The sequence below is a fragment of the Rhipicephalus microplus genome, unplaced genomic scaffold, assembly GCF_043290135.1.
Source record: "Rhipicephalus microplus isolate Deutch F79 unplaced genomic scaffold, USDA_Rmic scaffold_376, whole genome shotgun sequence".
NCBI lineage: Eukaryota > Metazoa > Arthropoda > Arachnida > Ixodida > Ixodidae > Rhipicephalus > Rhipicephalus microplus.
In genome coordinates, this window is record NW_027464940.1 from 13,321 (window position 1) to 85,409 (window position 72,089).

Below are 72,089 nucleotides of genomic sequence, written 5' to 3' on the forward strand. Positions count from 1 at the left end.
AAATTGGCCTATAGTTTTCGTACTTGCGGGCTGTTAAGGGTTAAAGAAAGATGATGATGGCATCCCACCGCTGCCACCAGTTGTAAAGGGCTCTAGGTCGATAGCAGGTACGGCGGGTTTTCTTTAGGGTAGCTGGCTGGCTTCTCGCCGTTGTCCGCAGAGCCGATCTTCGCCAGTGAGGCGACGCTTTAAAAGAGACTGAACGAAAGGTTTATTTACATTATACATGAAAGATAGGAACTGTACAGGGATCCAGAAGATCCCGCATTATGTACAACAGAGATTCAGTTCATGATGCAGCTCATGATTCGGCTCACTATTTACAATCATGCTTCGGCTTTTATAGCCCACCGTCACCACCGTCCAAACCACTCTTGCCACAAAGCAGGGGACGAAGTCTTTGTGGTCCACCCACCAGAAAGGGTGCAGAGATTGCACCACTCGGCTGTGCGAAACGGTCCAATGGTAACAGGAACGCACCTCACAAAGACGCATCCGGCCCACGCCTTGAAGGCACCGCAGATGAGGTAGAGTCCGGAGAGGGAAATTCGGGCTCCTCGAGTCCTCCGGGGAAGATGGCTGCTAACGCGAACGTCAGCAGCGGTCCCTGCTGCTTTCAGCTTCAGGCAGTCCAAACGCTCGATCCCGGTGAACGGCTTCTTCGACGCGTTCCCACGCTTCCGGGCTGTCGGTGCGTTGAAGATGGCCTCGCGTAGATGACAAAAGCCGAGTCAAGAGGTCGACTTAACGAGACCCGCCACTCTGGCGCCGTTCCCCCCGCTGTTCGAGCCCGTTCAACAAAAGGCTTGACTCGCGAAGCTTTCGTTGAGACCCGACTGCTACCTGGAACATCTACAGGTCAGCGTCTTGCAGAGGGCACTGATGGGGTTGAAAGCCTCCCTAGCAGACCGGCTTACGCACTATGGCGCCGCCTGCCCAGACGAATTGCCGGGCCAAACGTAACAGGGCTTCGAACGCGCTGGTGTTCTTCGTTTATTGATGTGTTCTGCTTTTGTTTCAAATAGAGAGCGGACCGTTGGAAACTTCGTGACTCGATTCGAATTGGCGAGCCTGAAAAGGTTAAGGTGGTGAAGTGAAACGGCTGAACATTTGCTGAACATTTACGGCTCCAACCACGCCAAGCCAAACGAAGTTGAAGGAATGAAGATGAGACGAGTTTGTTTTGCGCCCGTCATTCCCACCATGGTCGCTGAGCGCCGTGCATAGCAGTTTTCGTAGACACTCGGTTTGGTTTGGTTTGCTTTATTCAAGACAAAATTGAACAAGATTGCCTTGGGGGACACGACTAAAGGCTAAGTAAATGCCTGACTTGGTCGTGCCACCCTGGTAGCAAAGCAGTAACATACCACAAGCACAGTACGCAGAAAATTACAACATCACGTGTTATCTTACACGGGTACCATAGTCGAACAGGAACTGCTAGAAGTGTGAATAAAAGAATAAAAATATAAACAGTCCTTATTCGAGTGGTGGCAAATACAAACAAATGCATGTTTTCTATCAAATAAATTGTCGGAGTTCCCTCTCGTGTATTCATGGGAAATGCTGTGGCGAATCTTCTTTCATATCGAAGCTCTGGGTGGCTCTGGGTGATGGTGTCCAAGAACGGAACACGCGTATAACAATAACTTTCGGTGGACGTAAATCGCTCGACTGAAGTAGCTTTGTTGCGTCGAGAAAATGGATGTGGCGTAGCGTCGAACTAGTGTGTACGACATCGCCCGCACGGAAAAAGAATGACGTGTACGATTTTGCCTCACGAGACAAGACGACTTGCGCAAGGAATGAGTGTCGCGCAAATTTTGTATCTCATACAGCTGTCACGCGACACTTTCGATGGATACGTGGGCCGATCCTGATTTGGCTCTGTACGGATCAGGTGTTGCTACGCGGTCACATTTAATCGTTATCAGGCTCGATCGGAATCGAGACGATCGCCATTTGCTCCGTAGTTGCGATCTGACTGACGTCCGTGACAAACTTGGTGTAATAGCGTCCTACTTGGTGTGGCGGTCGGAATCGACCTTGATCGCCACCAGAAGTATCCGTGTAACACCGGTATCAGAAACAACGGGGTTTCGTTGGTGCAGGATTTCAATTTGAGACCGTGGGCCATGGGATAATGTGAGTCATTCGTCATATAATCACCGGGAGACTTTTGAGTGTATGTCACTTTAATAGGCCAGATAGTCAATGATGACCATATATATAAATTCCCCGTAGCTTCACCACACCGGGGCCCACCGTATCAGCTTCTGTGGTTCTCATCTTCACAGTATATAACGGAAGTACTTATCTTATTTTTCTTGTTATTCGTCCGTTCGTGAGTAATCTTTACCGTTAGCTATCCTGCATCAAGAGCGCTAGGAATTCACTCATCATCATCATTATTATTATTATTATTATTATTATTATTATTATTATTATTATTATTATTATATGAAAATAACGTCTTCATTGACCACCGTTTGATGCTCCATTGTGTAACAGCCGGGGCACAATAAATATGTACGACTGAATTCAACTTTTCAAAATGGTTGATTGGACCAGTTGGTCATTAAATGATTATTAGACCATCGTTGAATTCAACTGGCATGTTTTCTCGCGTAGCACATCACTGTTTAGCATGTTGGCTAAACGATAGCTAATGCTTATTATGTTTGCAAACGTAGGCCAGTGTCGATACAGCTAATATAGTGTTTATGTTGATAATTGTAATTGCAACATCATCATCATTTCATATCAGTCCGATGATTGAGATGCGTTGTCAATGAAATGTTTTGTGAATACTCGCCCACACTGGTTGATTTTTGCTGTTCGCGTGTGCAGTGTCAGAGTAGGTAGAAATTCGAACACCTAGTCAACGTGGGCACGTCCTTGTGAATCCACCTTTGTCTTTCTCTCTCGTGCTTTGATTCCGTTGGTCCTCGAGGTGTTTTTCCGCGTTGATGGAAGCCACTTGCACTTATGAGAGCTCTGAATTCGCTAGGCTTTTTTTTTTTCATAAGCGCTTTTTATGCTTGTCATGTACGTCAGGCGTTATATAAGGTTGATTGTAATTTTCGCTTGCTTCTTTAGGAATTTTTGTATGTACGGGCCCATAAATGTATGTAACATCGCGGAAGGGTTCGTCCTTGATCAGAAGTGTGGATCGGGCTGGCAAGTGCGGTAGTGTCATTTTAGTGCCAATTCTCGCTCTGTGTCTCGTGGCAGGAAGAGAGAGGGGAGAGGCGGCCTCTGTGTGGGAGTGCGCTTTTGTTTTGTTTTATGTTTTCCCCTTCCTTACCTTGCGATAGATAAACTAGACAGCAGTGCCAACAAGCCAATCAACAATGCCTCCGTCATCGATCTACAATCCCCTTTGACAACTGGCACAGCAGTTGCAGAGCTGCCTCCGAGCACAGCGCTACTGGAGTGTACTGAAACTAGCGCTACAACGCGTATCGAGCTTTGGGCTGGGCGGAGCGAGACGAGTCGTCATGTACGTATCAGTATCAGTAAATGGCGCGTGGTGATTGGAAACGGCCTTTCACGTCACTGGAAGAGTGAAATGCGAAAGGAAACGTTTCTTCTCGTGGTCTGCTGGCGTCTTGAAGTTTGAAGGCCGATAACTTCCCTAACCGTGTACCCATTTCGATAACTCTTTTCGCTTTCATCTCCGTATGCGGCACTACACGAACCCCAGTGCTGCAGAAGGCAAACGAGAAAAAAAAAAAAACGTCGCAGGGGACCTTTAAGGCTTTACGATAGCGGGTTAATTTCACCCGTAGCATATGTGATACATCAGGTGTTACTTGAACGCGCACTCCGAGCCAATGAGGCATCGTGTGTTCATCGCTGCGCTGTCAAAGTGCCTGATGCTGTATGGAAAGAAAACCGTCGCACACGGTTTCTCACAAACACCAGCACTTAGGCCTGCGGGCTGTTTCTCCACGCCCGGTCGATGGGAGGTTGTACGCCGCAAGGACGTGTATATATGCGCAGCTCGTCTTCGAATCACGCGAATCGTTGTTCCACCTGCATTTATTCGTCCGCACCGTTGTTTTCCGCAGCAACAAGGCGTCTGTCTTTTTTTCTTCTTTTTCGTATTCTATACGGGTGGTGATTCGCGGGCGTTCGCGTATCTTGACGCTTGTAGTAGTAGCAGGATGCACATGTAGCAAACAACGAGCTGCATGTTGTTGCTGCTGCTGCTGCTGCAACGTGGCGACCACTCGTGGGGGGTAACTAGAAAGGAGGTGTTTGCGTAAGCGGCGTTGTTTGTTCGGCCGGCATCATGTGGGGGCGGACCTCTTCCTCCTTTTTTGTGCGCGCGCGCACTCGTACAATCGACCGGACGCTCTATCGCCGCCGCCCGGAGTCGTCGTTCTTTGGGCAAACAAGTCGCCGACCCTGATGAGCCACCAAGGGACGCGTGGCAACCCTCTGATGTCGTGTTATAAACGTTAGTGTAGCGTATATATATATATATATATATATATATATATATATATATATATATATATATATATATATATATATATATATATATATATATATATATATATATATATATATATATATATATATATATATATATAGTTATAAACTTCGAGAATAGTGCAGTATAGGAAACAAAACAATAAAATATTTATTTATTCCTAACAGTTTCGGCTGGTGGACCAGCCTTCTTCGGAGGATGTAAGTGAAATGATACAAGTTCCCGTAGCAGAGGGTCACCCTCACAGTTTAAAGACCCTCCAACAAAAAAAAAAAAAGAGACAAGCGGGCGAACGAGGTAGCAACAGACAACAAGAAGCAGAAGAAGGAGAGGAACTAGAAAGGAGCGACGGAGAGCCGCCGGAAACGAGCGGGTAATTCTGGCATTGTTACTGGGTATAGGTAAGACGCGCCGCCAGCGGAGGCGACCAAGAAAAACGGAAAAATGTGGAACATGTTTTGCTTACTCGCATCCCACACATGGATCGAGTTTAAGTTCACGTGGTTCGGCGGCTGGCCCGCGGCATCGGGCCACACACACACACACACACACACACACACACACACACACACACACACACACACACACACACGCACACACACACACACACACACACACACACACACACACACACACACACACACACACACACAAGAAGCATACGACCCGCTCCAGCTTTCGGAAAATCATGGCCACGTTGGAAAGCTAATGTGCCCTCTCCCCCTCCCTCCACTTGCCCTCTCTTGCAGAAAAATGTACAACCAGTCATACTGAAAATAAATGAATGGGTATTCTTGTAAAGGATGAACAAACAAAAACGTAAATGAAAAATATATAAAAACAAATAATACTAAAAAAAGTACTCAGAAATGAAAATAAAGTCTAATAGTACTAACACACGCCGCTTGGTTCACGTAGCATCGATTTCGTTTAGTTTCTCTATATTGACCAACTTGCGTGTGCGACTTCACGTATGTATAAATAAATTAATTGAGTAATTCAATTTCTGTGTTTCACGAAACGTCGCGGAGACACGTCAGTCGCCCAGTGCTCTCGTTGATTCCGTGGGTATACGTGATCTGAATTTCTTTATAAAGTATGACTCCCGCTGTTCGCGCTCCCGTGTGTTCTGGAAGCCGGATTGTAGGAGTATGACACTTACGCGTTCGAAAGAGTGACAGGAAGATTGATATGTTTGGAGAACGGCAAATTGGGGAGGCCCTTTACGTGTGCCCTGTGGTTGTTAAAACGCAAACGGAACGCGGTTTCCGTGTGTCCAATATATTCCTGTTTGCACACCTCACAGCGAATTTTGCCCACGGAATCAACGAGAGCCCTGGGCGACTGACGTGTCTCCGCGACGTTTCGTGAAACACAGAAATCGAATTACTCAATTAATTTATTTATACATACGTGAAGTCGCACACGCAAGTTGGTCAATATAGAGAAACTAAACGAATTCGATGCTACGTGAACCAAACGGCGTGTGTTAGTACTATTAGACTTTATTTTCATTTCTGAGTACTTTTCTTAGTATTATTTGTTTTTATATATTTTTCATTTACGTTTTTGTTTGTTCATCCTTTACAAGAATACCCATTCATTTATTTTCAGTATGACTGGTTGTACATTTTTCTGCAAGAGAGGGCAGGTGGAGGGAGGGGGAAAGGGCACATTAGCTTTCCAACGTGGCCATGATTTTCCGAAAGCTGGAGCGGGTCGTATGCTTCTTGTGTGTGTGTGTGTGTGTGTGTGTGTGTGTGGCCCGATGCCGCGGGCCAGCCGCCGAACCACGTGAACTTAAACTCGATCCATGTGTGGGATGCGAGTAAGCGGCAACATGTTTCACATTTTTCCGTTTTTCTTGGTCGCCTCCGCTGGCGGCGCGTCTTACCTATACCCAGTAACAATGCCAGAATTACCCGCTCGTTTCCGGCGGCTCTCCGTCGCTCCTTTCTAGTTCCTCTCCTTCTTCTGCTTCTTGTTGTCTGTTGCTACCTCGTTCGCCCGCTTGTCTCTTTTTTTTTTTGTTGGAGGGTCTTTAAACTGTGAGGGTGACCTTCTGCTACGGGAACTTGTATCATTTCACTTACATCCTCCGAAGAAGGCTGGTCCACCAGCCGAAACTGTTAGGAATAAATAAATATTTTATTGTTTTGTTTCCTATACTGCACTATTCTCGAAGTGTATAACTTTTATTACGGTAGCCGGAAGAAACTCTGATCATCTATTTAATCTATATATATATATATATATATATATATACATTTGCCGACTCGTAATAAGTTCAGGTCCTACGTGACGCCACACGGGCTCATAAAGAGTGTGCCACACTCCCACGTTTGAATTCGCATGTATACCCAATTAAGTGGCTGTGAGGATAGCCGCCGTGGTAGCTCAGTGGTAGATCGTCGAACGTGTTATTCGAAGGTCGCAGGTTTGGTTCCTGCCCACGGCAAGTTATCTTTTCACCTACTTTCCTTTCTTCACGATTACATTACAATACGGTCTAATAACATCTCCTATACTTTCTTTCCCTTATTTCATTGAACGAGGGTCTCGTACTGGCAGACTTGGTGTCATTAGGTACTATTAATCAGCTGCCCGCTCGTAATAAGTTCACGTGCTACGTGACGCCAAACATGCGCATAAAAGAGTGTTTTCACACTCGTCGCTTGGCTTATAGATGGCGCTGGCTGACACTCCTACTTCTAAATTCACAGATAAACCCAAAAAAGTGGATGGAGGGAAGGCCGCTGTGGTAGCTCAGTGGTTAGAGCATCGAACGCGTTATTCGAAGGTCGTAGGTTCGATTGCTGCTCACGGCTGGTTGTTTTTTCATCCACTTTCCTTTCTTCTTATTTACATTCCATTGGTTCTAATAACTTCCCCTGTACATTCCTTGGCATTACTGTCTGTTAGATCTTATTGTGTCAAAACACGGGAAAACGAGCCCTTAGGTATACACTTCTTTCCCTTATATATATATATATATATATATATATATATATATATATATATATATATATATATATAGAGAGAGAGAGAGAGAGAGAGAGAGAGAGAGAGAGTGATACGATCCCTTTCGATGCCCTTGCAATTACGATCACGTACCCAGCACCTCCACCAATTTGTTAGGGCGTTTATTAGCTGGCACACAGCGAGCATACACAATGGTGACAGTAACGGCCAAGCTCGGACTCTCCGCCCTAGCGGCGTCCTTTTTTTTGGGTAGACTCACTAGAGAGCACTTGAGAGTTCGACCCATTTCAGTGTTCGCTTATCGCGTTCGTCAGGGGATAACTCACCGAAACTGTTGAAAAAAATAAATATATTTATCCATGTTGACAACGTTCCCGTTGTTCCATATATATATATATATATATATATAGTGCACTTATCCCGGGCACCTTTCTAGAGAGACGCTTACGTGAACTGCTGAATTAGTCATCACAGGTGGAAGAGGCATTGTCAAAAACTTTCGTGCGTTTCTTCTGAAGAAGTGCATTGTTCACGCAGTAATTAACACGCCCTTCATGAATTTCCTAACAATAGCCGCCGTGACGTGACAAAGCGCAGCGATAATTTCGCAGTTCTCGTTCTGCTTATTTATTATTTATGGTGTATTTACTTGTCTTGTTTTCTCGTAAGGAAAATGAAATTTAGTCCCATGGTTTATTAAACATGAGGTAAATTATGGGGTATCACGTACAAGAAAGAAAAAAAAAACTTGAACTGTACGTATCAAGTTCTGCCCCTTGGGTATGTTTAATGTGTACCCAGTACCCGCCTTGGTGGAGTAGTGGTTAAGGTGCCCGGCTGCTGACGAATAGCATACTGGGCCCGTGCCCCCCCCTCCCTTACACACACACACACACACACACACACACACACACACACACACACACACACACACACACACACACACACACACACACACACACACACACACACACACACACACACCAAGTGATTTTCTTTTTATCATGGCATACCGAGCATCAAAACGACATCCGACCACATCTACCTTACCGGGTCCCCGCTTCGAAAATAAGAAGGTGCACCCCGTGAAAAAAATTTGTACGTGCGCCCCTTTTGTGGACTCGAAGGTCGTGTGTTCGACCCACGACCTGCGATGTTTGCCGTGGTGGTCACACTTCGTTAAAGGCGAAATGCGAGAGGCCCGTGTACGGTGCGATGCTCAGTGCACATTAAAGTACCCCCGGTGCTCGAAACCTCCAGAGTCTTCCACTAGGGCGCCTCCCGTAAGGACATCGTGGTCTTGGGACGTAATATGTCACCTAATGTGTAAGTACATACGTGCGTTTCTTGCATATCACCCCCCCCCCCCCCCCCGTCTAAGTGCGGTAACTGTGTCCCGGAATAGAACGCGCTCCGTCGATGTTTCATAACAGCGCGGCAGCTTGATTACTACGGCGGGTAATGGTTTACTTGGGAACGACGTGTGGACTACGCGAACAATCTTTATAGCCACGAAACGTAGCTGGAAGTATAAGCGGCAAATGAAATATCTGACGCGATTTTCCCGCGCTCAGATGAGACCTTCGACAGTCTGATAACGCTCGCCAGTGTCACTCGGCCACACACTGGCTAAGCAGGGAGAACGCTTTCGCACTGCGCACTATAATAGAGAGATTTAGTACTGCGGAATGGTGCTACGTACGCATCACGCAAGCGCCTTGCGTTACGTGGTGTCGTTTGCCACTAATCGACTTTTAGTACGCCGTAGTACCCGCGTACGTAACGACCGTGAAGCGTGTTGCGTCATCTGGTAGATCAAAATAGGAGTACGTGTTGTTGACAGCCAATGTGAGCCAATCCAAAATGTTATAGCCAGATTATGGCCATATTTTAAGCCACAGAGCCGGTCGGTGCTTGCCTTCGATGCCGCCATTTTGCAAAAACGAAGTCTCGCGCTGTCGCGAACTTGTTCGAGAGCGGCGCGATCACCTCATACGTACGCACGCACGCATCTCATGCGTGCGTACGTAGTGGCTGCGTACGTAACGCGACACGTGCGCGTTGCGGTCTGCGCATGCGCACTAGGCAGTACGTGGCGTCCTTACGTACGCAACGCCGCCACGTACGCAGCGTACGCAGTACTAAAACTCTCTAATAATCCGCTGACCTATATTCGATACGTTCGCTTCCACGAACCTCTAGCGACCGAGACGCTCGACATCAGTCCGTGTCTGCAAGTCGCGCGCGTCTTGTCGGAATTTCCCCGCGAGACGGGCGCCCGAACGGCGGCGCACTTGTGTTCCCTCGTGACGCCGCCCCGGTGTCCCGAAACGCGAGCGATCTGTCAACGCGAGTCTGAGCCGGCGAGCAGCGGTGCAAACGGTGGTGACCGACGAGGAGAAACACAAAAGGAGGCCACGCCGCGCAAGCGAAGACGCTGCGCACTAACTGACGCCTCCTCCTCCTGTCTGGCGCTGTGTGTGCGTCACGAGTGCGTTAGTCGGTGCGCACGCCCCATTACACGCGTGACTCGTCCGTGCTGCGGTCAGCGGCAGCTGTGCAGGGCGACGAGAAGAAGTAAAAGAGGAATGTCGAGTGTTCGACAAGCGTGGCTGCGTGACGCTGTTTATTTCTGCGCGAGTGTGGCTTCAGAACCGCGAACCCGCGAGTGCTGCCGTCAAACAAACGCGCTCAATCCTCGTTCGCTCGGGCTTTTTTTTCCTTTTTTTTTTGCTAACGCGACAGTGTGTTTATGTCGCGGTCCACAACGACTCTACTGACGTATTTCAGTCACGGATATGACGTTGTAAAATATATACTAACAGATTGCAAAGAGGGAAAACAAAAAGAGAGAGAGAGCGAGATCTTGCCGCGCGACGCCGAACCAGTGACCTCTCGATTCGCAGCGCGCGGCGCTAAACACTACGCCATGGAGCGCACGTTGTTTAGGGTAACGGTAATCTATTTATGCGCACCAGGCACCGCTTGGCGGTCCTGAGAGCTCCGAAAGTTCAGCGCGTTTTTGTTATCAGTAGTGAGGTGGCGTGACAGGTTCGCGTTTCGCGTGCTTTAAAGGTTATCACCTCCAGGGAGCGCCGCCTCCATCACGCAGCGTGGTGCCTCCGGCGCGCGCGCTTATCAGACTCGTAATTAGGGAGAGGGCAAAGGTCTCCTCGCTCGCTGCCGCGGCCGCTTATACGAAAGGAGCGGGCTGCTGACACACGACGAAGTAGGAATAGTAACAGCTGTTCGCGTTTGTCCGGTGTTTACTTGTGCGTTCGTTTTTTGTTTGTTTTTTCTGCGAGAGGTGTGCGCTGCAGGTTTTCGAGCTGCTTGCCATTCTTCGCGCTCACATTGCAATTTATTGCTGTAGCATTCATTCCGTCGTCGTTCTTCAACTTTGCAATTTATTGCTGTTGCCATAAACAATGCAGAGTAAATGCTCACTACCTCTGTAAAGACAGGTTTCACTCTCGTGTTATACTGCTTCCTAAATAGCTGGGTCAGCCACGTGTTTTTTGTGTGTGTGTTTATGTATGTGTCTGTGTGTGTTGGGAAATCCTCCACTTTTTTACCGGAACCTGGGAAAATGATCACTGTTCATATATCTATGCCATATCCTTTGAAACGGGCTGCCACCCGCACCCCGCCTGTTTCTTATTACCAGGTGTGACTTCATTCGTTCCAGTCAAGCATCCTGCCGGTTCCCTCTCTGATTTAACTTTTTTTTTCATACATGTCTCAATTGCTATTGTGTATACATTACACAGCTAGCGGCTCGCTTCAATACCCCCGCAGTTCCGTTTCTCTGACTAACTTTTCTGCTGTTTCTCCACCATTCTGTTTCCTGCTTGCATCAAACGCTGAAAATGTAATTAGTTCCATTCGTCTCGAGTCTCAGAGAGGTGGACGCCTCCGGTGGGTGATTGTTCTGAAGTTTCAACACATTGCGTCACGTAGTGGACGCCGCCCCCCTCTCCTTCCCTGTAGTATATCGATGTACCAATGTGGACCAAATTAAAGCTTCATTGTAGGGTCTCCTAGTAAAACATATATATACCCTTTTCTGTTGTTTTTTCACCACCTAATATTATATATGTTGCAAAAAAAATCCTTATTGTTTCCGCAAGCCTAATTGCAATGGGTTTAATAATATTAGTGCTTGGCCTCACGTCCTCACATCCAAGGCATTGAAGTGGGCGGAGTGATGTTCCATTAGTAGACTTGAAACGAGAACTTACCCAGCTTTTACTTTTTCGAAACCGTACCACTTTTCGATTTGGCGTGCTTGAACTTTACTCGTAATGCGTTTTTTGTTTTCATTTTCCGTCTTCTCTATTCTGGTTTGCTTTCACCATAAGGCTGCAGTCTTTCATTGCCCGCACGTGGCGCAGCATTCGCTACCAAATCCCCACATCTTGCTCGCCCTTCCACTTCGCGGCTCCTTTCGTGACGTATATATATATATATATATATATATATATATATATATATATATATATATATATATATATATATATATATATATATATATATATATATATATATATATATATTGCCGACTTCTGCCTCAACTCTGCGAGGAAGTGCAGTTTTCTGAGCGTCGTTTATGGGGCGCCCGCTTTTACGAGCGCAGCGACTGTCGTAGGAGAAGAGGGCGAAGGGGATGTGGGGAGGGAAGTTGGAGCCGGGGTGGTAACCATGGTTTATGGACAGAGGTGTGAACGCAGCAACCGGCGTCTAGCTCCCGCGGTTCGGTTCGTTGCTTTTGCGCCAGCCTGGCAACTTCACCGTCATCTTTGCCCCTGTCCTCCTGTCGAAGACATTTCGTAAACGGCCCAGGCGTTCCCAAATATGTAGCGTGGGAATCTTCTCCTTCGAGGATAGCGGGCGTCCCGCCGCGTGATGGAGGGGAGAGCCCGCAAACAGCGGGGATTTATGGTAATGTCCCCGCTTGAGACATCTGGACACAGCCAGTTTGCGGCGCCATTATGTGCGCAGTGCTCTGGTAACAGTGCGCGTGTCTGTTTAGGGCTAAACGATGCCCATGCTTCCTTTTCCACCGTCTGCAGTTCGCGCGTTTAAATCGACCACTTTTTGTACCCGTGCACATCGCATCACTTTTAGTGTGGCCAGATTTTCAGTGAAAACTGACCAATGCTTTGCAAACATGGGGTGTTCAATTACCCCGTGCGTGTGTGTGTGATGTACTGTATGTGCAATAGTTTTTTTTTTGTTCGTCCAATATAACTCCCTTTTGTTTTCCTCACTGTCTTCATCTTCCTCGCGTCACACGCCTTGCGACGTGACGAACCTAACACACGACAGTGTGATTGTGGAGCAACAGTCGCTCGGACTCTTCCACCGAGTGTCGGGAAAGGTTAAAGAACTCTAGCACTGTCAATCGCTTGTTCGCACGCACACGCAGGCATTCAAGTGAAAAGTTCCGCGATCTTTTTTTTCAGCCCAAGCTGTCAGGTTGAAAAAAAGAAAAAATATTGCAAGCAGTTGATGAAAAGAAAGAGAAAGGTGACTTCATGCGATCATTCAATTCTCACCCCTTCCCTTATGGCATCAATAACAGTTGCGCGAGTGCAGTCTGAGCCGCCGCCGACTCAGCTTATCGAGGCGGCGTTGGGCGACTACCCCGTCCGTGTAGTGCAACGGCTTGCACACAAAAGAGAAGGCTTGCAGTGAGAGGGGGAACCTTCGTTCTCAAGAGTTTGATGTGTGTGCACTCTTTTGACAACTGTGCACGTGCTGTTCGCGCTGAATCTTTCGCCGCCGTATGGTGTGCTACATGAAAGGAAATCGCGGAAGTTGTCCCGTCAGCTTCGTTTTTGTTTTCGACACCGGAAGCCGGTGACAGCTTACTCGAGGGACAGGAGCGGTGAAGCGCGTAAGCACCGGACTGGGCTTGCGTGACAGATGGAGCGGCCGAGATTTGTCGCGTACGCGAAAGAGACTGATCTGCTTTTATTGCAGGTGTTCTTGTGGTCCAGGTACGAGTTGACGGGAACGAGTTCTGGTCGTACGGAGGACTCAGGTGACTCTCTCTTCTGTGAAGAGCGAGTGTGACGCCTGGAACACGACACCCCGCATTGTCTGCGTGAACTGGAAAGAGAGTGGAAGAATTGTAGTGAATCCGTTCTTATGGTTCCCACCGAACCACCCGCGGGGACGATTGTAGTCCGCCGCCGCTGTAGGGATCAAAGGATATACGAGTGTGTCAACGGGCATTTTCCACTCGCTTGTTAAGTTCTTATACGTTGGCCGTATGATGTGTCCGTCCCTTGGTGTATAGTATTTCCCTACCATTCACGTCTCCGTGGTCATGAGTCAGTTCAAGTTGTTCGTATAAAGGCGTATCATGCACTCACAAATACTCGGTACCTGCAACACTTCAGAACTTGGTGGGGTACTGGACTATAGCTATCTTTTCACCGATTACGTTTCCGCAGAAAGGTCTGCGAGGTGTAAAAGTTGGAAGGACTGGTCGCTGATGGCATCCCACCGCTGCCACCAGTTGTAAGGGATGGGAAGGAAGTACGCTGATGAGGATACGAGAACAGAACAAGGTTTTATGACATTATTTACACATATTTACAGAAAAGAAAGTTTAGTGGTTTCACAAACCACGAGCGTGGTGGTTGAACGTTACATAGTTCAGAGCGACGTCCAGCACTCTGCGGCGTCGTTTTATGCCCTGTCGGGGCGGAACACCAATCACACACACACAACAGGTGAGGGGGGTGAGCATGCACTGTCCACGTGAACGTCCAATTTTTAGTTGTGAACACTGCACTGCAAGGTGGCGCCAGCATGGCTCTTCCTCGTCGTGTGTGTGCCGCTACCCGAGAGTTCCCACGATCCTGGCAGCATACTTCAAAGGGTCCGCCGATTTGTTCGCTTCATTAGCGGCGTGATTTGCGGTGGCCTCCGCGGTCTCCTCCAGGAAGTTGCTGTCTTTGTTGCCTCTCTCGAACGGATAACGGCGTCTTGGCGACACGACGTCTCGTCCTCCGGCTAGCACGTACAATGCCTGACGAGCATAGGCAGCCGGCCGGTCGGCTTGGTGATTAGGCACGCTGCTGCTTGAAGGGACGACAAAAGGGTCCGCATTTGAAGGACGGGAACTCGCCTTTGCTTGCTGCTTGGTCTGGATAATGGCCCAAATCTTCGGCAGCGTCGGTCAGACTGGGCGCCGAAGGGATTTAGAACCTCTCCAGTGGATCGGCTTACGCACAAAGGCGTCTGCCCAGACGAATTTCCAGGCCAAACTTAACAGAGGTCGCTGTGGTTTGACTTACCGATTCCTACTCAGCAGGGTTTGCTACCAGCTGCGACGAGAGCGATGGCATGTGCCCGGCCTCTTGGTCCTTTCTTTTCGTTCTTTCCAACGGGCGCTTATGTATTTGTACTTTGTGCCTGAGCATGGTTCGGGGGCGCTGACGCGATGATGTGCTCAATTTTATTTTTTATCGACCGCTGTCATGCACATGCGCGCCAGGAATTTCGCTAGCTCCGTTGTAGTAGCCGTAGTAATTGTCAACTATCACCCTGGCCGTCCCCTGTGGAGCCTAGCAAATGAAAGGAGAGAGCGCGAATCACGTGCGTGATTGCTGGGCTCCCTGTTATTGCGTAATGTTCGATTTGCGGGCAACGTGACAGCATTGTTTAAACATTGCTATGCACTTACCGTTATGTCATGGTTCGTTGGGTACGGGTGCTCACTACTCTACACATATGTGGTAATTGTATCTCGTTTTTGTTGTTGTTGTTGTTTTGGTTTTTTTTTTACATATACTCTAAAATGGCAATGGCTGTTTGTGGATTGGCAAATAACTTTTACCAGTCAATAGCAACTGCTGGATTGGGCTACAGACAGGAGCGCCGCCACAAATTTTGCCCGCAGTTAAAGGAGGGGGGGGGGGGGTTCGGGCCGTTTACATTAATTTCCTAATATTCATGTGGTAATTACCATGTTACAGTTAACAGATTACGAATAATGCCCCTGTACCTTCCTTAGTCTCATTGTCTGTTGGTTTGATTAGCTTGTACATAACAAGAAAAAAACGAGCCTTCGATCGAATCTATATTTCTTCTTTCGTCTATGGTTAGACTGGGCGCGGCGCGACGCCTCCGTGGTGGCGCTGCTGGCGCGCTCGTGTACTTATTCTGAGCGGAGCAGCGGTACGGCCTTTTTAATCAGCCTTGGTTGCCGCTGCCCGTGAAGGATGAGAAAGAAGGGGTGCTCCAGGCTCTTTGCGAACCCATTTACGCGCTGGGTGGTGCGGTGGTACGCGCCTTAGCCGCGTGTGTTTGTTTTTTCCCGGGGGGAGGAGCTGTCAAGGGTGCGTCGTTGTCTCGCCCGCCGCCGCCTTTGTCGTCGTCGCCGCGTATGCCGCCTCCTCTTCCGGTGGCGTGTATATACTACGCGCGTTGCGCTACAATGTATCGTGCGTCTTGTCTACGCCGTCGCTTCCTTCCTGCGCCGATCTCTCGCCCTGCTCTGTATATATATAGATCTTCGTAGGCTTGCTCCTCCTCATCATTATCCGCCCACTCGAACAAACGCCATCGAGGTTTTCGAACTCGCCTTCTCGCATCTCTGTCTCTCTAAATTTTCCTTTTTTTACTGCTCGGCACTGAGTGGGCGTTGCCGCAGTGTCGCGACGGGCGTGCGGCCAAATCTCGGTTGGTTCCTTTTTATCTCTTTGTGCCTATCTTTTAGCCGAAAGCAAGGCAAGAAGACGGAGAGTGTTGCGCGTTACGTTGCAGCGCGCTCACGGTGCGGGGCAAATGTCCCGTGACCGGTGAGTTAATTGCGCCACGGGCGTTTTTGTTTGAGACGCGGCGAGGAAAGAAGGGGTCGTATGGTCGTCTTGGGCAATTAACGGTTGCGCTGCCGCTCGCCGTAGGCGAAGCGTTCGCTTGTGCAACCTCCTGGTCTGCTTTGTAAACTGTCGCTCTTTTCTCCAGTTTAACGCGTCGCTCTGTGTCGTCGTGCAAGTGCGTCGGGATTTGCGCGATCTTGCGTGCGCGCAACGCTGTAGCAACGCCAGGTCTTTGTTGAGTGCGCGTTATAGTTGTGCCCCGACAGGGGAGCCCCCGTTAAAACAAGTCCCATTCACACAGCGCTGCTCGAGATAACGGATAAGCTGATTGCATTAATACGAAGATAGTTTGTCTCGCTTGTGTTATACAATGTGGCGGGCCGCGAGAATCTGGGATGTCCTAAGTCGCGCAGCGTGCGGGATTGCCTAATGCACCGTGCGCGAGAAAGGCCGTTACTATAGGTCGCGCTCCTTTCAAGTGCTGGACCCCCAAGAAAGCGTGGCGTTGTCGGGCTTTACCACGGAAGTTCCGGTAGCCTTAAGAGCGCCACTGCCGTTAGAAAGCTGGTGTGCGTCAGTGTGATGTTCTACTGCGCAATGTGTCGACGAGGTTGCGCGTAATGTGGTCGGGGGTCTACCCATAAGACCGGAGCAAGCTAGATTCCCAGGGAGATGTCGACGAGAAGAGCCCGGAGCTGTTATTAGTAACTTTTATCTACATTTTCATTTACAGGTATCATGTTACTGCATCATGGGGGCAGCATCACGGAAGCTCTCGATGGACGCTTAAAGAGGCCCTGAAACACTTTTTTGAGAAAACGTGGAATCGATTCACCGAAAAAGCTTATTACCTCACAAATTTAATGCCGCAAAAAATTTAAGAATCCGTCCAGTACGAGCGGAGTTACAAAGATTTGTCGCGCGCTGCAATCACATTCTCTCGTCCCGACGAAAGCGCTGGAAGCTGAGCAGGGAGGGATGGGAGGGGCAAACAAAAAACGTCACTTGCGCCTCGTGACCTTGAGCGTTTTTCCCTTTTTTCTTCTAATACGCGGCTTTTTCAGTGCGATCGCGCGCGCATGCGTGGACAAGTAACGGCCTCTCGCGGCGACCTCTGTAACAACCGAGCGCGCCATGTTCACATCATCCAATGGCTGATAGATGGGCTTAATGGGCTTAATTCCACGATTTGTCAAGAGAAGAGAAAGCTATTTTTAGCTGACTTTAATAATTTATTGGGAATTCCAGGCCGCACGCTGCGCTATGATATTTACCTCGCGTGTTGTCGGGAGCCTCTACTACCGATCGGCAGCGTTTTCTGACCATGCTCCAAAACGTGTTCAGGGCCCCTTTAATGGGAGCTTCTGGGAACTTGAGTGTCTCGACGCTCGCGTTTTATGCTCTGGCCTTCCCAGTATTCCCTACAGGGAAAACAGTGGAGACCAGTACAGTCCAATGAAAATGCCAGCTTCACATCCGCCCCCAATAGGGGAAGGTGAAACGCTGCCTCCTTTCCCAACTCAGGAAAGAGGGAAGAAGCACAACAAGTTCGTTCCATGGCGAGGTAGAAAACACTGCATAATGTTCACGACACAGCACAGCGCGAAAACGTCCGAGTCCTACGTGTAAACCAACTCTGTAGTCTGTTGCAAGGATGAGTCTGCGGTGCCGGGCTGACCACGGTTTGTGGAAACGGCGGCACGAATGCACCTCGGAGAACTTGGGAAATGCACAGGAGCACGGGTCTCGGACGCTTGGATCATTGTCCGGGACACCTTGGCGTACAAAGCAAGCCGCCTCGACGGCCAACAACTCTTCCTTATCCTTCAGTCGGTCAGGAGTGTCCAAAGAGATTTACAAGGGGAGCTGACGGCCCTGGGTGATTCGAAGAACGATTTTCGTGTTGTCGTCGCTCTTGGTGCATCTCTGGGAGCGCTGACCTAAAAGAAATCGAGGTAGGCTCAGCCGCAACGTCACATGAGTCCAAGCCGCGCCAAGCTAGGGAGGCCGATCGTAACACGCGGTCTAGTGGCGCGCTTTGCGTCATTTAATTGTAAGCACTTTTTTTTTCTCACTAGCTAGGACAGTGCTTGGCAAGGAGAGCAATTCTGGAAAATTCACGCACCAAGGTGCCTCGTTTAGGTATGCCCACGTGATCGAATTTGCAATGTTCACCGTTGCCTCCAAGAACTGTTTAATCTTTGGACCGATAGTTTTGTTGTTACGTTCGCCGTCCCATTTTATAGGGGCATTTAACTTTCAGGAGTGTATACTCACGATGTATTCTTCCCACATATATAATCCCCTCCTTTGCCGTTCTCCATCTGTTTTAACGCACATCCGCTCCTGCACATCATAGTAAAAGCAGTTTCTGCTGCCGGCGACTGTTCTTAAACGTACAATATTAGCTAAATTTTTACTGACTGTAAATTCCAGGTTAGAAACTGAGTCGTTACGAAGGCAGCGATGCTAACGGCACCAAGCTGCCCCTGCAGTGATGGTGACGATTTACGCTGAACTAGAGAGAGGATTAGCGTTTACTTAAGGATTTTTATTACTAAGCTTGATGTGGTGCTTAGTCTATAGTGCTCCGTTGGCCTGCTTCAAGTTTGGCGCTTTGTCAGAGCTGACCACGGCGCCTGTGTGCCACGTATCCATGACATTTACATTTATAGTTATAATAATTACTTCGCTAAGGCATTTTGTACTGCAAACTGCTTCAGGCAATCGATAAAACGTAATGCTGATATCTGGGGTTTTACCTCCGCAAACCACGACGTGATTGTGAGAAACGCCGTATAGTGGACTCCGGAAATTTCGGCCACCTGGCGTTCTTTAACGCGCACCACTTCGCCTCCATCGAAATACACCGTAACCTCCACGCCACTGCGGCGGACAATGAATAAAATAGTCACATTTGTTGTTTATTTTACCGGCTGCTTGTTCGTTAGATAATTCGGATATTACGATCAGGTTTAGTGGTCCCCTGAAGAGTCGAGCCAGCGTGTTATATAGCTGTGCACTACTACTACTACTACTACTACTACTACTACTACTACTACTACTACTACTACTACTACTACTACTACTACTACTACTACAACCTTACTACTACTACTACTACTACTACTACTACTGCTACTACTACTACTACTACTACTACTACTACTTCAGTTCATTTCCGTCTTTCTAGATTTATGGCGCAACAAACGTAGCCTCCGTGCGTAGTAGTGTGTTCGGCGTTGCCACTGTACGCGTCCGCACGAGCAGGCCTTGGTCCGATGGCTCCCGAGCTCCTCCCGGTCGTGGCAATGCGGAAAGAAAGGAAGGCCTCCAAGATGACGGCGTCGTTCTCGCCAGGCGTACCTGTCGGGCGTCTTTTGTCGGCAGCGGTACACCCCCGAGAGAGGGAGGCCGGCAACCCAGTTTCTCATCGGCCCTCGGTTTCTTTCTGCCCCAGTTGTTGTTGCTCCTCTGATGGCGGCGCACGGCCTCCCGCGTCGTAGTGGTTCAAGGGCTCTGCCGAGACGCCCTCGCGGAAGCGAGCTGTGGGTCTGTGATGCCGCCACAACACCCACCTCCTTTCACTTCCTGCTGCGTCTCGGCGGCGCCAGCGTTATGAGATTGGCCGGCCCGATGTGAAGCTTGCGTGCGCCCACGCGCTCAGCAACGGCGCTCTTCTTCCCGGCTGTTTTTTCCGTCGCGAAAGCTAATACCCCCCCTCCCCTCTACCTCTGTTCTTGTTATCGCTTTATGAGCTTACCTTGACGAGTTGTCGTTAGTGGCTCGTCTTCCTTCGTTTTGTTTTCGTTCGCCCGCTTTCTTTCGCGTCTTGTTGATGTTTCTTCGAACGGTCGAATCTTACAGCGTTCACCCTCGCGACTGTATAGTTATTACCGGTTCTTGCCGCCTGAAAGGTGGCGCCATCGGTCAGAGTGTGGCGTTCACGTACATCTGCCGTTGGGAGTCGAGTCGTAGGCCTCCTATTCCGGCCCTCACACGCATTCTCCGAAATAAATGAAGGCTCTGATGGAGTGCCAACTAGCGAACGCGCGTAGGATGAAGGCAGACGTGGAAAAGTAAACAAACAAACTAACAAAAACAGCACTGTTGCTTGGTGTTTGGGCACTACCCACCTGCATTGTGACTGGTCGACAGTATAGACATGGGTTAGGTACAGTTTGCGATCAGAAATTGGAGTGGGGGCCGACTGGAACGGCGCTTGCAGTACAGCCTTGTGATGATCATTTCTTCTCGGGATAGAAAATGAACGCGCTAAAGGAACGAAGTAATGTGATGAAAAGTGCATTGACTGCACGTTTACTTGCTGCCAGTGTCACTGCACCCTGTGAGCGCCTCCGCTGCAACAGTACTTCCTTATGCTGCTGTAAACGTCGCGTCACAACGTGGCTGCAGCGCCCGTCTGCGTTGCCGTAAAGGCCTGACCACACGTAAGCGTCGTAGCGCGTCAACCTGTGTCTCGTAGACTCGGTACATGTCGCGCTCTCTCCCCATTTAAGCCCTAACCGCATGCAAGCGATTTCCTATACGGCTGCAACCGCATGTCAACGACAGAGTGTCCTTGTTGCTTGAATGGAAAAAACTATTGCGTGCGTGCCAAATTTAATACTGTGTTGTGTGACGTCAGGAAGCCACCAAAGCACACCACGTCCTTCTTTTTTCTCAATTTTTGGTTTAACCACGACATGCTGTCCAGAAGCGTACGACGGCTACGACGCACTTGGCACGACGATTTCACATTGTAGCTAGCGAACCAATTGTCACCAGCTATACCGTCGAGACATCGAAACAAACCTTGGATAACGAGATTTACGCCAAAATACGGCCGCTCTTTTCACTATCCGAGTGACATGAAAATGTGAAAAAGATTCAGTCGATACGTTGCATTCCTTGAAGTACGTCGAGAGCAAACTGCAACCGGAGCGAGGACCATGGGGCGCAGCGACGGCATGCTGCCGGAAATCGCCACGCTCGCTTCCGGGGGACAAGCGGTCTTTTCTAGTTTTCCATAAACGCGCGACGTGACAAGCCCTGGCGATAGATAAACCTCCGCGACAGCAAATCTTGTCGGTCGCCCGTGTCGTTTGTTGCTGTCGCGAGGAATCTCGTGCATGCGGTTAGGGCTTCACTGGAGAGAGGGCGCGGTGCTGAGCCTATATACACGCGCTGCGACGCGTACGTGTGGTCAGGCGTTGAACGGCGACGCGCGTAGCCTGCACACGACCACATGCTTTCTGTATCTTTCGGTAATCGGTTCTGGCGCTGCTAGCTCTATACTAGCCTTTCCAACGGACGACGACGATTCCCTCCTTTCTGGGCGTTCCAGGATGCTAAGCACGTGCTGGACCACGTCTCCTCTTTGGTTGCCTGGCTCTCGGCTGATGATTTTGCTGCTTATGGCAGTTGGCATTACTCCTTGGTTACCCGGCGGTGGTGCACAGTCCCAGAGCAGGTGTCTCTGGGTGGCTCGCGCCTTCTTGCAGTGTCGGCATAGCGCCCCCACGGGTTTGACGCGAGTAGGTTGCTGCTCCGGGACGTCCGAGCACGCTAGTGTCTCGCTTTAATCCCCCTACCCCTTCCCCCCCTTTATGCCGGATCGTCAATAAAGTTGTTTCACTCACTCACTCCTTTCTGGGCTGTTGTACGGGAGAGCACAGCAGCCGACGTCACAGACTCTCCAGTGCCCCGCCGCAGTGTGCTGGTGGCCAAGGTGTTCGGCTGCTAACCCGCAGGTCGCGGGTTCGAATCCCGGCTGCGGCGGCTGCATTTCCAATGGACGCGGAAATGTTGTATAGGCCCGTGTGCTCAGATTTGGGTGCACGTTAAAGAAACCCGATTGGTCGAAATTTTCGGAGTCCTCCACTACGGCGTCTCTCATGATCATATGGTGGTTTTGGGACGTTCAACCTTGCATATCAATCAACCAATCAATCAACCAACAGCTTCTGCAGTGCATTTTGCAAGGAAGGAAGGGGGGTCAATTGTGTTAACAACAGCCCAGAGAGCTTTCAATGAAAAGGTCTATACGTTTCCGTGGCGTAACAAGCTGCGGTCCGTCACGCTGCGCACTTATTATTAAAATATTGCAAATGGTGGCTGACTGAAAGGCAGGCTGGGTGGAGTGTTGGGTGAATAGGCCAAGAATTAGCCGCCGAAACACGAACAGAATGTCGAATTAGCAACGGCAAATAGTCCCCGACACGAGACTTATTAGCACCACGACCTTTGACAAGCCAAAGAGCTAATTGAACGAGGGCGAATTAGTTCTGCGTATGATAAATTACCGCCAACTCGTCCTAGTTTTTTTTTTTCCTCTATACTCAACCACGCCCCTTTCTGGTTTTGGTTTCCAAGGGCGATTGTATACCACACCCCTTTTTTCTTGCAATATCTTGCGTTTATTGTCACACCCCGCGGTGTTGTTCCAGTTTTTCGTGCATGTATATCCACGCGAAATTGTGCTTGTCTTAATTGTTATGTGCGCCGTCGCGCTTTGTTTCCCGCACTGAATCGATGTTCTGATCTTCGCTTTTTCAAAGCAGCTCAGACGTCCGTATACGTGTCAGAGCTGCTCACGCGATTGTCTGCAAAACAAAAAAAAAACTACATAAGATGCATTGTATCATTCCGTATGCTTTGTTATTATAGAGTCCTTTGCGTGAAAGCCACGTGTGAGTGTTTCAGACATCCGAGAGACATGTGACTTGTCGGGAACTCAACATAATTGAATTGGGTATACTCATTCGTTTTGTAACTCACTTAGTATATCTTTTTATTTAAGTGAAGATGTAGCCGCAAGCGTAGTCGGAAGTTGATCAAGCTGCTTAAATTTTTTTTTTGACCGATCGAACTGTCTTGTGGCTTCACGGAATAAGTGCAAGGACAAAGCTTATGAGTCTATCGAAATCTCCCATCTTTTGTCTGGTCTTTTGCGTGTATCACGGCTCCTCTTATTACATGGCAGGCTCATCAGCTCCGCGCTGATGTGATCCAAGAGGCGTGTATATCCAGCTCTTCCCACCTTTTCTCTCTCTCTCTTTCTCTCTCTCTCTCTGCGAAATCTACACCTCGAGACTTCGTGTCAGGCATCTGACACTCTTCATTTTTTTTTCAACGTGGCCACGCATTTGGGCAGAAGAAGGGTCTCGTTTCTCTCTCGAACCGATCAGTCATAATTAGCGCCACGAGCCTAATTGCTTCCGCGGTATGACGCAAAGCTCTATTACGCACCCTAATAATCGCAGTGTGTGGCTGCCCATCTCGAACCATCTGTAAAAGGGGATTGTGGCTCTCCGTAGCAGGAAGTGATCGATCGACCAGGCTATATATATATATATATATATATATATATATATATATATATATATATATATATATATATATATATATATATATATATATATATATTTATATTGTAACGCGGACTGAAAGAGCGAGGAAGAAGAAGAGATCGGACGCTCTCGACCAATGGTGATTCGGCAGTAACGGTAGAGCGCTGACATCTCTTCTTCCTCGCTCTTTCAGGCCGCGTTGCAATATATATTTATGTGTGTGTGTGTGTGTGTGTGTGTGTGTGTGTGTGTGTGTGTGTGTGTGTGTGTGTGTGTGTGTGTGTGTGTGTGTGTGTGTGTGTGTGTGTGTGTGTGTGTGTGTGTGTGTGTGTGTGTGTGTTTATATCCTCCGAAGAAGGCTGATCCACCAACCGAAACTGTTAGGATTAAATACATAAATTATTATTTTGTTTTTTTCTGTACTGCACTATTCTCGAAGTTTATAATTTCTATTACGGTAGCGAGGAAAAACTCTGTTCATCTGTATATTATACAGGGTGTCCCACATAACTTGAGCCAAGAATTTGAAAATGAAAGACGCTTCAATGGCGAACTGAACCAAACGCGTACTATTCGCACTAGCCTGTAGATACTCAGATAATTTTTTGTTTCTCCTCATACTTATTAAGTTAATTCTTTATTACACATTTTATAATTATGAGCTGGAAACCCGTAATAATACTGAGATTTAGAGCACTTTCAGAAACCATTGACTAAATTGTTTCCTGTACGATACACTGTAAACCAAATTACACCCATATAGGTGTTTTATAGTGTCTATAACTCACACCCCTACACCCCACAAAATGGGTGTATCAAGCAGGACTACACCTATTACCATGGGCGGATTTCCGAATTTACACCCTATGGCACAAACATTTTTTGGGGTGTAAAAGCAAATGTACACCCAAGTGGCCTTAAGGGAGTGAGGGTGTAAAAGCGAATGTACACCCAAATAATCTTAAGGGCGTAAGGGTGTAATATTGCAGACACCCTAACACCCTTAAAAAACAAAAGTAGTGTAAGGGTGTAATTCTCCAAAACAGCAAAAAGGGTGTGGGGGTGTCCATCCTGAATAATGCCCCAACACCCATGCGAAAAATACCATGATTCGAGTGTTGCCCCCTTTCCAGTAGGCCCCTGTGGAAGCACGTGAAAGCTTACCCTTTACTATTCATGTGCACATGTCCTATTGTAGTGGCTCCTGCCACAGTGTGGTAATCCTGGCCCTAGCACAGCTTTTATGGTGCATATATGAAGCACGGCATATAAGGCTCTCACATATAACATGTAATCCTAGCTGAATGTGAAGGCATCACTCAAAATGAGCTGTCACACATAACAGAACGTTCACTAAGTCATGCCATAGTGCAAAATGAAATCAAGCTTTATTTTATTAGACACAGAGCACATACAGGCTTCAGAGACAAATTGTACCTTAATCAAAAGCCTTTTTCAATTGTGCAGAACAAAATGCCATTTGCTACAAAAGAACGAAAATAAGACGTGAATGGTACGGCATGGAGCTCTAACTACCGATGCATGCATATCAAAGTACAACAGAAGAGCCTTTATTTGCACTTAAAAAAGAAGAACTAATTTTAACACGCTTCAATGCAGCACAAAAGCACAGTGCAGTGAAGCATACAAACAGCAAGAAGAGTAGTGCAATGCAGCTTGCCTTATTCCTCCAATATACTGAAATAATATATCAATGCACACTACAATTGCCTCATTGATACGCCACAGTTTGCATGTGTTGTGGCATGCCTTATGCATATTATGCAAGGCTAGTGATATTCTAATGAATGTAATGACAAAACAATCTTAAAATGGCATTTTCATTTCACAATAACCCTTGTGTGTTCAGACATTCATAATACTGGAGAAACAATAATACAGGAGTGAAAACAATAGGCAAAGTTACAATAGCTTAACAGTGTCACTAGATATTAACCATGCAGAATAATTGATTTAAAGATGTAAAATATCAAGCGCATCACATATGTCTCCCTGAAACAATGCAACATCAAAGAACATAAAATGGACACACAAAAGCAGGGTGAAAGAGTAACCACTTACAGCTAGCAGAGGTGGAGCAGCCAAGCTATCATCTGGAGCAATATTTTGGAGCATCATATCTTGTTTTTCCAGGGAGAAAATTTAAATTTAGAGCAGGTTTCAGGAAAAACAAATGCAGCATTTTTGAGCCTGATATTCAATATTTACAGCATTGATTGATATGTGCAGTTTAGCGTCCCAAAACCACCATATGGTTATGGGAAACATCGTAGTGGAGGGCTCCGGAAATTTCGACCACCTGGGGTTCTTTAACGTGCACCCAAATCTGAGCACACGGGCCTACAGCGTTTCTGCCTCCATCGGAAGTGCAGCCACCGCAGCCGTGATTCAATCCCGCGACCTGGGGGTCAGCAGCCTAGTACCATAGCCCCTAGACCACTGCGGTGGGGCTCGAAATATACAGTAGTACAACAAATTAGACTGAATCACACAAAAGGAAAAATATATGTAGAACCTATTTGACATCCACTAATTCATTCAAAATATACGAGAGTGCAGCTATTTCAATAAAAGCACTCTTGAACTGTCCCACAGTGCAAACAATGCTAACCTCCCTATTTACAAACGCTCCTCGACTCGAATCTCGTCCTTATTTGAACAAGCTGAGCACAGCGCCACCGCTTGTCTAAAAATGATGCTGCGTTTCTCGAGAATCACTGCAGATTATCACTGATATTGGGTGACTTACTCTGCCTGGAGACTGGGCTGGAATCAATTTTCTCAAGTCAAGGCGAAGCATTTAGTGAAGGGACGTTCTAAAATACGGGGATAAAACTCACAGTAGTATTTGCCGAGCTTGTCAAACTGTTTGACAGGCGACCCAGAAATTCCAGATATTCGTAAAGGAGCAGCTCAAGGGGGTGGCGAAAATAAAAAGTCGCATACGATTTTCCTTATTGTCGCTTAAGGCTGCAAAAACCTCATAAATCACTCTGAAAGACGGTCAGCACTCATACTAGTACTCGTTATCGAATGGCATCTGCATGGCAGAGTAATATAGGGAAAAAATATTTTGTGCCCTGTGACAGCGAGTATTAGTAGCCACTTCCAAATCATAAAACACTTTTCCGCACAGTGAAAGCGTACTCTGGCAAAAGCGACCTAAAAAGCGTTATGGACGTCATAGAAAAAGGGGGAGAACTTTCTTTTAAACCGTTCTACTCTTTTCTTTTGCTGTGAGGTTAGAATATGGTCAACTTAAAGTTATAATTGCGGTGGGCACATCTGTATTAGATTAGATGATGATGAACCCGCCTCGATGGTTCAGCCGCCAAGGTACTCAGCTGCAGTTTTCATGCAGGCGAAAATGCTATTGGCCCATTTGCTTAGATTTGGGTGCACAAGAACCCCAGGCGGCCGAAATTTCTGGAGCCCTCCTCTAAGGCGTCTCATAATCAAATGGTGGCTTTAGGACATTAAACTGCACACATCAATCAATTGGATGGTGATGCACAAAATTACGTTGAATAATGGATTTTATGTTTCTTGATAAAATTAGCAATACTGAGAAATCATTGAAGCTGGTTGGGCATTTCATAATGGTTTTGTGCAAAATTAGGAAATTGTATCCAATTGACACAATTGGCGTGGCTGCTGTTCTCTTGACCATGAAAATAGAATACAAAAATAGCATGTAATATTGTGCTACAGACATTAAACATGTGCTGTAAATAGACATGAATGCCTGAATTGAATAGTCAATTTCGCGAGGAAACAACGACCACACAAAGAAAACAAATGGGCAGGACGGGTGCTCATTAGCAGCTGTTTGTAGCATATATTCATAATATAGCATATTTTCATACACACAACCTTAAAAAGGTGGCGAGTCGGCATGAAGTACTGATGAAGTTCGTGCCCCTAACAAACTAGCAAAGTTGCGCCGGTGCATCGCTGGAAATCAAAATGAGCAGCTGAAAGGCTGTAAAAAGAAGCACGCGTGGCCATTCACGAAGTCTGCCGCTGAAGTGGTTTACGAAATACCCCTATCGTGCAGAAAGAGACATGTTAGCCAGACGACGAGGCGCTGTGTCAATGATCGAGCGAGGGAACATGCCCTTACGGCAAAGAATAACGACGGTGCCCGTTCAAGAGCGCATGTCACTTCATGTGGATTCACACCAAGAACAATTTCGAAGGGCTTTCACAAAAGAAACGGGGTATCAATTGCGTTAGCAAAACTTCACTCATCTTGTATGAGCTGGAAGCACGGTATCTAGCGATCATGTGTCCTATAGCGTGATTAGGTAAAGGACCGCCCAAGTAGGTTGCACATGTGTTGGCGAAAAGTGGGTTTATATCAGCCTGTTTCCTCAAGAAATAAACAATTGCAAATGAGTGCCCATCCCGTTTATGTGTTTTCTTTGTTTGTGTGGTCGTCATTTTGGCGCAAAATTGACTAATGTTTAATGCAAACATGCACCAACTATCCCAACAGTGAGTTCTACTAGATATGAACGACACTGCTGCACATGTAAACAACAACAGCACGTGCCTTAGAACTGTGAAAAAAAGCAGCGTTATACAGTGCCTCAGAGGAGGCACTTTCAATATATTTCTTGGTAAATAAAGGGCTTAATAAGCATAGGACCTTTTTCTGTGCTTATGACATGCTGTTAGGGTGATTTCATGCCAAACGCCCAGCCATTTTGGCGACCATCTCAAATGCATTAGGAAAATATTGTGCTGATTAAATGTATTGAAAGCAGTGAAACGGTAGGATATTTCGCACAGAAAAAATGTTCAGTCACGTGGTTGCCTTCGGGACTTTCCGGAATGTCGTTTGGGTGTTTGTGAAAAAATTATTTTAAAAGTACGTTCTATAGCAAACTTGGCCTACATGTTGAGTTAAGGTTCTTGTGTAAGGTGTTTGAAGCTCAGTAATATTATTGCAATTACACTGGCACCTTTGCTTCCAAGAATTAATCCGAAATGTGTTATGTTTGCAATTTTTTTATTGCAATACTGCAGTTTGTATGAATATTTGAGTAGTGAATACTTACTCCACGCAAGGTATATTTTGACAAAAAAAATATTTGAGACCCCTCAAGCTAGTAAACTTCATGAAAAAAAAATCATAATTTTTACAAAATCGTAATTATTGTCCATATTGAGATGCGATTACGCCATGTGGTGGCTCAACTAAAAATTACCCTTAAACATAAATTGAAAGCAAATAAACAGTTCTTTTCATATACCAACATTATATTTTTGTTTTAAGGAAGAAAATATTTTTTAGCATTCCCATTGGCGCCTATCTTCCCATTTGGTCATACGACAGCTGCCGCCTCGAAATTCCCTATTTTCATAAATTGGAAAGTTCAAAACTTATTTTCTTTCTTAAAACAAAAATATGTAATGAAAACAATTGGCATATGAAAATACTTTTTTTTTCCTTTCGATTTAAGTTTGAAGGTCATATTTATTTTGACCGCTCGACAGTGGAAATCGTGTCTCAATACAGACGAAAATGACGATTCTGCGAAATTCGTAATTTTTTGTCGTAATGTTTAGCAGCTTAAGAGGTCTCATAATATCATTTCCTCAAAATATACCTTTTGTGTAGTTACTATTCATTACTCAGACATTCATAGAAAGTGCAGTATTACAATAGAAAAAATGCAAATATAACACATTTTGGCTAAGTTCTTGAAGGCGTGGTAGATGAAGAAAGTGTTTAACAGTGCAAACAACAAGAAGAGAAAGAAGACACGAGAACAGAGCCCTGAACATACAACCAAAGTTTATTGCAAACCAACTGCAATATATAGAAAACAGAATCTGCACATAACCAGGCACCATAAGCAGAATTGCACACTGTTATGCCAGCGAGTCCTCGTCAAACGTCCGTGCCTCGGAAAAAGGCAATCTGGGTCAAGGCCAGCCGCAACCCGCCCGACGCGAACATCTCAACGGCGTGAACACGCGCGGCGCCCTCTGGCCCAGGTGCAGTGAGTCAGCGGCGCACGTGACAGCGAGCCGGCGGCCGCGTGCCTGGTGGTCTGACGCTTGGCGCGGCGCGCCATTGGAGGAGTCTGCCCTGACGACAAAGCGGCGCTTCTGATTGGACATTTTGGTTGGACCCGGTGTAAATAAAAGAAGCCCTGCGGCGCGTCGCGATCGGCGGTCCTATGTGAGTGAGAGGAGGCCCCGTGTCGGAGAGCCGGCATGTGTGTGAGTCGGCGGTTTTAGGCGAAAAGCTGACCTATGTGTTAGAGAGAAGAGCTCGGCTTTTCGAGTCTCTGTCGGCCCCAGTGCCGAAATTGTAACGCTTCTGTATATATGCTGTACATAAACCTTGTTTAACTCACCATCGTCTCGTCCGCTCGTCTTATCAGCTCTGCGCAGAAGCAGTCGCGAGCTGATAAACATACGCTACGCAACAGTGGTGGCTTCGGCGGGATCGGCCCGTCGTTCGCAACAGTGGTGGAAGCGGCGGGATCGGTCCGTTTCTCAACAGTGGTTGGCAGCTGCGGGATCGGCCGGCGTCAGCGACATCGATGCGGTGAGTGCCTGATGTTTTCCCCTCAGTTCACCAGACTACTCTAGCTCAGGTTGTAGTAGTTTAGAGAAGGGCTGTGTGAAGCATTATAGTGAGCTTTGATCGTTTCGAGCAAAGTCGAAGTGCTTTGAAACCAAAGTTAATGCGGAGGGGGTAAACACGGGAGTGTGAAAAATTGCTTGCGCGTCTTGCTAGTAGGCTTATAGTGGGTACGGCAAGTAAATTGTTAACAGGGGCAAACAGCAAGAGGCTAGTGTGAACGATGGAGAACCTTAAAGTGAAGGAACTCATCGAAATTTGTGAGGAACTCGGCATTACTTTAGGCCGTGCGAAACGAAAGCAAGCGATCCTTGAGATCATGAAGGATGAGGGAGTGTCGGCTGAGGAAGTCGATGAGGCCTGGGTGGATATTAAAGCACGCCGTGAGGAGGCTGAAAGGCGGGAAATAGAAGCTCGCGAACGTGAGGAGGCTGAAAGGCGTGAAGCTCGCGAGGAGGCTGAAAGGCGTGAAGCTCGCGAGGAGGCTGAAAGGCGTGAAGCTCGCGAGGAGGCTGAAAGGCGTGAAGCTCGCGAGGAGGCTGAAAGGCGTGAAGCTCGCGAACGTGAGGAGGCTGAAAGGCGCGAACGTCGCGAGGAGGCCGAGAGACAAGAGCGCCTAGAGTTGAAACGACTAGAATTGGCAATCCTACAGTGTTCGCAGGCGCCTAGCGTAGCTTCTCCAACAGTTCAGGTCAGCGGTTTTAGAATTCGGGACCAACTGCCACCGTTCGTAGTAGGCGAGGACATGGCGAAGTATCTCGTCAAGTTTGAACACGTCTGTGAGCGAAATGCTTTGGAGCAGTCTCTTTGGGCGCGGAACCTGCTAGCTCTTCTTCCCGGCGAAGTGTCCGACGCGATAACTTGCTTGTCGAGGGAAGCGTTTGAGAGCTATGACGAGGTTAAGGAAGTGCTCTTGAGACGTTATAAGTTGTCACCCGAGGCTTTCAGGCAAAGGTTTCGGTATGCTAAAAAGGGGAATGAGTCACACGTTGACTTCGCGTTTCGTCTTAAAGCCGATTTGATTGAATGGCTCAAGGGCGAAGGTGTTTATGACGACCGCGATAAAGTGGTGGAATGCGTTGCATTGGAGCAATTCTACCGCTGCATCGAGGAGGATGTCAGACTTTGGCTGCAGGACAGACTTGGGGAAGTACAGTTAAATAAGGCAGCTGAGTTAGCTGAGGAGTATTATGCTCGCCGGAAGTTGCATATCAGGGCAGTGCGCGTTGAAAAGGATGAAAGGAAAGAGGGCTTTTCAAGGAAACCTGATCAACGGAAATCCGCTCCGCACCGTAATTTCAAGAAGGAACCGTCTCTTACGAAGGACAGTGTAGGGGAAGGGCAAACAGAAGCGGAGAAATCGAGTGAGGTTTCTACCACACAGGCATTTGAATCGGAAAACAAACGGAAGCCGGTAATTTGCTACAACTGCAAAAAGGAAGGACACATCGCGAGAAACTGTCAGGAAAAATTTGCCTTCGCAACAATCCGAGAATCAGGAAAAAACATGCGGTTGTTGGAGCCGTATCTCCAAGAAATTAAAGTAAATAAGAAAACGTGCCGAGCGCTTAGAGACTCAGCGGCAACCATGGATGTTGTCCATCCTTCATTGGTGTCTCCGGATGATTTCACAGGAGAATGCGCGTGGATCAGGCAAGTCGCCGAGGAGCAGAGTGTTCGCTTACCAATCGCCACGGTTGTCATTGAAGGCCCGTTCGGTAAGTTTTGCACCGAAGCGGCTGTGTCTGCCGCGCTAAATGATCGTTTTCCTTATCTTTTCTCCAACAACTCGGAGCAGCTTCTCAAAGAGCAGGGCAAATCGTTCTTCCCCAACTTAGCGTGCATGGCCCTCACGCGATCGCAAACGCGGAAGCCTGATCTGGTTCAATGCAGTGAACTCTCAAGTGACCTTGTCGGCGGGTCGACGGAACCCCAGAAAGGAAATTTTCCGCATGAGTCATGTGAGCAGTCACGCGAGCGGCCCGTCGCGAAAGCGGTCGGCACGGCCGGCGCGGTAGGGGGAGACGACATGGCGCCAATGAGTCAGAGCGAGAGGGTTGCAGCGCTCTCGCCTGTAGCGGAAAGTTGGAGCGAGCTGCCGAGAGTTGATCGAGAGACGCTCATTCGAGAGCAGCGTGAGGATCTCTCGATTGAAGCGCTAGCGGAAAGCCAAATTGAAGCGCTAGGGGAAAGCCAGAAAAACGCGGCACAAGTGCTGACGAAGGAGCACTGCGAGAAATCGGTGAAGAAGCGTGCTTTTGAAGTTGATAATCAGGTAATGCTGCTGCAGCCGTTCAAAAGGAACAAGCTTGAGGTTGATTGGGAAGGGCCCGCAAAAGTAGTATCGAAGCTTTCCGATGCCAATTGTGAAGAGAAATTAGGAAGGCGGCCGAACAAAATTTATCACAGTAACTTGAAAGCAGTCGTAAATTTACTTTTAAGTGCTTCAGAGGAAGAGGAAGCAGAAATTTTGAGTTCGAGTGAGGTAATCGAAGGGGGATCGAAAGTAATCCGGGAGCAGATAAACCTAGAGCCTATATTAAGTGAAGTCCGGAAAGAGGACCTGAGAAAGATTGTTTTGGTGTTTGAAGATGTGTTTTCGGACCGTCCCGGAAACACGAAGGTGATCGAACACGATAACGAGCTCAGTGGTGAGGAGTCAATCCGTAGCAAGCCGTATCGTTGTTCCCCTGTGCAACGTCGAAGGTGTGAGCCGCTCTTGGTGCCGCATAGGTATCGTCGCCTAAAGGTGGCCGGTTACTGACGTGGAGCATGTTGCTCCACAGCGCAACTTTGACGTTCGCTATCAAAAAAAAAAAAAAAATGAAGGAAAGGTAAACGCTAATGCAGGTGCATTGAGCCGTGCGTTTAGTTAGTACCTTCTCAACCTTTCGGTTTCTCGCTGGCGATTCGGGGCAAAATTTTGACCTCATCACGACCTGGGCTGAGCGCTCTCGTTCAGAGTGATCTCAAGGGGCCAACTTTGTGGTATTCTAATTCGTTGCGTTGTTGTAATTGTGAAAAATTCAAGTTCTTACTTTAAGAGTCTTGTGTCCCACATGTGCCTCTTGATGTAGAGGGAACAAAATTCCGATAGACACGTAGATAGGTATATGTTGTACTATACTTTGTCTGGTGTTCTGTCGGGTGACCGAGGGCACTTGCTTGTGTCGTGTGTTGTCTGTTGTCGAACCGTTCTTAGCCAGTTGCAGAACCATCGACAAGTGCTGAAACCGAAGATGGTCAGAAGAGACGAGTGAAGCTGGTCGACAAGTTGCGGCGACAAGCCAGTGGAGCTGGGATCCGTCGTCAAAAATGGGATGTGTTCCCGGACCAGTCTGGAGCTGTATTCTCCCCATGGCCCTGGAGGCGAACCTGGAGGGACCTGGTGAACGAGCGCACCTGACATCCGAGCCCCGTGGAAGCAGCTCGTCTTTCCGGTGCATTGTCTGGCGGCGGGGGTGCTGTTATGCCAGCGAGTCCTCGTCAAACGTCCGTGCCTCGGAAAAAGGCAATCTGGGTCAAGGCCAGCCGCAACCCGCCCGACGCGAACATCTCAACGGCGTGAACACGCGCGGCGCCCTCTGGCCCAGGTGCAGTGAGTCAGCGGCGCACGTGACAGCGAGCCGGCGGCCGCGTGCCTGGTGGTCTGACGCTTGGCGCGGCGCGCCATTGGAGGAGTCTGCCCTGACGACAAAGCGGCGCTTCTGATTGGACATTTTGGTTGGACCCGGTGTAAATAAAAGAAGCCCTGCGGCGCGTCGCGATCGGCGGTCCTATGTGAGTGAGAGGAGGCCCCGTGTCGGAGAGCCGGCATGTGTGTGAGTCGGCGGTTTTAGGCGAAAAGCTGACCTATGTGTTAGAGAGAAGAGCTCGGCTTTTCGAGTCTCTGTCGGCCCCAGTGCCGAAATTGTAACGCTTCTGTATATATGCTGTACATAAACCTTGTTTAACTCACCATCGTCTCGTCCGCTCGTCTTATCAGCTCTGCGCAGAAGCAGTCGCGAGCTGATAAACATACGCTACGCAACAGTGGTGGCTTCGGCGGGATCGGCCCGTCGTTCGCAACAGTGGTGGAAGCGGCGGGATCGGTCCGTTTCTCAACAACACACATGCACCATACGGCCTACCTTATCAACAACCGGTCATATAAGTGGACCCCAGATAACCAACTTTACAGCAGTTAAGAAAAATTGAGGGTACGCTAACACAGGGAGCACCAAGTTGTCGAATATAGAAGGCCTCACTAATCTCGTGCTCGCGCCGATTTTTATATCCCCCGTGATCAAACACTTGTCAAGAATTGGCTGACAACAAGACTTATTACAATGGTCTGCCAAGTGGCTGGGAAGGAAACCTTCTAGAGAGTTAGCGCGCTTCCTCAACCGATCATTCATGCATGGCCCTGTTTGGCCAATGTCCACAAGTAAATAATATCTTGTAGAAAATCGCTAGAACACATTCAACATGGCACATAGCGTGTTTCTTAGTGCCTGTTCTTTCTTAGGTCCTTCACTGTTGACCCTGCGACATAGGCCAGCGAGCTTGTCACGTGCGCAGAACGCAACTCTTACACTATTTTGTAGCGTTAGCTACACTGGCCTCGCGCATGCGCAATGATACTCCGCCGCCGCCGCGCGCGCCTCGCCGCCGGTGTGTGCGCAATTCGATGCGCTGTGCAGACGATCATTGGTGTCACACACTGGAGCCGGCACCTTTTCCAGCGACCTTCTTTAGCCTATGAGAAACTTCGTGTATGTAGGGAATAACAGCCTTGCTAGAATGAGGCTTGTTGAGTTAGCTGTTGCTTTGTGTCTTATCAGGCAATCTTAGTGACGTTAGGAGAGTCTCGGCAATAGAAGTTAGCAGAGGATTAGAAGAGCCTGCTTGTTGAAGGCGGTGAACTTAGAGTGAGAAACTGCACTCTATCTGGCGGTGACAAGAGCCAGTTAGAATTGCCTTTAGGCAGAAAAAGCGATGCTTCACTAGACTAGCTTAGAATGGGTGGACGTAAAAAGAAGACTTTTTCTTGAGCAAGGTTCGTACCGCCAATATACATGGTCAACCAAAAAAAGCATTTTCAAGTCTAGACATCGTAACTTGTCGTCATGAATTAAACTCCGACTTTAGTTCCAGTTGCTTCATTTCACGCTGAAAAACGTCAAATATCTCACCAGTACAGATGTGTGCATTGGCTCATGTTTAGCACCGGTTCTTTGTTACCCTTTACTCGTGCGGTATGAAAGAAGTCTCATGGCTAACTTCGATCACAAGAGTACAGTTAAAGTGTTCGGCTACGCTGACGACTTTTTAGTGTTTTACAGCATTGATCAATCTGACCCTCGGTGAACCACCGATGATATTTGACGTTTTCGGGCATGAAATGAAGAAACTAGAAATAACGTCGGAGTTTATTTCTGACGACACCCTACGATGTCTACAATTAAAAATGCTTTTTTTTTGTTGTTGATCATGTATATTGGCGGTACGAGCCATGCTCAAGAAATAACCTACTTTTCAGGACCGCCCATTCTAAGCTAGTCAAGTGAAGCACCGCTTTTTTCTGCCTAAAGGCAATTCTAACTGGCTCTTGTCACCGCCAGATAGAGTGCAGTTTCTCGCTCCAAGTTCACCGCCTTCAACAAGCAGGCTTTTCTAATCCCGAGCTAACTTGCATTGCCGAGACTCTCCTAACCTCACTAAGAGTGCCTGATAAGAGACAAAGCAACAGCTACCTTAACAAGCCTCATTTTAGCAAGACTGTTATTTTCTACGTACACGAAGTTTCCCAAAGGCTAAAGAAGGTCTCTGGCAAAGTAGGTGTAAGGGTTGTGTTCTGCGCACGCGATAAACTCGCTGGGCTATGTCGCTGGGTCAACAGCGAAGGACCTAAGAAAGAAGCATGCTTTAAGAAACACGCTACGTGCCATGTTGAATGTGTTTTAGCGATTCTCTACAAGATATTTTTTTACTTTTGGGCACGGTTACATTGGCCAAACAGGGCAATGCATAAATGATCGGTTGAGGGAGCACGCTAACTCTCTAAAAGTTTCTCTTCCTAGCCACTTGGCAGACCATTGTAATAAGTCTTGTTGTCAGCCAATTCTCGAAAAGTGTTTGATCATGGGGGGATATTAAAATCGGCGCGATCACGAGATTAGTGAAGCCTTCCACATTCAACAACTTGTGCTTACTGTGTTAGGGTACCCTCAATTTTTCTTAACTGCTGTGAAGTTAGTTATCTGGGGTCCACTTATATGACCAGTTGTTGATAAGGTAGGCTGTATGGTGCATGTATGTGGGATTCTGCTTATGGTGCGTGGTTATGCACCGATTCTGTTTTCTATATATTGCAGCTGGTTTGCAATAAACTTTGGTTGTTTGTTCAGGGCTCAGCTCGTCTCTTCTTTCCCTTCTTGTCGTTTGCACTGTTAAGCACTTTCTTTGTCTACCATACAGCACCAACCAGCCGTATCAAGCACTTTGTTAGTCTTGGAAGTGTATGTGCCAGTGAAACTGCACTAATATTACTGCGCTTCAAACACTTTACACATGAACTTGTACTTAACATGTAGACAAATTTTGGTATACAAGCAAGGAGCAGTACTTATAAAACAAAATTTTGCACAAACAAGAATAAAACGACATTCCGGTAAGTTCATAAGGCAACTACGTCACCAAAATATTTTTTTCAGAAATATTTTACTGTTTCACTGTTTTTGATGCAGTAAATCGTTACAATTTTTTCGAATACAATTGAGATGGTCGCTAAAATAGCTGGGATGTTTGGCGTGGAATGACCCATTAGTGAATCAAACTTTTAAGCTGGAGACATCTAGGCCGTCTCCATTTTATCATACAACTCTAACATCATGCATTGTACACAGTTTTCTACATGCACTGCTGGTAATCTGATGGCAAACTGATACTCATATTGGAAAAATAAATAGGTATATATAACACATAGCTTGAGATGAAGCCTTCCCATCAGAGGAATGTTCCTGAAATGTACAAGATATTTGGTGCACCCTATGAGTAGCGTCCACCACTGCTGCAACCCTTTGAGTGAGGTTGTGAGCCCGGAACAGCTGCTTTCATGTTGTGATGAAGAGTGCACTGCATCGTCAGCACCCAGTCCATCATAGAAGACGTAGTGTGCTTTCCTTTCAACATTCTGCATGTAAGAGATGCACAACATTCAACTAAGCATTTAAAAAATACTGGGAACAATCAGAACCTCATTATGATGTGTCATATAATAAAAAGCTCCAGCTTCCCCACCTTCAGCTTTACCACTATTCACTTTTACATTTACAAGCATCTGTGCATATTAGTGTACGAATGCAAGTGCCATGTTTGAGTCTACACCATGGTGGTGGTGAAAAAGTGCTTCTCTCTTGAATCATGCACCTACCAAGAAGTTTGAAATATACTGGGATGCTCACATTTCAGCGTTTTTACCAAGTTTTCTAGCTTAGCTAGAATACCCTAACCAATAGGCTAGTACAATGGGTGATACAAAAAATTATATAAACCCATTAAGACAGAAAAGTAGCAATATTTATCATTTACTTTGAATTAAGACAGAAAAGTAGCAATATTTATCATTTACTTTGAAGGATCGTTTCGTAGATATGAACTCATCACAGATGTACAATCTACTGTGTGAAACTAGTGTAAAACATCGAGCAAGCCCCAATCTGAAAGGATCAACAGCACTTGTTAAATGACAACTGCTGCTGGAAACACAGCACTGTGTATTTGTAAAAGCTCACCTCTATATTTCTTCTCCAGTTACATAAATTTGGTGTGCTGGATAATTTTATAATATGTCTGTCACAGGTTGCTTATTGTTCAACAAAATGATTACTTTAGCCCTTGAGTAAAACTGAGTTTTTAAAAAATCAATAAGACGTGCTAATCTTATTCTTCGAGTGCATGCGTAAGCAGCTAATTCGCAGTTGATTTTTCTTTTAATTCATAAAAACAGCCATGCAACAGATAATATATCACAAGTAAGTTAAATATATGCTCAATAAGCTCTGAACTGCTGGACTATAAATATGTATAATTAAAAAAATGCACGACTTATTGGAGAAGTAGCTAACAGGAATATATGCATGGAGGGCTTATTAGTTGGATCAGTGTGTTTGCATTCATAAGGATGAAACCTGCACAGATAAAATGCATGAAACAGACAAGAACTGTTAGGTCTGCCTGCTTTCATTTACAGCCACCTGTGTCGCCATCCTCATTTCGTTTTTCGCGAGCGTGCTCTTTAGTGGCTAACTATGCCTACACCATTATCATCTGTGCTGTATCAGCTTAACTGAAAGTTTTTTGTGGCTGTTTGTTGGTACACTTTGGCTAAGCTTTTATATGTAACCACAGCACCAAAACCCTACACCAAAGTATACAGAAATATTCTATTCTACAATATTCTATGTGCCGCACTACAATGGTGCAAAAATGCAAAAAGATGTGTGCAATTGAGTGTGGCTGTTCAATCCCTTATTAAAACACATCAATATTTCTATATCCTGATTATCTACGATATACTAGTATAAACATAAACAAACCTAACAAGGCATAAAAAGCGCAAATCGCTGACCAAACAAGGTACATCAAAATTTTTTGGTTAGCTGCACGCTTTGTAACAAAACACATGTCACGTCACTGCAAAGCGCAAGCATCAAAGGGGTACTGATACAAATTTTAAGTATTTTCAGATTCTTGCTTTAAATAGCGTATTTACTCGCATTAAACACGCACCCCTGTCTTCAGTCAGTAAAATCTGGCTTTTTTTCTCCCGCGTAATAAACGCGCCCTATTTGTCCACTGTAGTCCCGCTGACAACTGGCGCCTCCTTTACCGTTGATCTGCTTCGTTTTATTATTTTTATTAGTAGTATTATTATTATGCCATTTCTTTCGCCCACCTCGGCTCGCTCACCGCTCACCCCCCCCCCCCCCCCCCTTTTTTTTTTCTCACCCGCTGCCGCATGCCGTAAGGTCTATCTGCGCGCGGCACATCCCCCCGTTTTCTTTAACCATGCCCGCGAGGTTCACGAACGCTGCGACTGTTGAGACATCGCAGCTGATAAGCACACAGCGAGCGAAGGTCACCGGCGCCAAGAGACGGTCGCTTCCTGCAATGACGAGTATCGCGGGCAAATCGGGAGTTGGCAGGCAGGCAGGCACGCACTTTTGCACTTCGTTATTCGCTTGCACGAAAGCTTACCTTTTCAGCAATAGCACGAAATCCAAAAGCGTTCTCCATGTAGCTCCCAGCGTACACTCCGTTGATTGCTTGATCGGAAACACTCTGCTTGCGGCGTGCACAAGATTCAACGAAAGCCGTTGACAGAGGAGACACACTCCGCCGCACCGAAGTTGTTTTGTACTTGCCGACGCGCCACAGATTGCAGTGACTTGTACTGTACCTACTGTAAGCGCGAGTTGAACCGTGCAAGCCGTACAAGTACACATCCTGGACAAAGCAAGTGAATAGTAAAATAATAAACCACCGTCAGCCTGCAGCAAACACGCACACGACATGTTATCACCCAATTCAAAGTCTGCCTGTTGACGATGGCGATGCGCAGTTGCCCCGAGACCTCAAAACCGAAACCGAAATTCATAGCAGCACCGTTTTATGATATAATTTCCAAGCTATGTCAAGCCTCCAAGATATAGTGTAAATTTTATGCTTGACAACATATTTATTTGCTTGCAGAGCTTGGAAGTCGTTTTTTTGCCACTGACGTGTGCAGGTGGCAAGTGCGTAGCCTTCGTAATGCTCATTTTTCTTTTCCCGAGGGAGGCGTGAAAAGCTGCCTTGGCATATACATGCTATCAACGTTTTTCTACAACAGTGATAAGTATAAAGAATGTTTTAATTTTACTGTTTTAGAATAAAGGTGAACGTATGTATGAGCCTATTGAGTGTCATTGGTGCTACTTTCGGGTCAGGATTTGGCCCATTTCGCACAAAAGAATGAAAGCTCCCGATTTGGTTTCTTAAGTATGCAATCACAGGTAAAAATGTACATGCAAATGGGTCAGGCCCCCTTTTTTTTCTCTTTCTATCCCCCTGCATGCATAAATCCTAGCAACACCCCCGCTGTGCTATTAGCTTCTTTTAAATAACACTCTGCCATTCAGCAAGAACCTGGCGACTAGGCTTTTTTTACCGACAAAGTATGAATGACGCTTGCTTTTATTTCAAGTCTTAAATTGTGTGTGCGCATAGCAATGTGCGATTATCAGTGCATTGTAACGCCACAGTAACAGCTATCAATTACAATGCTGCAACTAGTCAACTATTCTCCATTCTTGTGGCACGAGTACATCGCGCTAGTGTTGTCTATGATCGTTCACGTGTATATTAAGTGACGCGTAAGCGTTGATATCAAGGATATAAAAAAGAACAGTATGTGCCCACAGAGTGGTGCATACCATTGTACGAGTTCACCCGTGCTTAGCGGATGTGCGCTAAGCTTGTCCTGCGGCGCGGCATGCGTGCACAGCAGCTGCATTAGAGTAAGCTTAACCTGTTATTTGTAAACATGCCTAGTTCCGTGGCAGTGTGAATGCTGCAAACATTCAATTCGAACTCATCCATGTTCATGGATCTAAATATAACTCACTGAATAAATCATGGACTTGTGTAATGATGCGAAATACTTCAGTGTGAGGAAATATGTGGACGCCCATGAAAAAATTGGCCCCGTATCTGCATGTTTCTGCAAACGTCGTCGAAAGACGATAGTCTTGCGTGTGGAGAGAGTGAACAGAACATTTATTTGGTGTTCTGCGCAAGAAAATCGGTGAGTGGTATTCTGGAGGCACTGCGTTTGAGTGCCTCGAGCGTGCAGAGGAGGCGAACGAGCGCATCGAGTCACGTCACAAATGAGACATGAGCGTCATCTGGCAGTTTTCTGAAAAAAAAAATTGCCCGCAGCTTCCCTCGGGGGAACACTGAGGAGGATGCGGAAGCGGTTCCGCCAACAGTTTGGCCGGCGCTGGTCGAAGGGACGTCGATCATTGTGTTTGTGGATTCGTTGGAATTCATTTCACCGCGACCTTGGACGTCAACGCGCCGTACAAACCAACCGACGAGCGGCAACTGAGCGAGCGAGCGCCGACCTTGAGTATATATACAGCGCGACGGCGCATGCGCTGTCAGCTGTCGAATGTTTTCGAAGGAGAAGCGCGCGCGCGGCACAGATGGCGACGGCGCGACGGCGCATGCGCTGTCAGCTGTCGATTGTTCTCGAAGGAGAAGCGCGCGCGGCACAGATGGTGGGCGACGGCGCGACGGCGCATGCGCGCGCGTCAGCTGTCGAATGTTCGAAAAGCGGTGCGGACGGCACACTACAAGGCGCGAGTATAAGATGCTTCCGCATCTAAAACAAACCGCATGGCTCTGAGACGGGTGTGCGCGCCCATCTCAGAGGTGATAAGGTTTAGAACGCAAGGCGACGGTAGGTGCCACCACCGTATCGTCTTAGAAAAGCGTTGGAAACACTCCCTGTTCCGTGCAATAATTGCATGGTCAGCGCAGCGTGATAAGCGCTACGGTGCTTAAAATTAGTTATGTATGCTTTTTCTAGTAAAATATGCACATGCAGAATATATACGTGTTGTAATGGTGTCGCAGACATGTGCAATAATAGCTTTTTAATTGACGATTGCACAAGCATGAACGCTCAATCTTGAGCAACATTGGCTGGCGCTGCGGATGGGGTCGGCTGATTTTCAAGTACCAGATGCCGTATAGAGTGGACAAACAGACAGACCAAAATTTTTCTCTTCCCCAAGAAAGAGTATCGTTTTTAATAAACCAGGAGCTCTGGTACGAAAAACTTAGTGTGATTTCAAATGAGAAAGCGCGCATGATAGCCTGTCGAAAACCATGTGTAATCGTTTCATGTTATGTTTAAGCGCAACCTAATCTCTTTTATCGATGTCTCTGTGAGAAGTAGGGAAGAATGTACATTAGCGGCAGCAAAATATTTTTAGTAAGAATCCCAAAAACGTAACCCATGAATTAAGTCGTTGAACATGTCAGAAATGTTCTGAATAATGCAAATAGGCGGTGGTATTATAGATATAATACATAGCACGATGTATTTTGGCGAATGATACGGGAATTGAAAACAAAGGCCAAAGTATCGATATTTTCACCAGAACTTTGGCGTGCGGTTTGATTGCATCCGTTGAGATGTGATATGTATTGATGCTCTAAACTATATGCATATATGATAGGTGTAACATTCAAGAAAACACGCTTGGGTGTAATTTGCGAACATACACCTACAGTACACCTAAAAATGACAAATGGGTGTACAAAAGGTGGAATTGCAGAAATTACACCCGTGCGGATAAATTTTGCAGAAATAATAGGTGTAAGATGGGTGATTTATTGAAAAATACACCCTTAAGGGTGTGAAATGATTTGCAGTGTACGTCTAGCGCTGTGTTATTTTTTTCCGCGTTGTAAAGAAAGCCTACAGCAGCACTATAGGAGTGCGCTCGTGGTCCGTCACACGGCTTTTTTACACATTTTGCGGGCTTTCTTTACAACGTGGAAAAATTAATTTCACAGCTCGGAGCACATATCACCACTTCGGCAAGAGCGGCACTCGTCTGGTCTTTCTTTCTTTTTTTTTCATTGCGTGTGCCTTAATTGCGCGCTGCGAAGTACGATACCGATTGCATTAACGACGCTGTAATCCACGAACAGCTGACTTTTCTGCACGCTGCCCGCTCCTATAGCGCGGACCGGGCCAATACGTGGTTACATTTACATTTACATTTTATTGAGGTTGTTATGACCACATTTCAAGAAATGCACAACACTGATTAGACCCATAGCCGTAGGCTAGTAAGGGGTCTAACGAGAGAAAGCATACAAGCAGAATACAATTTGTGTATAAGAAAAAATGAAAACATCAAAAAACGTTGATTTTTCAACAAACGAACAAAAATACAAAAGATACACATTGTTGCACTTTGTTCATAAATAATGAAATAATCAAGGATAGACAAAACATCAAACTATGTGTAAGGCTTAGTACATGGTCATTACTATCGATCTACATGTAGCAAATATTTTTTGAGTGCGCTCGAGAAAACCCTAGAATCTTTAATCTGAAGTGGTATGTTATTCCACACTTTAGCTCCTACGAACTGTAGTAAGCGTTCACCATACACGTTTTTAGTGGGTGGAAGATTAAAATTCCGCAATGCGGTTAAAAGCGAGTGCCGATGCTGCTGTTTGTTATCGAATTCGATATCCACGGATAAGCGTATCATTTGTAACACTTTACTATACGGCGAAATTAAGCACCAGCATGAATCGTATGCGTGCCAGTCCATGTTTCCGACGCGAGTGAAGGTGGCTGGTTGGGACTCGCCTTTCAGTGCCGCTTCTATCATCGCCCTTAAAGTGGCGACCGGCTCGAACATGTGCGGATGTACAGCGAAATCAGTCCGTTTTTCACAGTTAGCCGTACTTACAGCAACTACCCGATTTCGACAGATAAACGCGGCATTGACTGTCGGCGGGCGCAGTGAGCTGTCCTGACCTTCCTGACAGTGACGTCATGGGGCTTCGACCAATCACAGCGGCGGCGAGCCTCGCGATGGCGGCCGCGGCGCCTGTTGCTTGTTTTCGGCAAAACAAACATATTGGCGTTGGTTTATGCAAATTCTCTGCTTTATTTTCGAGCTCGCCGCATGAAATTCGCCTATCGTGACACCATAATCTCGTTTTTTGTTTTAAATTGCTTAGTGTACATTTATACAGTCGCGTATTACCTACAGGTTATCCGAATGCTTCGCAAAAACGCCGATAACAGGTGTGTACAACAGAGTTCACGTGGTATGCATGGGCGTGAATGCGGTAGTCCTGCGCGTTTCCTCTCTGGTTGGTTAGCCTGCGGTGTACATGTATAAAAGAAAGATGCACCTATTCCGCGAATCTCAGTGCATCTTCGCTCCATGCGGCCGCCGCGTGCGCCTTCCTTCCTCGTGGTGTCACATACCCCTGTGCACGAGGAGGAAGTCCTCGTGTCCACTCGAGCGATCCCGTACGATGACGTCCGACAACCTTTCGTCTGCCGCTGGTCACCCACACACGTCAGAGGAATCATTAGAGAGTTTTAGTACTGCGGAATGGTGCTACGTACGCATCACGCAAGCGCCTTGCGTTACGTGGCATCGTTTGCCACTAATCGGCTTTTAGTACGCCGTAGTACCCGCGTACGTAACGAGCGTCAAGCGTGTTGCGCCATCTGGTAGATCAAAATAGAAGCACGTGTTGTTGACAGCCAATGTGAGTCAATCGAAGTGTTATAGCCAGATTATGGCCATATTTTAAGCCACGGTGCTTGCCTTCGATGCCGCCATTTGGCAAAACGAAGTCTCGCGCTGTCGCGAACTTGTTTCGAGAGCGGCGCGATCAGCTCGTACGTACGCACGCACGCATCTCATGCGTGCGTGCGTAGCGGCTGCGTACGTAACGCGATACGTGCGCGTCGCGGTCTGCGCACTACGCAGAACGTGGCGTCCTTACGTACGCAACGCCGCCACGTACGCAGCGTACGCAGTGCTAAAACTCTCTATTTATAACGCGAGCTCGCGCTGCGAACGTGCGTCCTTGTTTGTTTTTGTGTTTGTTTTGCCCTGCGTTATGCGGTGAAGGCCGTGTTAGCTGATAACGCGTGCGAGCAGCAGCCTTATCTCGTTCGCTCCCTGTCCCCCACCCTTTTTTGTAACGGTTATACAGCGAGCGGGACGCGAAAGGAGAAGGGTTCTTCTACGCAGGCGGAGAGGCTGTGTTCCGTTCCTTTCCTCGCGCGCAAGAAAGGCGCGTGACGCAGCGCGCGCGCGCGCGCGCGTGTGTAAACACAAGCGGAGCGAAAACGCGACACGTTTGGCTCACGTGAAAGCGCGAATAAACAAAACCTGTAACTGCGATGTCGCCGTTGCCTCGGAGCGCGCTCGACGCGACGTTGTTGTCGTCAGCTGTGTCCGCGTGAAGAAGAAAACGAATGGACGAGTATTACAGAAAAAAAGCGAATGCGGAATAAAAAAAATCAGGAAAATAGAAAAAAAAAACGCGGTAACCGAGGAGGCGCCGGCAGCAGCGACTGCAGGTCTGAAGAATGGCGGGTCGGACGACTACGACGACGGAATAAGTGCAGCAACGCTGTTTTGTTTTCGCCTCCTCACGACGACAACAACAGCGCTGCGCGCGATAGCGACAGGCGGGAGAGAAAGGTCAGTCTTCTCATTATAATTCTAAGAAAGGTCTATCTAATTTCTCTTTATTATTTTTAGCAAGCGTTGAAAAAAAATGATCTATTATGAGGCACAGTGTGGCCAATCGCCCATGTGGGTATGAGCCAAGATCTCCTAGGAGACAAGACAAGACAAGAAAGGTCAGTTCCTCTCCTGTTGCCGACGCCTGCCCGCGATCTTCGTTCACTGAACCAGCGTGCGCGAGTATCGACTGTGTCTGAGTCCTCGTCCAGCTGTGTGTGCATGGAACACTGCCTTAAAGTGGTGCTGCGCCTCCAGAAGAGGGTATACAAAGGGCGCTACTACGGCTGCGTGATCAGTTGCGCGCGTGTGCGCAAGTTCGGTGCAGTGAAATCGGTGATTGTGCGGAGTTGGTGGAGTCCTTTTCAGTCGGCGGCCTCGAACGACGGTTGCGTCTCGGCGCGGTAATATTACACAAGCTGCAGCCGCACGTGACGCTTCCGCATGAACCAGCAGTCGAGAGGGCCGTTTAGCTCGGACTCGTCCAAGGCTGGTGGCACGGAAACACACGCGGCTTCGGGAAACTTGGTCGCCACCAGGTGGGCATGCTTGCGTGGTTTTCTCCTAAGTTCATCGTGCGCATGCGCGTGCGTGTGACGAGAATTGATTGATTGATTGATATGTGGGGTTTAACGTCCCAAAACCACCATATGATTATGAGAGACGCCGTAGTGGAGGGCTCCGAAAATTTCGACCACCTGGGGTTCTTTAACGTGCACCCAAATCTGAGCACACGGGCCTACAACATTTCCGCCTGCATCGGGTGTGACGCGGAGGATGCGCCTAATCTTATAGAGTATGAGAGGGATGAAAGTGTAGTGATCAGTGCGGATATACGCTTGATAAGACAGATGCTTGGGCTAGTTGGTGATTGGCATAGAGTTTCCTAATATACACTAGAGGGAACTCTGGCGCTAGTGTCTATGGAAGCTGCAACGCACGGCACTTCAGCGAGCAGGGGGATGATGGGTAGTGTACACATTTGTCTAATATTCCTACTTCTGGCCTGCTTCTGGCTCCGTGTGTGTCCGTGTGACTTGGTGCTCTCTTTTTTTACGAAAAAAAAGCAAATGTTCAGCGTTCGCAACCTTATTCTTTTAGGCTTACCATTTCGAATCAGGTCACAAAGTACAAAAAGGATTCGTTTTTTTTTTTCTCAAAACAAAACCGTAACCAGCAACAAACGAAGCCGCAAGTGCGATTCGCCGCCGGCAAGTACGAATACTATAGGCAAATGTGTGTACTACCCATCATTCCCACGGTCGCTGAACGATGGCAGCGGCAGAGTCGCCTCTAGTTAATTTTAGGGAACTCTATAGGGTGATTGGGAATCAACATATTTCCGCAGCGTATGACTACGAGTACAGTTACGACGTAACTACAGAAGAAGATCTAGTCTTCTGTAGTTACGTTTAACTGCTCGTATAATCTTGCGCTGTGCAACGATGTTGATATATACGGATATACGCACTCGACGCGTATAGCTTCACGATCTGTTTTCGTTTTGATTAGGTCGTATTTGATATTCATATCTACTTTCCACTCACTGTGCATCTTTCACATCGATGTTGAGTTTATTTCGTCTGAGTATACGAGACTTACCTGATGAGATTGATGCATGACACAGAATACGTTGGGACGTGTATGTCTTCGAGAATCGCTCTTCCGCCGCTGTGGTCCGTAGTGGTGATCGTGCTCGATTGTTGACCCCGTGGGATCGAATCTGTGCCGCGGAGGCCGCATTTTCGATGGAGGGAACAAAGCTTTTGAAAGAGAAAGGAGGTACATTAAAAAAAAATAGATCTACTTTATGACTACATGTAGGGTAGCAGCTAAAGTTTCGCATTCGATTTTTCGCAGTATTCGCTGTTTTTTGATTGATTTGATTGATATGTGGGGTTTAATGTCCCAAAACCACCCTATGATTATGACAGTTGTCGTACTGGAGAGCTCCGGAAATTTCGACCACCTGGGGTTCTTTAACGTGCACCCGAATCTGAGCACACGGGCCCACAACATTTCCGCCTCCATCGGAAATGCAGCCGCCGCAGCCCGTATTTGAACCCGCGACCTGCGGGTCGGGAGCCGAGTACCTTATAGCCACTAGACCACCGCGGCGGGGCAGTATTCGCTGTCATACAGCGACACTGTTAACGTTTATCGTCCTATAGACTACATTACCCAAGACATAAAGGCGCCGCCATCTTGTGCTGTTAAGCCGGTGTTTTCTTGTTTTTGCGTATCGCGACCTGAAATATTCAGGCCAGGAAACATTGTGTGCGCCAACCCAGCCGTTTTCTCGCGTATGCGTCTACCGTATATAACATTGTTCGTTGTTGAAGATGCCCCGCCGCGGTGGTCTAGTGGCTAAGGTACTCGGCTGCTGACCCGCAGGTCGCGGGTTCGAATCCCGGCTGCGGCGGCTGCATTTCCGATGGAGGCGGAAATGTAGGCCCGTGTGCTCAGATTTGGGTGCACGTTAAAGAACCCCAGGTGGTCGAAATTTCCGGAGCCCTCCACTACGGCGTCTCTCATAATCATATGGTGGGTTTTGGGACGTTATACCCCACATGTCCATCAATCAAACATTGGCATGCCGGCGTCATTAGTGTAACTTGGTTTACGGCTGTTTTCTGCTTAACTACAATAGTAAGGTATTGGGGGTGTTATCTCTAGTAGTTATAAAATAAATTAGAAGAAATTAAAGTGGACAAAAAAAAAACTTGCCGTAGGCAAGGGGGCGAACCTGCATCCTTCGAATTACGCGTCCGACGCTCTGACCAATCGAGCTACGGCGAGGGTCATTCCCCCGTGCATTTAATTGGCTTTATATATGTGCTTAAATGCAAACCTCGGAGTGGTATAGCTACGATCTCAGACAGGAAAAAAAAAATCCGAACTCGGCCACCATGATTGCGATCGACGCTGACCAACACACCAGCTAGTTTAAATGCGCATGCTACTCAATGAAACGTATAGATGGATGACCGCCGCTGTAGCGCGCGTTAAGCAGTGGATGCGTAATTGGAAGGGTGCAGTTTCATTCCGTACCAGCGGCATGTTTCATTCCGTACCGGCGGCGGTAGTCAAGTCGCGAAGGGGCGACTTGACTACCGTGACCGGAATCCCGGCTGCGGCGGCTGCATTTCCGATGGAGGCGGAAATGTTGTAGGCCCGTGTGCTCAGATTTGGGCGCACGTTAAAGAACCCCAGGTGGTCGAAATTTCCGGAGCCCTCCACTACGGCGTCTCTCATAATCATATAGTGGTTTTGGGACGTTAAACCCCACATATCAAATCAATCAAATCTAGCGTGACCGGACCGTTGGCGAGTCGGTTTCGTGTCCATGAGGGTACGTAATACTCGTTGCGTCTTCTCAACCCAGCTTGCAAAGCCGTTCTCCTTTTTCCAAGCTTTCCGGCCATTTCGACGCCAGCTATAGGCGAAAACATTCGGTACCTTGCGAGCGGCTCTGAGAGCGTGCCGTGCAGTCATCGCAGTGTGCTCGTTGCAGGGTGCGTTATTGCCTCAGCTATATCTATCTTGAATGCCGCTGTCCTCACGGACATGAAGTAAGGCCTTTCACAACCCTATTTTAAAAGCTATAGGGTTGTCACTTACACGTGCAATTTTAGCGTTGATTTACAAGTTAGGGCTCAGTGCTTCCCAAGCATCCACCCATCTAGGCTTCGGTCGCCTGTTTTCCGCCCAGGTCAACTGTTAACACCTGGAGGAAACGAAGCCGCTCCTATATGCATGCCCAAACTCTTCTGGATAACGAGCGTCTCCCCCAAAGGATGGCGCATGGTGCTCTCTTTTTGGTATGCGTAGTTTCATTGACGTGTTGCCAACTTTCTCTCTCTGCGTAGAAGGGCCAGCCATGTTTATTTGACGCCACATAATTCTCGTAATATGATGGAAGAGAGCACTCTTGGGAGATTGCAGATGCGAGCTTATCTAACGCCAGCTGTAAATTACACCAGGCGCCAGCAATTGTGCAGTGGTAGCCAGCTTATGCCACATTGCGTGGACATGCGAAGTCAGCTACACAACGTTGACCCCATTCCTATAGGAATTCCTCCGACGTATTATAATACGTCGGAGGAATGGTGGTGTTTTATATGCACCTGTATACGTATACGTATGTTTCATATTTCACGACTGTTCTTGTGTATGTGGAGTGGTGGAGGGGGGGGGAGGTGTATGGTGCTTACTGCGCTGCAAGTTCCGCGAGAGCTCGTTAACCTTCTTTATTATTCTCCGTCAACGTTATAAGCTTACCAATTATTTTTGTCTTTGAACAACTTAGCCAGATGCGATTCGCTGCATCGTACTCGCGTGTATGCCCGCATTTCTATAAAGGTCGCACAACCTGCTGTTGGAACCAAGGGTTGACCAGGATCCCACCGCTGCTATCTGTTGTTGAGTTGTTGGGACTTTGCCGTTACCGGCACCGGGGACTCGGGAGAAACACGCCGAGCATGAAGAGACAGATGAGTAAAACTATACAGAAGTTTATTCTACATTAATTACGAGCGAACATCTTGACTATAGACGGAGATGTCATTCTATACATCGTGACGATCTCGTCGAAGGCTTTCTCAGTAGCCCACTGCGGCTATTTATTGAAAGTTCCTTTCCCCCTCACTCTTAGATGGGGGAATAGCTTTAAACTTACTGGCATGCTTTGGCCGCAAAATAGCTTCAAACTTCGCTGTCCAACATCCGGACACACATCACTTTCGACAGTGACGCCCACACCCGCCCTCGTCGACGTCTTTGACCGGGACGTGGCCACCACACTCCCCCTCTGGCGCCAAGTTGTCTCTTCCTTGGGGGGTGAGAAGGCCACTGACTCCCATGCTCGCACTACGCGGAACATGAAAAGGAAGCCCGCTCGTCGCGCGCATTTTGCGGGGCTGCATGATTGTCATCCATGCTGTCACCGCCATCTCTTCAGGGAAGCTGCCTCGACCGAAACCATTTTTGGTCGTCTCGTAGTACACTTTGCGGCGTCGCGACTGCATGCGCCTCACTTCCGGGTTGGGAGGAAGATGTCCATATTTGGACGTCCGTCGGCAGGCCCGCATCCTTTCGGCAACTTCTTCGCGGAATCGCGAACACCCCTTTCTCCTTGGCTCTAGCGCCGCTCTTAACACTGCGTTATAAAACGTCGAGTGTTGTTCCTCCAAACCGCAGTTCAGCTCCGGAATGGGCTTAACTTTTCTGTGATATCAGACAGACTTTTTGTGAAGACAGCGGTGTAAATAGTTGCATTTAACACGCTAAAATAAGCAAGCCGTGCTGTTTAATTTTGCTTGTTTCATTTTTTAGACTGCCCTGTTTCAGACTGCCATGCTAAACGCTTTTCTTTTTTTTTCTAGGGTGCGTTGCAATCGGAGCGGCTTCACAACTTCGGTCGGAATTCATATCAAGGGGGGGGGGGGGGTCCTCAGGGGGGGTCTCAGACTCAATTTGGCCGACAGGTCGCAGTCACGCAGTTGAATTCCGCAAGGGCCGAGGCAATCAAGAATATGGAAGTTGGGGAGTGGGGTGTACAAATTGTCAGTTAACGTTGTCAGTTAACATTGTCATTTGAAAAAAAAAAGACGTTTTCCACTGTCTCGATTTATGAGGGAGATTCGTTGGCTCAATGGATCCAACATGCCAACCCCGGTCTTCGAAACGACTAAGACCTGGATGCTGCATGGTGCCGGAATATAGTTTTTGATTCGTGGCCATGTTTCGAGACATGGCGATCTCATGGGGTCGCCCGCGACAAAAAAAAATAAAAAAAGAAAAATGCTTTAAGCTGTTCATGCCTGCGTAGGTTAAGAACATACTTATCAACAGCAAAGACAGTCTTGTGAGGAACGTGGGCCGCGCGTACAAAGCCATCCCATACAGGATTGGCGGGAGTGCACGTGGTTGAAAAAGAAATGTGTCGAAAAGCGTGGTTTGAGCCGGAAAAAAATGGGCGTGTTTTCAATTGAACTTTCCACGCGTGTCGCTGGAAAACGCCAATTCATGCGTTTATCGAATTAACGAAACGCTTTGCCACAGCCAAATGCGAGGTTAGTAATAATGTGGCATGCATGATGCGGTGATATAGCGGCGAGAGCTTGTGACTATTTTCCGGTAAAATCTCTGGAAAATTTTCCGAATATCACCATGTCATTGAGAGAGCCGCAGGCTTGTGGTATTCAATCGAATGTTATGTGAGAAGCCTTCATAAAAGGAGATGGCCTGATTGTGTTGCAATGTTAGACTCGCATGTATACCCATTAACACCCACTTTCTCTTCTGCGGGAGTAATTAAAATTTGGCATATACCAACACAATCGGAATTTGTCTTAATATTTAAAGGGTGTTCTGTCCCAGAACTGCGTTTTGCGCAATAACGTCCGCTCAACTTTCGCGACGAAATGCTGGCAGCTCCTTCGTAATACTGGGAAAATAGGCGCAGTTTTAGGAGGGGAAAAAATACTACAGTGCCTTAATTATAGTGTCATTCGCGAGTGATTCAAACAGGCACGTCCGCATGGAGGCATGCTGTTGAGCGTGCATTGCCAGATCTCGCTTCTTCGTAGTTTGTACTCCGTCGTTATGACTCACGTTTTCAAATGATTCTCGTGAACTGGTGCGATTCTAAAAGCGCGGCGGATTGATGCCAAGGCGGATTGATATCTCCATTGGTTTCGTTGGCGGGGTGTGTGACATGTAGCCGCAGGGTGTTTCAATTTTAAACACGTATACGGAGACGCAGGGCTTGTGTGTTATCTGCATCGGAGCACGGACGATGTGTTTGCGAATGTAGAACCAAGGCTTCTGTCACTCTCACTCGCTTGCAGGCTTCGTAATGCGCGTCTGTAGAATAGCCGCCTCCTTCAGACAGCAAAATTGTTCTCTTACGCTTATGCAAATAAATACGACGACAGACACACACACCCGCGCGCGCACGCGCACACACACACACACACACACACACACACACACACACACACACACACACACACACACACACACAAAACATGCACGCACACAAAAAACACACACAAAACACACAACACACACACAAAAACACACACACAAAACACACAACACACAATACACACACACGCACACATACACTCACACAACACACACAAAAAACACACACAAAACACACAATACACACACAAAACACGCAACACACACACAAAACACACACACAAAACACACACGCACGCACACGCACGCACGCACGCACGCGCGCGCGCTAGCGCGTTGGCGCGATACAGATAACGTATTCTATACTTCGTATTCGTGCCTTTTAGTCTCTCCGTTATGAAACTTCTCTTGGTGAGGCTCGCTCGCTCTCTCTATTACGGGCGGAATGGATTACTAAAAAACGTGAGGCTCTGCCAACAGTCGCGACTTCTATAAGGGATGCAACTATAACCGTAAAACCATAATACGTCCGGTTTACAGCAACAACGGCAACGCCAAGATCATGTTTAATGAAGAGAAAGCAGCAGAAAGCCATAAGGTGGTCTCTCAAAGGGGCTGCCTATACGGTACACTAAATCGGCATTCTGTTCTGTTCGCAATATGGAGCGTACCGCAGTTTCCAACCATGCAGCCGTCTCTATGGAAAGTGAGTGTAGAAATTTTTGGAGCTGACTTTTCGGTCTATATGCGTTCCGTCATGCTGTGAAGTCGTATAGTGCCCGCGATGACAATCGCTTGCCTGTGAAAGTCGCAAACTGACACCGTTAGTGGTTTTTGCAGAGTTAATTCGTTTTTGTTCGACAATGACGCGATTGCTGTAATAGTCGCTTTGAGCACGCGATGGGTAAAATAAAGCATTGTTGTCGAAGTTCTTGGACTTTTGTTTACTCAACGCGAAAAGCAATCGTGGTTGGGCGTGAATATTGGCATGTTCCAGCAACATCGCTATGCACTGGCGTCGTGGTAATAAACAATAGTGGGTCCACTCACGCCATACATTGGACTGAAACTTTTAGACAGTTTTGTGCTGTGAGAGCAGGTTGTCGCTGCGGTCGGCCATGGGAATGATGGGGAATAACTTCATAGTGAATTGCGTTTGCTTAGCGTTTTCTGGCGTGAATAATGCTGTGTGGCGTACTTCACCGATGCGGTACCTCCTTCGTAATATTGTTTTTTTTTTTATTGAAATAGAAGCTAAACGAAGGAGTTTTTGTCACTGTTACTTGGCGACGGCTACCACTTTACACTTGATTGTTACAAATAAAGAAAAAAATAGCACCTCCACCAGTGTGACGACGCGAGATTGACGAGCACCCAAAGCGCCTCAAACAAATACGATTTATCGATCGCAGGAAACAGACTGCAACGACTTCTTCGTCTTTTACCCTCGGCCAAAGACACTCGCGCTCCTTCGTTGTCCTCACCACTGGCACATACGCGCGTCATTATATACATATATGCTATTAATGGCAAAGTACCTTCGTTGCTTTGCCATTAGTTTTAGATGGCCATGGGCCTAGTATTTTATTCGCCGCACATGGCCGCTCGAGATCTAACTTATGGAGTTCCTGTTCGAGTCCCCTTCGGTGTGTGTCGTGTTTCGGACAGTCGATCAAGAGGTGATAGATGTCCTCGCCGTCGTGGCCGCATGAACATGCTGACGATGTGTCATGCTGAATGCAAAGTTAGAAGTGCTTTGTGTAAGCAGTTTCGAGTCGTAGGCGATGAATGAGTGCGTCGATACGTCTTGGAAGGTCACGGTCTAATTGTCATTCAAGATTAAGATCAACAGCATATAGGATCGATTAATTTGTTTTGTCTGTGAACCAGGTAGACAAGCATAATTCACGTTTCGTTGCTCTTAAAATTTTATTTACATAATATTGAGATACATGAATGTGGCACGTTTGCGTAGAATGATGAGCAGTTTTCGCCAACTCATCTGCCATTTCATTTCCCTTGATTCCGCAGTTACTGGGAACCCACCGAAACGCCACTCGATGATTCGACTTCGTAGCTTCTGCAAGCTCTTTTAGTGTAGCGTATACTATACTCACATCAATGTGTCTTGAAGTAGCATATTGACGTTAATTACCATTGCTGTCCCGCTTTCCTATAGTGATATGGTCAAACATACCAAAAGCTCGTCCTTGCAGCCATTCAGTGGAGAACGGAACTCGCATCCTAGAAGCTGAGAGTGTGTGTCTGTCTCTGCCGAGACGTCCCATGTTCCTGCTTCCGTGCGTCGCGGACTGCGATTCATGCCGTCGTTCTCAAACTCAACCGGGAGTTGCGCCATCGGTTCAGAAGCTCGCTCGAAACGAACATAACGCTGCCCGGAAGCGTCCGGTATCGTCTCGTTACGTTAGGCTTCCACGACTGGCATCTCTATATCTGCAAAGCCCGTCTTTCTTTTTGGCGTGCTGCCAGCCTCATTTCACTGTATGGGCAGCATTATAGCGACGTTTGTTTGTGCTCGCAGAGAACGCCTCGTGTCTTGCGGGTGTACCGCCCTAATTAAGCTGGGCTGAATTAGGGAGGCGAAGCCATACGTCGGCAGAGGCCACGTTTCATCGGGATGTTAGCTTGTGCGCGCGAGGGCGTTTCTTTGCTTCTTACTAGCTGCTCTCTCTCTCTCGACAGGGAATCCTAACTAACCAGGTTTGTGACCTAATTGCAGTGCAGTCGTTCCTGGCGGTCTTCTGATCGTGCAGCGTGTACTGCGTGACCATCTGAATTCTTTCTCGTGTATATTCTTCCCCTGTTTGTCTGTGCATCCTATTTGCGCTAGATGTTTAAGCACAATAGTACTTCGCTGCCAAATCGAGATGTTTCGGAAGCTGCGCGTGCTTCCCAGTCGCAGTGAGGTAGGACTCGTATAGCGAAGACTGCTCAAGGTTGCGTAACGCGTTACTGTCGTCTTCCGACTTAGCTGCCCGGCTCTCGACGAGAACTCTCCGTGTATTGCTTCCCCTGAACTGTAATGGCGGCGTCTATTTCTTTTTCTACCTAGTTCCTAAATAAAAGATGCATTCTTTTTCTTCTTATGAGCAACAACTCGTACTGCAAACGTAAAATAACTACTGTACGCAGTGTTGTGCTTTTTGTCGCACAGTGATCATGGCTCTGGTTTTGTCGTGCTATGAAGTTGGCGGATGAACGGGGTACAGCGAGTGTGCAAGAGGGGAAGTGCCCCTCGGGGAGGTAAAAAAAGAAAAGAAAAAAAAGCGATCAGCCAACAATGCTATGAACAGCTCAACTGAATTTAGTGGTTATGTGTGGGGCACTTTGAGATTACAAGTGGAGCGTGAAGAAGTGGTGACATTCTCAAGCGCGTTCTTTTCATACATAGGTTCTCTTAGGAGCTGGCGCTGCCAGATCTACTTCGTCACAAAGCATATTTGTGCTCTTGGTCGATAGTTTACCCGAGACGTAACCAACGTTCGCTAATGTTGATAACGGTGCCGTATTCGCGCGGAAAGTTCCATTCCTGAGCATTGATCGTCGCAGCGTTGATTGAAAAGAAAAATGACGAAAGCTTGCCCGTTGGTGTCGTTGTTTCCATCTGTCAGCTTCCGTCTAGATGTTGTACTTGCAGTAGGCATTCTAGAATGATTGATGAATGCGGTGGGGAAGATTTAAGGGGAAGTATATAAAGGTGCGAGTCTGCAGCTGTCGCCACGGAATTTCACGCGAAGCGGCCAATGTTACGCAGTCATCCGCTTCCTTATACGACGCGGTTGATATACATGCACCGAGAACTTAGGCCAGGCTATAGAGTCGTTGAAAATGCCATCCGATGCGTGGGAGCTTCTGTGGGACACGCGCACGTGTCAGTGCTATACGTTTCGCATGGTTGTTTGCACGAGACGCTTCTTCGCGCCGAAGTATTGTTCGCGGGGCTTGGTGGCGACAAGATGCTGCAGTGTATCGCATATACGTGAGCAGCACGGCGCCTGCCCATAGGCGGTATATACCCCGCACACGGACTGCAGGCCGAAGAATATGTGATCTGCTGTTGGTTCTATTCCGGATGTCAGTTCGACTTTTAAGGGGGGGAAGCTCCTTAAGATATAGCCTTTTCTTTCGTTGTGGTCACGGAAGAGAATCGTTGCTATAGTCGAAGCGTGTGTGAGACCCCATAGAAAGGTTTTTCAGTAGACTTGAACGTAGACATTGACTAATTATCAGGCAACAGATCGCTGTTCCAGGCGAAAGTAACCTGTCGATAAGAGTATGGATGAGTTGATCTCTACTAAAATGTGCCTAGATGTTGAGTCTTCTTCAGGAAACCTGCAACACAAAGGCACGTCTAGAACTACATTGTTACGGGAGGGCACGCAGAGAAACGAGGTGACAGCTGAGATATATTTGCACGACGCCGAGCCTAAGCCGAGATGGCAAGCGGGAGCGCGCCCCACATCCCAGAATCACGTTCATTTGATTGATTTGTGGGGTTTAACGTCCCAAAACCACGATATGATTATAAGAGACGCTGTAGTGGAGGGCTCCGGAAATTTCGACCACCTGGGGTTCTTTAACGTGCACCCAAATCTGAGCACACGGGCCTACAACATTTCCGCCTCCATCGGAAATGCAGCAGCCACAGCCGGGATTTGATCCCGCTACCTACGGATCACCAGCCGAGAACCTTAGCCACTAGACCACCGTGGCGGGGCCCCAGAATCACGTCGTCTTTCTCGCTGTCTGTCTTGCTTCTTCAGCGTGATGTAGTCTCGTAACAATATGTCCCAACATACTGCTCTAAAAAAATCTTTAAAAATGGTATCTTGCCACCAGTCGGTTGGTGGTTCCGTGGAATCACTTTCGGGGCATAATATTCTCCACTCCGGCAATTTTCTTAGTACTCCTTGAGTCTCCCAATAATAATAATAATAATAATAATAATAATAATAATAATAATAATAATAATAATAATAATAGTAATAATAATAATAATAATAATAATAATAATAATAACATCGGGGGCTTTACGTTCCAAAACCACGATAGGATTATCAGAGATGCCGTTGTGGAGGGTTCCGGAAATTTCGACCACCTGGTGTTCTTTCGAGTTGCATGAGACGACTGGGAGGCAGAGTAAATTTACATTTCTATGCATACACTTTATGTCACTCAATTTACCTCGTATGGGGCAACGCTCGCGTATAACGTACGATTATTCGCCGATATGATACCCAGAGCTTCGCCCACTCGTCATCATTCACCTCGTGGAGACGCGTGGATATCTTTCGCAACGCCACAGCGCATGCGCCCCGCCCTTGCTCCTAGCGGTAAGCTCGCGAAACGCCCATTTATCTCTGAGGAGGCTTTAGTTTTTCCGCTATTGGTCTTCCTGGCCCCAACCAAAACCCTCGACAGAAGGCCCTCGGCAGAAGGTAGCCCATGAAAATGTAAAGGCATTATCAGTCACGCTGTTTTAATTGGCTCTCTTGCCAGCTCCGATAGACCCCGAGGGCTGGATATAATTACCTATCTGATAGGCCCAAAAAATGACGTCATTAGCGTTTGAGACCGAGATAGGAAAGTAACTAACAGCCGCTGAAAAAGTAACGCCTCACAACGCTGCAGTCAGGTTTCTCGCGCCGTTGTTTTCGTCGCGTGCGAAGGAGATCTGTTTGTTTTCGGGAAAAAAAAAGAAAATAAAAAGAAGAAAGATTGTTTTCCCTCTGCTATGCTGCCTCGTCTGTCTCCTTCGCGCCTTGTGGCCGGCCGGCGGCGCATCCGGATCAAGGCTCGCGCCTTGTGTTTTCTCGATCGAGCGGCCGTTGTTGCGATGGCCCGACGACGCCAGACACTGTTGGCTCGAGTGTCTTTTTTTTTTGTTTCTTTCTGTTTCGAGGTTCCCAACGGCCGTGATCGGCTGTTGCACCGCCGCATCGAGCTCTCGCTGTTTGCTTTCTCTTCCTTTCACTGAGTTGCGCCAGCGAGGCGAGGCACGGAGACGCACTGACGCTCACACACAAACACGTACAATGTATCGTTTTGCTCTTGGGCAAAGCCCTTGCGCTCGTTTCTGCCTCGCGGCAGCAGCAGCAACAGGAGCAGCGTCCGTCCGCGCTGCGGCCTCGCATTGGCCGGTGCCGCTTTCACCGCGACGCGCTGCGGCGGAGAGAAAGAGGCAAGCCGGCGCCTTGTGCGTCGTTGTTTATGTTGAGCATTGTCCTGTCGGGCGCAGCGGAGGCAGCGCGCCCTGCCGGCGACCGACCGATCGCCGAGAGCGATATGGGACGCCTCCCCCTCCCTCCGTTTTATTATTTTCCTACGGCGTTCTTGGCCCACTGACCGACGTGCGGTTTTTACTTTCTCCCTCTCTTTCGTTCCGTGTTCCGGAAAACCACTGGCGGCTCCCTCGTACCTGTGGTGGAAGTGAGACACGAAGCGGTTCTGCGTGACGCGAAGATGGATGCTGCAGCAATCCCACCCACCCGTGCCACCTGTCTATATAACGTCTTGACCATCGTGCAGCGGTTTCTCACTGTTCCTTCGCCTTTACTTGATTGATTGATTTGATTGATATGTGGGGTTTAACGTCCCAAAACCACTATATGATTATGAGAGACGCCGTAGTGGAGGGCTCCGGAAATTTAGACCACCTGGGGTTCTTTAACGTGCACCCAAATCTGAGCACACGGGCCTACAACATTTCCGCCTCCATCGGAAATGCAGCCGCCGCAGCCGGGAATCGAACCCGCGACCTGCGGGCCAGCAGCCGAGTACCTTAGCCTCTAGACCATCGCGGCGGGGCAACTATACTTCTAGCAAAGCTGTACTTTTCCCTTCGTGAAATTGTATGTTACACGGTGTTGTGGTCTGGGTCCTGTGGGTCTCGTCGTTGGTAGCTGGCTCCCATCGGACTCGTCCCTTATAGCGAGAAGCAATGCTTATATGGGAAAACAGAGAACAGACGTTTATTTACATTAGAGAGAGGTCAATAAGAAAGTTTAGATATATAGTGGCGTTCTTCGTACATGGCGAGTTCTCCACTCGAAAAAGCACACCGAATGAGCCGTGGGGGCTCATTATAAAGGGTCTGTCCTCCCCAGATCCCTAGATCGGGGACCGCGTACAGATGGCACCGTCCAATCACGGACCACACATTACCCGCGAGGGTGACGAGCACGCACGGTCCACGCGAACGTTCAAAACTGAAGCGTGGTCACCGCACGGCCATGTGGCACGAACGCGGCTCCCCCCCCGTCAAGGTGTGTCGCTGGGCGAGGGGTCTGGAGTTGATGACTGCATCCATCGAAAGGGCCGCCGTAAACAAGCTTCAAAGGGTGCCGAACGACTCGTTCAATTAGCGGGACGATTCCCGGCCGCCGCCGCCGCCGTCATCTTCCAAAGAAGAAGCTGCACCGGTGGTCTCCCGAACTGCTCACGGCGCCGCGGCGGCAGGACGCCGCACCCTCCGGCCAGGTGGGAACAATACATGGCGGACACAGGCCGCCAACCCGTTTGGCGACTCAAAAGGAACATCAAAAGGAACGCCGATCCATTGTCAGACCTGGCGCCGGTCCTAACAGCCTCTCCGCCGGGGAAAGAAGATCCCGAGGTGCAGTGGCCAGCAGGTACTGTGCAGCGGGATCTGTATTGCAGCTTGTCGGCTCTTCCTCTATTATTTTTGTCCCGAACACTGGATCCGATGATCATTGACCAAGAGGGCGTTGCTCGCAGGGATGAGGTGACCCCTCTCCACCATATCTTCCGCCCACCACAAATGAGGAACTGCGGAAACTGCGCCGAAAGCACACCCACACACGAGCAAGCACACGGCAATTCCCTACTCAGAATCACCAGACTTAGATTCACCTGTGGAAGTCATTTCCTTCTACCTCAACTTTATTCCTGTGGCCCCCGCCGAGTCGCAACACCACATCAGCCACTTTTGAAGACATTAAACAAAACACTTGACACATGTTTGGATAAATACAGAAAACTAGTGGGCCTCAAATCGAGGATAGAAAGCAGAAAATCGTTTTGAAGCCCTCGGGGTACTAGGGACAACGACTCAGACCATCTGCGTTGCTGTTGAGTTTACCCTTCTTGTAATGGATATCAAAGGTGTATTGTTGAAGAGCTAAGCTCCAGCGCAAAAGACGGCCGTTTTTCGATGACATGGACTGTAGCCATGTGAGGGGACAGTGGTCAGTCTCTATTGTGAACCTAGAACCGGCGATGTAGCAAGCTAGCTTCTGCACAGCCCAAACAACGCAGGCACATTCCTTTTCTGAGGCACTGTATGCTTCCTCACGAACAGAAAGCTTTCTACTGGCATACAGTACAGGGTGTTCCTGGTCGTTCTCTCCCCTCTGACAAAGCACGACACCCATACCCCGGTCGCTGGCGTCACACTGAAGAATGAACGGCTTAGAGTAGTCAGGCGCGCTCAACACTGGCTGACTTTTTAGTGCCTTCTTTAGCGTAGAAAATGCATGTTCCTTGGCCCCATCCCATTTTACGGTCTGGGGTTCAGTCTTTCTAAGAGCGTCTGTCAAGGAACTTGCAATGTCAGAGTAACGCGGGATATACCTTTGATAATAACCGGCCAATCCAAGAAACGACCGAATGTCTTTCTTGGTTCGTGGTTGGGGAAAGTTGTCTATTGCGGCCAGCTTTACTTCTGACGGCCGGCGGTAGCCTTGGCCCATTACATGCCCTAGATAAGCTACCTCAGCGCGCCCCAATTGGCATTTCGCAACCTTCACTGTTAAGCCGGCCTCACGCAGACGACATAGCACAGCTCGCAAGTGTTTCATGTGGTCTATCCAGGAAGAAGAAAAAATAGCAATATCATCTAGGTACGGGAGGGCAAAGTCCTCCATACCCTGTAACACTTTGTCCATTAGGCCAGAAAAGCAATAAGGGGCATTCTTTAATCCAAAACTAAGGACCTTCGGCCGAAATGTTCCCATCGGGGAAATAAACGCCGCAAGCCTACTAGCCCTTTCAGTTAGAGGCACCTGCCAGTATCCCCTGACTAAATCCAAAGTCGAGATGAAATTGGCACTGCTGACTTGCTCAAGCCTTTCCTCAATATGCGGAATTGGATAAGTTTGGTCCTTTGTAATCGAGTTGAGCCTCCGATAGTCAATACACGGTCGCGGCTCTTTCCCTGGGACCTCAACCAAGATCAGAGGCGAGGTGTAATCACTCTCTCCTGGCTCGATCACTCCTAGCTCGAGCATTCGGTTTATCTCCGCGGCCATTATTTCCCGTTGCCTCGGGGAAACGCGGTAAGCTTTAGAACGAATTGGTTCCGAAGATGTCAGCTCAATATCATGAACTAGGGCTTTGGTTCTGCCAGGTGTGTCTGAAAATGTTTCTTTAAAGTCAAATAATAGTTCCTTCAGTTCCGCTTTCTGATCTGGCTCCAACTCCGCCTGCTCTACCAGGTTACTAATAGTCTCGCCAATGTCTTTGTTTTCTGTTGTTAACTCCGGGAAATCAATAGGCATTTCTTCCGGTTGATTGAGCGACATGTTTACAACGGCATGCCTCTGCTGGTACGGTTTGAGCAGATTAGTGTGGTACACCTGTTGCGTTTTACGCCTTCCCAGTCCAGTAACCAAGTAATTTGTGTCTGACAATTTCTGAACTACCTCAACAGGTCCCTCCCACTGGACCTGAAGTTTATTCTTCAGTGAGGGTTTCAGTATCATCACTTTTTCCCCTACTCGAAAGCTTCGCGTCCGGGCTGTCTTGTCATAATAGCGCTTAGCGTTGTTTTGAGCTCTGCGCATTTCCTGCTCCGCTAGTTCTTGAGCTGCGTGAAGTCGGTCTAACAGCTCAAGCACGTATGCTACTACCGAAGGGTCGTCCGCCCGGCCCTCCCAAGATTCTCGAACAATGCGAAGTGGGGAGCGAAGAGCACGTCCGTAAACAAGCTCCGCAGGCGAAAACCCTGTTGATTCGTGAGGAGCGATCCGAAGCGCGAACATAGCTGCGGGCAAGCAAGCCTCCCAATCCTCTTTTTGCTCATAACAAAGGGCGCGTAGCAGCCGTTTCATGACTGAATGTACCTTTTCTACAGCATTTGACTGAGGGTGGTACACTGAACTGTGGATGATTTTAACGCCACACTTTTCTAGAAATGTCGAGGTTAGTGCACTTGTAAAAACAGATCCCTGGTCGGACTGAATTTCTGCGGGGAAGCCTACACGTGCAAAGATAGATAAAAGCGCTTTAACTACCTCCTCCGAGCTGAGCTCCTTTAACGGTACTGCTTCCGGGAATTTCGTGGCCGGGCAGAGCACTGTGAGTATGTGCCGGTACCCGGACTGCGTTACAGGAAGTGGACCCACTGTGTCTATAACTAGCCTGCGAAACGGTTCTGTGATAATGGGGACCAGCTTCATAGGTGCTTTAGCCTTATCCCCTGGCTTGCCAACGCGTTGGCACGTGTCGCAGCTTCTTACAAATGCCTCCACCTCCCGAAAGCAGCCGGGCCAGTAAAACTCCCGTAACAAACATTCTTTTGTTTTTTTGATGCCGAGATGCCCTGACCACAAACCTCCGTGGACCAGGTGCAGCAGCTCCTCGCGGAAAGGATACGGTACGACTAGCTGATTAAACCGAACTCCTTTTCGACTTGTGTACTTTCTGTACAAGACGCCCCCCTTCTTGGTGAACTGAATGTTTTGCTTAGCCACCCCTTCCTTCGCGTCTGGCGTTAAGTTACGGAGAGTGGAGTCCTTTTCCTGTTCCACTATCAGTTCTGTAGGACTTACATTTAACAGCTTTATAGTGCATTCTACTTCTCGAGATGCCTCGGATTCATCCGGTTTCTTACATCTTTCTTTAGATATTGTGTTTTGAGGCTCCATTATAGGGCGGTCCAGTTTCGTGCCAGGTAAAGAAGGCTCTGCCGCTGAAGCTGTTTCGTCTGCCACCGGATCTTTACAAACTGTCTGAGCGGCGAGCTCCCTTGCTTTGGATCGAGTTAAGGCCTGTACGATACCCTCACTGAACCCAATTCCTTTTTGTCGCAGCAAGTACTCTGATTTATTTGAGAACAAATACGGGTATTGCACTGGGAGATGTGCCGAAACGGCAGCTTCAGTGTCTAGAACACCGAAAGGGCCTTCGATGCGGACTCTTGCTACTGGGAGACAGGCACTGTTTGTCTCTACTGCTTGTCTTATCCACGCGCATTCTCCTGTAAACTGACTCTCCTCGACATAGGACGGGTGCACTACATCCATAGTGGCGGCCGAATCGCGGAGCACGCGGCACGGTTGGCCATTCACGACTAGGTCTCGGATGTATGGTTCTAGCAATTTCATGTTTTCGTCATTACTACAGAGTGACATTAACACAACTTTCGGGTTCTTACAACCCAAAGAAATATGCCCCGTCTGTTGGCAGTTATAGCAAACTATCGGCTTCTTGGCCTCGAACGCCTTTTTCTGTTGCCCTTCCGCCCTTTTCTCGGGTGCTTCTTCCTTTCTCTTGTTTTTCTCATCACCGCTTCCTTTGGAGTCTAAACCCTCCTTCGGCATATACCGACCCGACTTTGTCCATCGCGGAGGCTTGTCGGCCCGATATTTACTAATCTCCCTCCTAGGGACATCCTTGCCTTCGAGGGCACGGCGATTTACGTACTCCTCTGCGAGCTCTGCCGCTCTCGTGATAGTATCTACTCCTTGTCTATCCTGAACCCAGTACCTAATGTTTTCAGGTAGACGCCGAAAGAATTGTTCCAACGCAAAACACTGCAGAGTCTTTTCCGCGTCGCCAAGCGCACCCTCCTCTCTAAGCCATTCCTCCAGATTTACCTTTAAGGTGTACGCAAACTCTGGGTATGACTCGTCTTTGGCTTTCTCGATCTCACGAAATTTTCGCCTGAACGCCTCCGCTGACAGTCTGTACCTTTTGAGCAGACTCGCTTTGACTCTGTCATAGTCGTCTGCGTCTTCTTTACCCATACGGGCTATAATGTCAGCTACTTCACACGGCAGCAGCGTAAGCAAGCGCTGGGGCCACGTGTTTTTAGCAAAATTTTCCCTCTCGCACGTGCGCTCAAAGTGCACCAGAAAAAGACCCATGTCCCCTCCTACCGCGTAGGATGGCATCAAATCTGTCATTCGGCGCTCTCTTTCTCGTGCCACTGCGCTAGCTCCGTTCATTGATTGAGCCTTTGCTAGTTCAATTTCTAGGCGTTTCATTTCCATACGATCGATACGTTCTCTTTCCTCTTTCTCCTCACGACGTCTCTGTTCCTCTTTTTCCTCCCGGAGCCTCTGCTCCTCTTTTTCCTCACGGAGCCTCTGCTCCTCTTTCCTTTGCGTAATAGCCTCCAAGCATTCGCTCAGCTCATCGTCATCTGCCCCGATCTTCTCGATGGCGTCAATGATCTCCTGCTTTCTTTTCGTCTCGGCAATTACCTGGCCCAGCTCTCGGGCCAACTCTAACAACTCTGGCTTTTTCAGTCCCTTCAAATTCATGGCGGTCCTTGGTGCTGCTAACTCTTTTAACTAAACAACTTTGACGTACTATCAATACTTCCGTCAACCGTTACCAAATCACTGCTTTGTTTACAATCCTACGCAAAGCCTGGTGATATCTCAGCAAAGAAAAGCAGTGCACTCACCCTATGCAGTCATGAATTCGGACGCGTTCCTTCCCGTGTTGTCAGAGATGCCACGAAGCAGTTTTGTCCGACTCTAGGTCCTCCAGACAGCAGGTCTCAGCATTGCCTCCTGGTCGATGAGCTCGATCCCACCGCTGCCACCAGTTGTTGTGGTCTGGGTCCTGTGGGTCTCGTCGTTGGTAGCTGGCTCCCATCGGACTCGTCCCTTATAGCGAGAAGCAATGCTTATATGGGAAAACAGAGAACAGACGTTTATTTACATTAGAGAGAGGTCAATAAGAAAGTTTAGATATATAGTGGCGTTCTTCGTACATGGCGAGTTCTCCACTCGAAAAAGCACCGAATGAGCCGTGGGGGCTCATTATAAAGGGTCTGTCCTCCCCAGATCCCTAGATCGGGGACCGCGTACAGATGGCACCGTCCAATCACGGACCACACATTACCCGCGAGGGTGACGAGCACGCACGGTCCACGCGAACGTTCAAAACTGAAGCGTGGTCACCGCACGGCCATGTGGCACGAACGCGGCTCCCCCCCCGTCAAGGTGTGTCGCTGGGCGAGGGGTCTGGAGTTGATGACTGCATCCATCGAAAGGGCCGCCGTAAACAAGCTTCAAAGGGTGCCGAACGACTCGTTCAATTAGCGGGACGATTCCCGGCCGCCGCCGCCGCCGTCATCTTCCAAAGAAGAAGCTGCACCGGTGGTCTCCCGAACTGCTCACGGCGCCGCGGCGGCAGGACGCCGCACCCTCCGGCCAGGTGGGAACAATACATGGCGGACACAGGCCGCCAACCCGTTTGGCGACTCAAAAGGAACATCAAAAGGAACGCCGATCCATTGTCAGACCTGGCGCCGGTCCTAACAACGGTCGCACACAGCGCCTCAGTCGCTCCTCTTTCGTGCCGGAAGCGTCTTTTTGTTCAGCGCACTGAGCGACACTGTAGCTTTGCATTAATCGATCAACCTCGGAAAGACGGCTAGACGATGGAATAGAAATAACAAAAGAACAAGAGGCGAATTAATCTCGCAGTTGGATCTATGGTAGTAGTACTTTAGTATATCGCATAAAGGGCAGCAGCTGGGCGCTGCTGCTCGCTTTTGATCGATAAATAAATACACGGTTATTTTTCGTCTAGCGTTAGCGTCACAAAAGGAAATCTTCGCATGGGTCGCGTATCAGGAGCGGCTGAAACGCTACGCCTTGTTTGGCCTCGGTACGATATAGTGGTTGCATGTGCAGAAGTATAGATTAGAAAGTTATATTGAACCGTTTTATGCGCAATAGTAGCGGGAGAGCGTATTTAAACACGGACACAGCGCATAGAGACACTGGGCTAGCGCCATCTGGAGCTTTTGTATGTATATGCTGGTTGTTTCAGCTTCATTGTATTACGAGAAGACAATCATTCGCTATGCGTGCTGAATATGCTCAGTATTGTTCTGAGCCGTACGCAGCACGCCGATTTTCCAATCCTCCTAGCTGGCTGCTTAACCAGGATTGCTTAATTAGATTTCCAGTTAGTTACTGCCAGGGAAAAATCTTCAATGCATAAAGACACTGCTTTCTCTTGAATGTCGGAATATTTCATCTATGCTAACTGCCGATGCGATAAGCTGGGTAATTAACAAAATTTTCCTAATGAACCTTTTAGTGGTTCTTAAAGAGGAGAACGATTTTTCCGATATTTGTAAATCACCCTTTCGCAATTCAGAAATTACCACTATTGCCCGGGAGAAGACGCTCGTTAAGCGAGAAAATGCGCAAAAAAAAAGTGGGTGGCGACACCACGTTGTTATTCCCGCAATAAACGCCGTGACGTCATATATATTTCGTGGTGTCTTGTAGGTCCTGTGTAGTTCCTTATCAGTAAAAACTGAGTATACACTGTTATCTGATGGCGCCGTAGATTTAACGCTATGAAGTTTAAAGATTAAAAAACAAAACAAATGTCACTAATATACAAGAAACACACTTTGAAATCAGAGACGTCGTGGGTAGTGATTTCGGCGCAATATTTTAAAACGAAACGTACACCTTGATTTTCTCTTCTAAGAGTAAACATGGTGAAATTAATGACACTAAAGTCCTCTTAATAGAATTTATCAATGTAAACCGATTCACTGTTTTACTTGTGCCCCTTGAAATAGCGGCTCTAAAGAAAAAAAAACATTCAAATGTAAAGTTGAATTTTTTGTTCAGCAACTTGATCTATCTATCTATCTATCTATCTATCTATCTATCTATCTATCTATCTATCTATCTATCTATCTATCTATCTATCTATCTATCTATATACCTGTCTCCTCTCTTCACACACACACACACACACACACACACACACACACACACACACACACACACACACACACATATATATATATATATATATATATATATATATATATATATATATATATATATATATATATATATGAGATCTAACAGACAGTAATGCCAAGGAATGTACAGGGGAAGTTATTAGAACCAATGGAATGTAAATAAGAAGAAAGAAAAGTGGTTGAAAAAATAACTCACGGCTGGTTATTTTTTCATCCACTTTTCTTTCTTCTTTCTTCTTATTTACATTCCATTGGTTCTAATAACTTCCCCTGTACATTCCTTGGCATTACTGTCTGTTAGAACTCATTAATATTGTGTTAAAACATGGAAAAAACGAGCCCTTAGGTATACACTTCTTTCCCATATATATATATATATATATATATATATATATATATATATATATATATATATATATATATATATATATATATATTGTAAAGAAGCTTCCGAACACTGAAATTGGTGGAACTCTCAGGTGCCTTCTAGTGGGTCTACCCTAAAGGGATGCCGCTCGCGCTGAGAGCCCGTGCTTGGCCGTTACTGTCGCCATTGTGCTTGCTCGCTGTGGGCCGGCTAATAAACGCCTTAACAATATATACATATATATATATATATATATATATATATATATATATATATATATATATATATATATATATTGTGTGTGCGTGCGCAGATGTGCACGGCGTCGTGAAAGAAAAGAAAGACCACCGTGATGAGTCATTCGAAGGTGTCCGTCGTGTGTGTTTGTGCAGGACACGTGAGTTCACTCTGTTTATTTTATAGCGTTCTCTGACCTTCGCGCTGTGACGAATACGGCTTCTTGGATCGGGCGCACATGTTCAGTGTGGCGTATTACGTATATGCACACACACAAAGCAGGAAGCTGCACGGGACTCTCGCAATGTTCACGGCGGGCGGTGACGTAAACCCGTCGAACTCTATTCTTCGTCCGCCGCAAATTTGCGTATATTGTCGTGCGGGTAGCGGTTAATACATTGTGGCGAAACCGGGGCACGTGCGCAGGACGGAATAGAGAACGAAAGGATAATCGTTAACGTTGGAATTCTTTTTTCTTTGTTTGTTTGTCTCTCCTCCGTTACATATGGAGCCATTGTGTCGTCGACGAAAGTCTAGAACATTGTGTAAGCTTTATTATTAATAGTTTTGTTGTTATCGACGTGCTTTCTCGGCGTATCCCACTGCACGCTGCAGCATAAAAAAAAATGCGTGAAAAGAATTGCGAAATGGGTCGGTTCGGGGCGAAGAGAAAGGAGACGCAGTTTGCCTCTCCTTTGTGTGGCCGAGACTAGTGTACAGACGATTTTAAGCTGCACTTATGCGCGCTGTTGGGGATGTATCAGACCTTGAATTCAGTGAAGGTAATTCGGGGGTCTTTAGTGCACTACGCGGCCCGACACACGGGACCCCGGGCCAATTTGAGGATGCAAGCTGTTCGTCCGAGCAGCCTGTATCGCCGGCGGCCCGTTGCTCCGAGCACGCTCTTCCGAAGACGATCACGTGACCCCGTCGTGGCTTCCGATGCGCCTGCTCTCGGGGTCGAAGGTCGAAGCACTGCGACGGCCGGTTCAAATCCAACAGACATGTTGACAGGCAAGCACTTCTCGCATCCCGTAACCATTGGAGGGGAGGGGGCCACGGTACGTTCATCACCAGTTTAACCCGTATGTGCCCAAACTTAGGAAAAATAACAAAACTAATTTACTTCCCCAAAATTATTGCTTCTACGACCTCAGAAAAGAAAGTAAGGCGTTTAAAAAAAAACACCCTTTCAAATAATGCTTTTAAAGCCGTCCTATATGTACGACGCCAATATTCGACACACCACGAACGAAAAACGCTAGCAGCTATCACTGTCATATGAAAGTTACTGCACACCCAATAACTGACGCACAATCGACAGCTATATCAGCAGCATCGAGAACAGTTTGACTCTATATTACTCTTTTTTTCGCGGTATGTCGTTCAGCTATATGCACGCGAAACAGCCATTTTGTGACTGCAAACATGTTGCTATTTGTAGCCCCGCGATCACCTAGACTTGCGTATGACGATGACAGGGCATCATAAACACAGCTTAGGTGGCGTTACCTTTTTTACAGAAGAAACGTTCGAATTAAACTGAAAAGTTTTATTAGAGTCCTACATGTAGGACACTGGGCATATATGGGTTAACGACCGACTCGGCGCCCTCTGGCTCGCTGGGTGCGAGGATACGGCGTGAAGGCATTCAGGGCTGCAGCACTGGTACGCAGTTCGAAAGCATGGTGTCGCGCAACAGCCTATGATTGTTGAACGAATGCTTTATGATTTTTTTATATCGCGATGTGAATTGATATGGTCAGGAAACGTCGAATACACTAACCCAACCGTCTTCGTCTGTACGCGTCCACTGTAGCTCTTTAGTTGTTAAATGAGTACTGACACGAATTTAATGTAGTTTCGGATTTCGCTCTGAGTGAAAACAATGGCGTCCAGGGCCCTAAAAAGAGTGTTGCGATGCCCCCAGTAATGCACCGAATATGATTGAAATACTGTTATCTTGAAGAAGAAAAAAAACACACACTTTCGGTTTCGATATCGAGGGGCGCCTTGTCATCGACGTCACGACCTGTCATCGCAGTCCGACGTGACGGGGAGAGATCAACTCCCGGCGTATTAGCGGAAGATGCGACACCTGCTCCTGGCGCACGTAGTCTGTGAATTGTAGCCCGGTGACGATGATGTCTATGAATTGGGCTTCATGCAGGAGAAGGCAGGGCTCGTAAACTCCGTGCAACTGTGTTGACTCGTCGGGACGATGTCCATTGCGGTGGCTCTGGCTCAATTACTAATGCTCAGTGACGAAAACATCTGAAATCGATGTAAAATATGTTTTCTGTGCTCTCTGACTCGATTGTGTGGACAGCGTTTGCACTGCATACCGAGAAAACATACTTTTGTGCGACGTCTCGAATGGTGTCAGTATACTCTTAACGATGCAAAAACGGGCAAGGTTAGCAGCCCAGTATGGCGGTGCCGAAGCTCGCCCGGAAAGTAGCGTAACGAGTGGTACATCTGGTGATATGGCTTCACGCGTGCGCCAACGTCCAGCTGGACCGTGGGTTCCCACTCTCCTTACTCTCTCTCCCTCTCTTTCTTTTCTTTATTTAAGGAGCGAAGCTCGTTATGCCCGCACTTTTGCCGTCGCCGTCGAAGCTACCTGCGGCGGGCAAGCGTGCCGAGCCAACGCCACCTAGGTGGCGTTGGGCGAGCAAAGTAACAGGTTCCGTGGCCTCCGCGATCGGCTGCCGGCGGCGCGCCGTTGCTCGGCGCGCCGCCAGCAGCCGATCGCGGAGGCCACGCAGGTTCGCTGCTCTGCGCGCGCCGCTCACTCACTCGCTCAGTCGTTCTCCCGCCACTGAACGCAGCAGACGCGCGCCCCCAACCGCCGCCTCCGTGCAAGCCAGTGGCGAGATCAGGCGCGTAGACGTTTGCGTCTCACTTTTAAGGAGCTTCGCTCATCGGGTGTGTTCGTACAGAGAATTATTGGTAAACTTTTCGTGGTGCGTATTTGGGACGTCGTTCATGACGCAAAAGGCTTGACGTCCAATCAATATAAATGCCACATAAACGAATTGTCTCATGTATACCGGCATCTCTCTCTCTCTCTCTCTCTCTCTATATATATATATATATATATATATATATATATATATATATATATATATATATATATATATATATATATATATATATATATATATATATAGGGAAAGAAGTGTATACCTAAGGGCTCGTTTTTTTCGTGTTTTAACACAATATTAATGAGATCTAACAGACAGTAATGCCAAGGAATGTACAGGAGAAGGAATGTACAGGTTCGATTCCTGCTCACGGCTGGTTATTTTTTCATCCACTTTTCTTTCTTCTTATTTACATTCCATTGGTTCTAATAACTTCCCCTGTACATTCCTTGGCATTACTGTCTGTCAGATCTCATATATATATATATATATATATATATATATATATATATATATATATATATATATATATATACCACAGTACTCATATGTAGCATACAAGCTTAGCTTGCTGAAACATTTATGCCCTTTTCCCCTGCTATTTGTGAACAGTGAGCATCGACCTGTGGATCTGTTTTAATGGCGTGCTAGCAGCGCTGCTTATCCCTGGCTAATGCAGACAATAGTGCTATGTAAATTATCGCTGACGTTTTACCATCGTTAACTAGTGAATGTTGCTCATGCGATTGTTCACTGAAGGCTTTGGTCTGCTCATAAAAACTCCGGACCGGTATATAGTTGCGCGTTGTCGACGGGAGAAGAAACCGCAAGTTGTGGATGAGAAATAAGCGTAGGAAACTCTGGTCCATATATCTTAAGTCGCTTGAAATCTGTAAGCAACGAAAACAGTTGGCAACGAATGGGGAGGCGTGCAGTGCCTATATTGTACAGCTTCATCAAGGTAGACAGACATCCAGGGGAAGCCTGAAGCC

The 72,089-nt window shown here is 47.6% G+C and overlaps 1 protein-coding gene across 1 annotated transcript; it reads left to right on the top strand.

The window, feature by feature from the left end:
- The first annotated feature begins 29,551 nt into the window (after positions 1–29,551).
- Positions 29,552–34,251, top strand: LOC142794132 (uncharacterized). Its single transcript, XM_075885861.1, has 2 exons — positions 29,552–30,724; positions 30,806–34,251. Exons 1-2 carry the CDS (start codon positions 30,518–30,520, stop codon positions 33,056–33,058), a joined length of 2,460 nt encoding a protein of 819 aa, XP_075741976.1. The 5' UTR covers positions 29,552–30,517; the 3' UTR covers positions 33,059–34,251.
- The last annotated feature ends 37,838 nt before the right edge of the window (positions 34,252–72,089 follow it).

What these genes read in the sequence shown, in the direction of transcription:
- LOC142794132 (XM_075885861.1), top strand. Translation starts at nt 30,518, where the DNA reads ATGGAGAACCTTAAAGTGAAGGAACTCATCGAAATTTGTGAGGAACTC. An exon ending in AAGCTCGCGAACGTGAGGAG is followed by an intron (nt 30,725 to 30,805) that starts GCTGAAAGGCGT and finishes GCTCGCGAGGAG; the next exon opens with GCTGAAAGGCGTGAAGCTCG.